We start from the raw sequence: 71,469 nt of genomic DNA, 5'->3' as shown, positions 1-71,469 counted from the left end.
GATCGTTGGTATCTCGATACCTAGTTCAATCTCGTTACCGGCAAGTCTCTTTACTCGTTCCGTAATACATCATCCCGCAACTAACTCAGTAGTCACAATGCTTGCAAGGCTTATAGTGATGTGCATTACCGAGTGGGCCCAGAGATACCTCTCCGACAATTGGAGTGACAAATCCTAATCTCGAAATACGCCAACCCAACAAGTACCTTTGGAGACACCTGTAGAGCACCTTTATAATCACCCATTTACGTTGTGACGTTTGGTAGCACACAAAGTGTTCCTCCGGTAAACGGGAGTTGCATAATCTCATAGTCATAGGAACATGTATAAGTCATGAAGAAAGCAATAGCAACGTACTAAACGATCGGGTGCTAAGCTAACGGAATGGGTCAAGTCAATCACGTCATTCTCCTAATGAGGTGATCCCGTTAATCAAATGACAACTCATGTCTATGGCTAGGAAACATAACCATCTTTGATTAACGAGCTAGTCAAGTAGAGGCATACTAGTGACACTCTGTTTGTCTATGTATTCACACATGTATTATGTTTCCGGTTAATACAATTCTAGCATGAATAATAAACATTTATCATGATATAAGGAAATATATAATACTTTATTATTGCCTCTAGGGCATATTTCCTTCACATAGAATCTTCGGAGTCTGGCCGCGTTCCATGGGTTCGGCTCTAAGCGGTTGTCTGAGGCATCGCGCAGGCGGTATGCTCCTCCGGTGAGAACTTCATCAATGATGAAGAGACCCTCCCACTTGGGCTTGAGTTTGTCCTTTTCTTCTCCGGCAAGCGTAGAACTAGTTCGCCAATATTATAAGTCTTGGCCCGTACTTCTCTACTTTGATATCTTCGGGCCTGCTGTTGATAAAATGTGGCACGGGCCTTTGCGACGTCACGCTCCTCCTCCAGGGCATCTAAGTTGTCCTGCCGATCAAGCTCGGCCTCTCTCTCTTCATACACGCGCACTCGAGGTGAGTCATGAATAATGTCACAGGGTAGCACAGCCTCTGCGCCGTACACCATGAAAAAAGGTGTGTATCCGGTAGTGCGATTAGGCGTGGTCCGCAGCCCCCAGAGCACGGAGTCGAGCTCCTCCACCGAGTGCTTGTCTGACTCTTTCAAAGACCGCACTAGTCTGGGTTTAATGCCGCTCATAATAAGACCATTGGCTCGTTCGACTTGACCATTTGTTTGTGGGTGATAGACGGAGGCGTAATCGAGCTTAATGCCTAGATTGGCGCACCAATTTTTCACCTCGTCGGCTGTAAAGTTGGAGCCGTTACCGGTGATGATGCTGTGTGGAACACCATCACGGTGTACAACGCCAGATATGAAGTCTATCACTGGTCCGGCTTCGGCCGTTTTGACCGGTTTGGCCTCTATCCACTTAGTGAATTTATCTACCATGACGAGCAGATATTTCTTCTTATGGCTTCCACCTTTAAGGGGTCCAACCATATCCAATCCCCAGACCGCAAAAGGCCAGGTGATGGGGATTGTTTGGAGGGCAGTGGGGGCATATGGCTTTGGTTGGCGAAGAGTTGGCATCTGACGCAACGTTGGACAAGGTCCTGTGTGTCTGCTCGGGCCGTGGGCCAATAGAAGCCTGTACGAAAAGCCTTGCTTACAAGGGCCCGAGCCGCGGTGTGGTGGCCACCGAGGCCGGCGTGAATTTCGGCCAAGAGCTGCCGCCCTTCCTCCTCGGAGATATATCTTTGAAGTACTCCGGTAGCACTTTTCTTGTAGAGTTCTCTTTCGTGAACCTTGTAGGCTTTAGAGCGCCGGACATTGCGGCGAGCCTTATTCTGGTCCTCAGGGAGCTCCCACCTATTAAGGTAGGCTAATAAGGGTTCAGTCCATGCGGCAATGACTGCCATTATAAGATGGGTCGACGGTGTTATTTCGGTGGATGAGCCTCCGATGATGTCAGTGTGTTCGGGATAGGGATGTGGTCGGATCCGGACTGGTGTTGCCGCTCTCCCCTTGCCACACCACGGAAGGCTTAAAAAGCCTTTCCAGAAAGATATTAGGTGGGACGGGGTCGCGCTTGGCGCCGATGCGAGCGAGGACATCCGCCGCTTGATTGCCTTCTCGAGCCACATGATGGAACTCGAGCCCCTCGAATCGAGCTGACATTTTGAGAACGGCATTACGATAAGCTGCCATCTTTGGATCTTTGGCGTCAAAGTCTCCATTTATTTGAGATATTGCGAGGTTTGAGTCCCCGCGCACTTCCAGGCGTTGTATGCCCATGGAGACGGCCATTCGAAGTCCATGTAATAAGGCCTCATATTCGGCTGCGTTGTTGGAGTCTGTATATAATATTTGGAGCACGTACTAAATTACGTCTCCGGTGGGGGACGTTAACACGACACCCGCTCCTAACCCTGCTAGCATTTTGGAACCAACAAAATACATGACCCAGTTGGAATACGTGTCGTACTCTTTAGGGAGTTCGGCCTCTGCCCATTCGGCGACGAAGTCAACCAGTACTTGGGATTTAATGGCTCGACGCGGTTTGTATGTTATGTCAAATGGAAGGAGCTCAATGGCCCATTTGGTAATCCGGCCCGTAGCATCGCGGTTGTTTATTATGTCGTTGAGTGGTACTTCGGAAGCCACCGTAATCGAACACTCCTGAAAGTAGTGTCGTAGCTTTCGGGACGCCATGAAGACCGTGTATGCTATCTTTTGGTAATGAGGGTACCGGGATTTGCATGGTGTGAGGACAGTGGACACGTAGTATACTGGCTTCTGAAGCGGGTATTTGTGTCCGTCCTGTTCTCGCTCAACGACGAGCACGGCGCTCACCACCTGGTGTGTTGCCGATATGTATAATAACATGGGTTCGCCGGTGTTCGGCGCGGCCAGGATTGGGTTACTTGCCAAAAGGGCCTTTATTTCCTCCAGTCCGGCCATTGCCGCGTCCGTCCACTCGAAGTGGTCGGTGCGTCGGAGAAGGCGGTAGAGTGGCAAGGCTTTTTCTCCCAATCTGGAGATAAAGCGGCTTAAAGCTGCCACACATCCCGCAAGCTTTTGGACCTGTTTAAGGTCTGTTGGCGTAGCCAATTGTGACAAAGCTCAGATTTTGGCTCGATTTGCCTCAATTCCTCTATTGGAAACAATGAAGCCCAGAAAGTTTTCCGGCAGGAACGCCGAAAACACATTTTTCCGGATTGAGCTTAATGTCGTATGTACGGAGGTTGTCGAATGTAAGACGTAAATCGTCTATCAACGACTCGACGTGCTTGGTTTTGATGACGACGTCATCCACATATGTTTCAACTGTTTTGCCGATCTGTTTCTCCAAGCATGTTTGAATCATGCGTTGGTAAGTGGCGCCGGCGTTTTTGAGCCAGAAGGGCATGGTGTTGAAGTAGAATGGCCCATATGGGGTAATGAATGCCGTTGCGGCTTGGTCAGACTCCTTCATTTTGATTTGATGGTATCCGGAATACGCGTCGAGGAAGCACAATGAGTCGTGTCCTGCGGTAGCATCAATGATCTGGTCGATGCGGGGGAGGGGGAAGGGATCCTTAGGGCAGACCTTATTGAGGTCTTTTAAATCGACGCACAGGCGCCAGGATTTGTCCTTCTTTGGCACCATCACCAGGTTTGCCAGCCAGTCCGGGTGTTTTATTTCTCTAATGAATCTGGCTTCAATTAGCTTGGCTAACTCTTCCCCCATAGCTTGACGTTTGGGTTCGGAAAAACGCCGCAGTGTCTGCTTGACCGGCTTGTATCCCTTCAATATATTGAGGCTGTGTTCGGCCAACTCGCGCGGGATTCCTGGCATATCAGAGGGGTGCCAGGCGAATATATCCCAGTTCTCACGCAGGAACTCTCGTAGCGCGGCGTCGACCGTTGGGTCTAGTTGTGCACCAATGGATGCTGTCTTCTTGGGGTCCCTTGGATGGACTTGGAATTTGACTATTTCTTCTGCCGGTTTGAAGTAGGTGGATTTGGGCGTTTGTCTAGAATCACGTCGTCCCTGTCCATCGTGGAGCACAGTGCGGTTAATTCTTCGGCCGCGAGGGCCTCAGATAATGCCTCAAGGGCTAGGGATGCGGTTTTGTTTTCGACGCGGAGTGCTATGTCTGGATCACTGGCGAGAGTAATTATGCCGTTGGGCCCGGGCATCTTAAGCCTCATGTACCCGTAATGAGGTATAGCTTGGAAGCGTGTAAATGCATCTCGCCCCAAAAGAGCGTGATATCCGCTATTAAAAGGGGCCACTTGGAAGGTTATTTCTTCGGACCGATAATTCTCCGGCGTGCCGAATACCACGTCAAGTGTGATTTTTCCCGCACACCGCGCCTCCCGACTGGGAATGATTCCTCGAAAGGTCGTGCTGCTTTGCTCGATGCGGCTCCTGTCTATTTCCATTTTGTGGAATGTATCCTCATAAATGAGGTTTAGTCCGCTGCCGCCGTCCATGAGGACCTTGGTGAGCCGAAAGCCGTCCACGATTGGACTAAGGACCAAGGCAGCTGGTGCTCGGACTGTCTTGTATTTTGGTTCGTCACCGGCGTTAAAAGTTATAGCCGTGTCGTTCCAAGGGTTTATTGCTGCGATTTGGCAGACTTCGGTGAGCTCGCGGAGTGCCCTTTTGCGCCTATTGTTAGAGGCGAATGTCTCGAAGACCGTCAATACTTTGAGGTTGTTGTCTTCTAGGGGTGTTGTTCTGGGGTATTCTTGGTGAGGATATCCTCGCCGCTCTTGGCCACTTGCCGGAGTATCCAACATGCTCTAAGGTTGTGGGTTGGCGTGTTATCCGGTGTTGTGTGTATTTTGCATGGCCCATCGAGCCATCCTTCCAGAACGGTTCCGCGCCCCATAATGGGCTTATATTTCTTAACTATTGGACTGGGCGTGCCACGAGGGTGCGCCCTTTTCGCCTGAACGAGGGGTGGAGTGGGGACCGATGAGTCCCAGTGAGCCGCCTGAGTTTGCCAGGCGCTTTCCATTGCGCTGTACTTTTGTACGATAGTTGCCAAGTCAGCGAAGTGTGATATGCGACGTTGATTGATGGCATTAAGGACTCCTTCGTCCATGCAGTTGTTGCGGAACGCTGAGATCGCATCTTCGTCGCGGCAATCTTTAATCTTTTTTTTTGACAAGGAGGAATCTGGCCCAGAAGTGATGGACCGTTTCCTGAGACTATTGTTGTATGCTCATGAGAGCGCTTATGTTTGGGTGGGTGGGTGGCTTTAAATCCGAACCCTGGCCCAACTTTGGATCCGGAGTCTGAAGATCTTTCGGACTTAACAGTTCGGGCTCCGCGATATCAACTGATTTTTTGGGCTTGCCATCCGATTCTATGTCCGCAGAACAAGACGTGTCTTTCTGCCGGTGGGTGTCCGGCTCTTTGAGATCGGAGATCCGAACATAGTTCGTCCTCAACATAGAGGAAGAGTTGTCTTGCTCCTCGACTACCGCTATCTGGTGGGTTATCGGCGGAGTTTTAATCTCTCTCTGGTCGGGTTTAAGCCCAATCCGATCATAGTCTGTGGCGACTCCCAAGGAGACGATGCGATCTAGGAGCTCGTTTAGAGACGATAAGTCCGTTGAATCCATCCTTTCGGAGCATTTGGGATCAACGCGGAGGCGATTTTCGATGACTCGAGAGGTCATCGTCGGCTTAAGGGCTGAGCAGGCAGTCATGACGAAGCCGCCCAACCAGAGGGTTTGGCCTAGGGCCAGGGCTCCTCCGGAGGTGATATTTTCCTTGACGACAAGGCGAGCCATCAACCTTTTTTACGACGGCACAGTGGAACTCTCAATGAAAGCACCAATGTCGGTGTCAAAACCGGCGGATCTCGGGTAGGGGGCCCGAATTGTGCGTCTAGGATTGATGGTAACAGGAGACGGGGGACACAATGTTTACCCAGGTTCGGGCCCTCTCTATGGAGGTAATACCCTACTTCCTGCTTGATTGATCTTGATGAATATGAGTATTACAAGAGTTGATCTACCACGAGATCGTAATGGCTAAACCCTAGTAGTCTAGCCTGTATGACTATGGTAATGAGTATTTGGTCCTATAGACCTAACCCTCCGGTTTATATAGACACCGGAGGGATCTAGGGTAACATAAAGTCGGTTACAGAGAAAGGAATCCACATATTTGATCGCCAAGCTTGCCTTCCAAGCCAAGGAGAGTCCCATCCGGACACAGGTCGAGTCTTCGGTCTTCGTATCTTCACAGCCCATCAGTCTGGCCCATGGCTAACAGGTCGGACGCCCGAGGACCCCTAGTCCAGGACTCCCTCAATACGGACGATCGAATCTCGGGCAAGTAACACACCGATGACAAAGGGAATAACGTATGTTGTCATTACGGTAGGACCGATAAAGATCTTCGTAGAATATGTGGGAACCAATATGAGCATCCAGGTTCCGCTGTTGGTTATTGACCAGAGAGGTGTCTCGGTCATGTCTACGTAGTTCTCGAACTGTGACACCCAAGTTTTTATTTGGATTTTTCAAAAGATTTTATTTGACTTGAGGGAGGTGATTTAAATTTTCCTTCAAGAGAACTCTCCCTCTCAAACATTTTTTTTCTTTATGGAAAAAGTTTATGTGGATTCACCCAAGATCTGTCTTTGATCTTGGAGGTTCTTGCTTTTCATTTGGACTCAAGGCAAAATACTTTTCACTTGGGAAATTAACTTTTGAAAACCTCCTTGAAATTTTGCACTATGGCTTTTGGAAAGTCCTTTGCCACTTTCAACAATTCCTTCTTGCCATGACCTTAGTGCAAATCCTCTCTCCTAACCCTTCCCTCACCTTTGGATCATGATCTGCATCAAATCCAGCAAGTTGAACCTCCCCATGTGGTTTTTTTTCCATTTAAATTCTATTCAAATAAATTTCTGTCTTCTCTTCTAGCTCTTGGAGATTTTCAAAGGAACTCCATTTTCTGTTTTGATTTTTGCCCCCAAACCAACTCTCCTCCCTGGTCCTTTGTACCCTCAACCTAGAACCATGAAGATCCACTGGTCTTTAGTTCAAAATTTTCAAACTACACTTGCTGCAAGTTTGGACCAGGTTTGCCAAATTTGGTGAAATTCATTCCAAACCTTCTCCAAAAATTCCAAGTAAAATCAGGCAGCCTCTGGGTGCATTGAGTGGTCATCTCACCAAGTTACAGCCCCAGAAAAATTTATCTCATAGCCAAAACCTTCTGTCGAACACCTGCAGTGCACTGTCTTTGTCAAAGTTCAGAAGGTTCAGAGATTCAGTCAGTGGCTGCTGTCGTTTTCTTCAGAGGAGGACGTCGATCTCGCCAGTGCCACCGCGTCGCCTTGCTCCTCGTCCCCGCCCCCTTGTTCCTGCACCGCACGAACGCCTGGCGCCTTGCGGGCGTCGGCGACGAGCAGCAGAAGGTGCGCCGCCCCGTGACCGATGCCGGCGGCGGCTTTGCGGACGCCAGCAGGAGACACGGCGCCGACGACGCCACCCAGCGCCGCCCAAACCACCGGAGCTCGCCGCGTGGCCTTCCACTCCCCCGAACGCGCTGCCGCTCTCGTCGTGAACCGCAGGGCGCGGAGCGCGCTCTCTGCCGCCGTTGAGCCCGTGCGGTCACCTCACCGTGGACCGACGCCATTACGCCAAGACCGACCCCGTTTAGCTGCAAAACGAGTCCAGTAACCTCCACTGATGCTGCCCGGCCGCTCAAACCCCCTACCAATCCACTGCTCCGCCGTAATCGCTCGCCGGAGATTCTCCGTTCGCGGCCACCCCGTCGATCTGCCTATAAATAGAGGCCCCGAGCTTCAACTCGAGCACCCACCAACACTGCACTCCCCCTAGAGCACGCCGAGCCACTGGAAGAGCCCCGAGGAGGTCTCCTTCCTCGACTCCGGCCGCCGCGACCCGCCACGGGATCCAGCCCGATTCGCCCCCGTGTGTGCTCCTCCGCCTCCATTCTCCTGCCAGTAGCTTCACCATGCATCCCTCTTTCTGACCCGCACTCCATTTTGAAGCTTGCAGCCCTCCACCGGAGTTCCCCATCCTCACCCGAGCCGCCGTCCGCCGGAGAAAGTGTCGCCGTCGACGTAGTGCTCCCCGTTGGACGAGTCCACCACCCACCGACGCGGAAGAGGACGCTGAAGCTCTTGGTACCCTCCGTTCCTCCTAACTCGCCGTGGTTCGACGCCGGCGTCCACCGCAGTCTTCGGGCGCCGGCGAGCTTTTCAAACCTGACATGTGGACCCCGCATGTCAGCCTCTGTTCTTTTATTCGCGAACCGTTTTCTGTTGGCGCCTTCGGGCAGAATACATTTTCTCCTTTGCGCTTGCGCATTCCCATCCGAAGCGTTTTCTGTTTTCTCAGTTAAAACCCTGGAACTTTTCTGTTTCATTACAGATAAGTCCCTGGACAGAAACCTTTATAACTTTTTAATAAAAAAGGTATTTTTGAGTGATTCTTTTTCTGACAATCTTCAAATTTTGTCTAGTTTTTTATGGGATTTAATTGAAAAATATTTGGAAAGGTTTCTGTGCATGTGTTGGTTTTCACGTTAGTACCCGTTTCGTGATTGCCGTAGGTTCCGGGGGAGGTGACGGAGCCGCGAACTTCGCCGAGCTAGACTCCGACTTCTCCGAACCAGGCAAGCATGTTTTGAACATTTGATATGACAGATGTTTTACATGTTCACGTGAGAGTTTGTGCGTGGCATATGAGTGTCGGTAAATACCCCGTTGCTTGTAAGGCAACGACCCGGTTGTTCCAAAGTTGCGATGACCTCTGATGAGAGGTGGCCTAATCATGTGGTGACATGAAGGGCAGCAAGGTGGTACTGTCATAGCATCCCAGCCTTGCGTCATCCGACTCTCTTCGACGTTAACGTGGTTGGAGCCACGTTATCGATCTTTTTCCGCATGTTCCAAAGTTGTGATGATCTCTGATGAGAGATGGCCAAATCATGTGGTGACATGAATGGCAGCAAGGTGGTACTGTTGTAGCATGCCAGCCTTGCGACATCCGACTTTCTCCGACGTTAACGTGGTTGGAGCCGCGTTACCGTTCTTTCCCCTTTCCGTGCTACCACGTGTCTCATTGACAGGATGCGGTTTAGTAAGTTGGTAACCTCTTTCCGTGTACACACCAAACAGAGAGGCCGGGATGATGGTACCTTGGCCCAGGATTAAAGCCAGTCATTCGGTCAGGGGGCATGGGTGTTTCCGGTTGGGACCGAGAGGGGGGGCACCCCCTTAAAGCGCGCGTATAGAAATTTGATCCCATGCTACGCGAGGTTGTAGCCTCCCCGTCTCAAGGTTTTTCTTGAAAGTTGCCGAGGGTGATCCCTGGCTTCGGATGGTTGAATTGGGTGTGTACTGGTTAGACGTGTTTCTTCCAAAACACCGTAGACGGAACTAGTCCCCGTGACTACTGAAATCCGTTGGCTGTGGTTAAGTACAAACTCTGCAGAGTCAATTCTTTCCAAATCACCGTACCCATGATCAAGCAGTGTAAGAATTATATCCATATCTATCTGTGTGACAAAACTTGCCCCGGTGAACAAGCTCAAGTGGTAAATCCAGATTTATTGTTATTCCTGTGGATGGACTAACTTTATATTTGTCTCATGCCTGTGATAATTTATGTTCCCAAACTATTGTATTAATGAGTTGCGATATAAGCCCTTTATGTGACGTCGCGCAGACGTCTGACTGTGGCGTGTACTTGTCTCTTACTTTAAATATAAGCCCTTTATGTGATGTCGCTCAGACGTCCGACTGCGGCATGCACTGTCTATTATTTTCTGTTATAAGCCCTTTATGTGGTGTCGCCCCGACGCCCGACTGTGGCATTATTGTTCCGCATTTTCCGCTCGAGGAGTCTTTCAGACACTCGTTTGGCACCCGCATTAATATTCCGCATTTTCCGCTCGAGGAGTCTTTCAGACACTCGTTTGGCACCAGTATTACTATTCTGCAGTTTCCGCTCGAGGCGTCATTCAGACCCTCGCTTGGCACCCAGTATTTATTACCGTTATGTCTAATCGCACCAGTTAACTTGTTCATATGCTTCATGTTTACATTTGTTATATCTTATGTCCGAACTGTCTTGCGAGTACTTTCATAGTACTCACCTGGCTTGTTGATTTGGCCAGATGTTGACGAAGGCGATCTCTTGGATGAAGAGTTTGATAGCTCGTCCGATGCCTAGAGGAGTCCCAGTCAGTCCTGCGCGATCCCGGATATTGGTCACTTGTATTGTATACGCTTCCGCCACCCGTAATAAGTCTTCTCGAGCCTCACTCCGACGCTCGAAGAGCTGTAGTCTTCTGGAATCATATCACTCGCTTCGCGGTGATATTTCCACCACCGTTTTTATCGTGAGTTAGTAGTTGCCACCCTATCCGCCGTTTTGTTTTAACGGCGCGCATGTAATAAATTGTTGGGCAATCTCTGCTCAACCTTGTATTATATTTAGTACTCCTGGTATTTTTTCTTCTGTGACCAAGATATTGTCTACCAGTGAGAAGGAATTCTTCCTCGCTGGTCCGTAAAAGGGATTGGTCTCTCAATAATTATTTTATTGAAAAACCGGTCGTGACACGAACCCGTAGGGTCCGCACGCTTAACGTTTGATGACAATTTTGTATTATATGAGTTATGTGATTTGGTGACCGAATGTTGTCCGGAGTCCCGGATGAGATCACCTACATGACGAGGAGTCTCGAAATGGTCGAGAGGCAAAGATTCATATATAGGACGATAGTATTCGGACACCGGAAGTGTTCTGGGGGTACCGGGTACGTATCGGGTCACCAGAAGGGGTTCTGGGCAACCCCCGGCAAACTATATGGGCCTAATGGGCCAAGAGATGGAAAGACCAGCCCCTAAGGGGCTAGTGCGCCCCCTATAGGCCAAAATAAGGGGGAAAGGAAAGGAGGGAAGGGAGAAGGAAAGGGGAGGATTCGGCCTCCCCCTTTCCTTCCCCTCCCCCCTCTCTTTCCTTCCCCCTCCGACACTTATGGAAGGGGGGAGGCCGACTTGTAGGAGGCGCCCAAGTAGGATTACTCCTACTTGGGGAGCCCCTTGCCGCCCCTCTCCCTCTCCCACCTATATATATGTGGGGGGGCACCGCTAGAACACACAACATTGATTCCTAGCCTTGTGCGGCGCCCCCTCCACAGTTTACGCCTCCGGTCATATTGTCGTAGTGCTTAGGCGAAGCCCTGCGCGGATCACTTCACCATCACCGTCACCACGCTGTCGTGCTGACAAAACTCTCCCTCGACAGTTTGCTAGATCAAGAGTTCGAGGGACGTCATCGAGCTGAAAGTGTGCAGAACTCGGAGGTGCCGTACGTTCGGTGCTTGATCGGTCGGAACGAGAAGAAGTTCGACTACATCAACCGCGTTGTCAAACGCTTCCGCTTTCGGTCTACGAGGGTACGTGGACACACTCTCCCCCTCTCGTTGCTATGCATCTCCTAGATAGATCTTGCGTGAGCGTAGGAATTTTTTTGAAATTGCATGCTACGTTCCCCAACACAAGTTCTGCAGGGCAGTGGTGGCAGTGTTTGGACCACAATACTTGTGATCACCCAATGTTGAAGACACTGCTCGGATCCTAGCATAGAATGCAGCAAGAGGATTTCCTGGGATGCTTGGAAGCATCGACTGCATGTATTGGGCAGGGAAAAACTGTCCATTTGCTTGGCAGGGAATGTACAAAGGCGCCAAAGGAGCTTGCAGTGTGGTACTTGAGTCAGTGGCCACACATGACCTTTAGATTTGGCACTCCTTCTTTGGTATGCCAGGAACTCACAATGACATCAACATACTGCAGTGCTCGCAATGTCTTTGCCAAGCTTGTTGAAGGTCATGCTCCTCCGGTGAACTTCGAGGTCAATGGGCGCCACTACAACAAGGGTTACTACCTAGCAGATGGCATCTATCTGAGATGCTCCACATTTGTGAAGACAATCTCAAACCCTGTGCCAGGAGGCAAGAACTCTTACTTTGCCAAGTGTTAGGAGGCTTGCAGGAAGGATGTCGAGCGGGCATTTGGTGTGCTCTAACCTCGATTTGCTGTTGTCCGGTACCCCGCTCTGACCTGGTCGAAAGATCAAATGTGGGAAGTCATAACTTGTTGTGTCATCTTGTACAACATGATCATTGAGAGCGAGCAGGAAGAGACAGTGTTTGACACTGAACCATATTACAGGCAAGGTCCTCTTGCCCAAGTTGATCACCAGCTACCGGCAACCTGGGCTGCCTTCCTCAATATGCGTCAGGAGATCCGAGACCCACAGGTGCATCAAGGACTGCAGCACGATCTGGTGGAGCACCTATGGAGGCTTAAGGGCAACGCCTAGCTCGACGTGTGATGAAATATGAGTTTTTATTTGTGTTTGAATTATGAGTTTGATTCATTGCACTATTTGATTTGTATTGATTTATGTGATGAACTATGTGATAAAAAATAGTTTTGTTGAATTTGTGTTGAAACACGCCGAATGTGGGCCGCATTTGGGCCAATTTGCGCCGAAATTGGGCTGAAATCGGCGGCTGGGGGCGAACTTGGGGGTCGGCTGGGAACCCGAGCCCCCCACATCGATTTTACCGCCGATTGGCCCCCATGCGACGCTATTTCAAGCCCCTGGGGGGCGAACGGCCGGGATGCTCTAAGCCTTCTGAATTTCTTTGAGATCATGGGAGATCAAATTAAATAGGGCCACGTCATCGCATAAACCGATTTACTGTACTGTAGGGAAAAAAAACCTAGGTCTAAGCAAAGCTCTTCTTTTTGGTCGCTCCTCGACCCCGGGTTGGAAATCGTAAAAGCTCTGGCCGTAGAGAACCCCCCTTTCCTCCGCGCCGATGTTCTCCGCTGTTCGATCCCGAGCCCTGGGCCGATGGCGCCCGCCGCCGCAGCTTCTTCCGCGCCTCCTCTCCTCCGCCGGCGCCTCGTCGGCTCGGCCGGCGGAGCTTATCGAGCTCTCGGAGGTGGAGAAGGTGCTGCACGACGTCCGGGCGGGGGACGTGCGTGTGTTCCCCGTCGGTGAGGGCGGGCTCCACGGCGGCGCTTGTGCGGACTACATGGTCGTCGCCACCGGCCGCTCCGACTGGCACGTCCGCAACATCGCACAGGCCATACTCTACAAGGCACCCCCCCCCCCCCCCCCCCCCCCACCCCATCCCTCCACCCTGTTTTTTTTTTAATGTATGATTTGGGCGAATGTTTGCTACTTTGGTGATGTTGTGACTGGAATTCGCGTGGACGCAATATGACTGCTTTGCATTCCATGAATGATCTTGAAGTAGTATTATATAGCTAACTAACGGATTTTAGCTCTAGGAATCCCTAAGGGTCCAATGATTTGTTTCCATAGAACTAACCAATTTTGATTTTAGTGCTTTGGTGGACTCGTCTGCTCATGATTCTTGAGATAATGTGACTAATATGGATGTAACAATATATGGGTGCGCTGCAAAGATGGTTTGGTTCCGAGAGTGCACCGGTTTCATGATGGGTGATTCGGATTGGACTGAAGCAGGTAGTTAACCCCTGAGGCAATTGTATGAACCGTGCTGCCACAGTGTGTAAGGAGATTGTAGAAATTTAATTATCAATGCCCCCCCCCCCCCCCCCCCCCCCCTCCATCACAAGCTTGGGGGCTGTTAAAGAGGTGGCTTAGTTCTGAGGTTCTCTGCCTTCTCAGTTATTTGTATGGTTTTTAGAATTAATGTGGTTTAATGTATTTTAGGATATATTCTCCTGTGCCATGTGGAGTTTACAAGCCTGCTTCAGTGGCCGTGCCATGTGATTTGAAGTTTGTGATCATGCAGACGGGCTATCCTAATATGGTACTGAAATTGTCCTTTTTCATCAGATAAAGCAGAAACAGAAGGGTTCTAATCGAATATTGATGCCTAGTGTGGAAGGCCAGCAAGCTGGAAAGTGGGTTGTCATTGATTCTGGTAACATCTAAACTTCATATGTATCCCTGCAATTTTCTTTGTAAAATTTGTTTTAGCAATGGATAGACATAGACTACTGTCACGATGAAATTTAATTTGAGCAATTGAAAGAACCTTAACTGTCAAATCTAACATACTAAAGGATCCTGTCTAAAGGATCTTATATAAACTTTAAAGAAAAAGGAAACTTAAGTAGAGGCTTATCTCTAGAGTCTAGAGCAGATTTACTCATTACGGTGTGTGGCTCCCATGCTACTGTCCTTCTTTTGCATGGTTTTGGGCCAGCTCTAGGAAATATTCAGTAACTTCCTCGTACAAGGCTTTATGCCGGGCTTCCACCATGGAAAGTTGCTGGAAGTAATTTTGAATTAGCGGCACCTATAAAAGCCAAGTACTTAGCTGGTTAGCTTCCTTGAACTGTTGTTGGACAGATGATCCATTAGAGAGAGGAAGCTCTGTAATGGCTCTTAGAGTGTCCCTTTCCCAACCAAGAGCGAGGGTTTATCTGTCATCCGCTGTGCTCTTGCATGTTCGCGAGAGGAATTTCATGGGTGATTTTGTCTTGGATAAGAGAGCAGCAGCTAATGACACAATTGGATTCCATCTTAAATGATTGATGTTTCTGGGTCATGTTTCAAGCAAACATGTGAAAAGGCTTAGTAACTTTGTTCCCGCAAACTACGTGGTCCATCTGGGAACACTGAAATTACTGCGCTCAACGGTGCTCGACCTTCGGACATCGGTTCAAGGTCTAGCAATCAAAATTAAGGGAAGGGGTAGACTGTGGAGATTGTAGGCTCTAGACAGTCATATTTGTTGCGGGGAATAGCAGCTGGCTTTTTTGTACTTCTTTCTTTTCTGTTTTGATGCTGATGTCAGTTGTGTGTTGAGCCGATTGGCTTCTGTTGTAGAGCTGTTCTCTATGTATGCATGAAAAGATACTCAAGGCCGAGGCACAGTTCTGGCCAAAGAAAATAAAATAAAGAAATGGGGTATCTCTAGTTTGAGGTTTGAAATGGTAGTACCTTATTTCTGACTAAGTTTGTTGAAGCCAGTATCTCATGGTCTGAAGTCTAGTTTCCTGTGTTTTAGAATTTTGTAATCGTGGTGCACCTGTCTTTGAAGTGGTTCCTGTGTTAATCATTTATATTTTGCACTTGTTCTGAACAATTGACCTCAGGAAGTATCATCATCCATGCGCTTGAAGAAAGAGCAAGAGAGTATTATGATTTGGAAAGTATTTGGACAAAGGCGGTGTCCCCTAACATTTCTGTTCAGGTCAGCCAAACATATTACTTCTCTTTGTTGTTCTTTCCCATAAAAGTTGGTATCGGGTGTGTGTAATTACTGATAAGTGCAAACGCATCGTTGATATTTATGATTTGATAAATACCATATTACTGAAGTTACTGCACAACTGCATGTGCCTTTGTGTTGTGAAATTGACGTCTTAATATGGAAAATTTGTTGACTTTGTAATCCTCTATGCTCTTAGCAAATTAATGATGCATTATCTGAAGTGAGTACTTTATCCCAGTATAAGGGAATTGGTATTACCGATTTACCATTATGCTGGGATTGAGTCAAAAATTATATGTCAGAAGAAAACATATGTGAAGAAATTTACCATGGACTTTAGTGACGACGATTCCAAAAGGTAGCCAGAGAATTGATACCCTTTGTGAACGTTTTTTGAAGTAGTGAACTAAGCTCTCTTACGTGTGTATTAGATCTTCCAAAGTAGATTTATCTGTTCAATTAATTCAGTAATTGAACAGTCTAGAATGTAACAGATACTTGAGATAAGCTTTAGGTATTTAAATTAACAGTCAACCTGAAGGGAATTACAATGCTGTGCCATGTGAAATTGCAAATTGCGTGTCTTTTACTCTGTAAGTGTTCAACTCCTAGGAGGCCTTGATCTACCAATCATTTAGGGAGGTTGGTTCTATCTGGTAATTATATGGCTTATAAACCAGCAGCAACTGGACATAAATTCTGATTTTCACTGGGTTTTGGATATATGATGAATTTAGAATCCCATATTGTTTCAAGATCAAAGAAAATTATATTTTATTAAATGAAATACAAAGTGAAAATAAGGCCCCAGCGTTGCTCCCGGTAGGCGACAGTGGTGGCAAAACCCTAGCGCTGTCGCTGCTGGACTTTGCCTGGGCGACGGATGGCGGCAGCAGGTCTTGTCCATGCGGTGACGCTATTCTTGAGCCCTAGCAGGCCCAGGCAGCGCTCCTGGCTAGCCGGCAGGCTCGGCAGATGGGCGGTGGCTGTGCTGCCTGAGCCGCCTGGATCTTGAGCATGGGCATGGTCTTCACTGTTTCTCTTATGCTCGATCCGGCGGCAGCTTGGTGGCGTGCCAGCTGACGGTTCCCTCCTCCAACCTGCGTTCAACCTTTGGTCAGCAATGAGATAGTAAGGTACACAAATATTATCTCATTCCTGACCAGGTGAACCATTGGCTTTACTTTTGACCATTAGGTAAGGGCTCCCAGCCACGGGTTGGTGAATGTGCATCAGTAACTGCAAATTAAAGATGCTTTAAATAATTAGAGGGACCAGGCAATACCTTATGTCGGTGGAAACTAATAGATTGAATAGTTGGGGCATCTCCAACGGCGTACATCAAAACGGACTCACAAAATGTCTCTGAACGCGGACACGTCCGGACATTTTCGCGGACAGTGGATAGGGGGGACTGCCATCCAACCCGGTGCACCAAATGACCACCCCTTGTCCAATGGAGAGAGAAGGGAGGGAGAGAAAAGTGGGTTTGTGGTGGGGTCCAAGGCTTCTCCGTAGTGTGTCCGGACTCCAAACCACTTCTACGTTTGCAACCGATTTGTGGGACTTAGGGCATATGTCCATGTCCGTGGATGTTTGTGTACCCCATTGGATGGCAAAAAGTGCCCTCCGGTCCGGACATTTAGAAGCGATCTGGTGCCCTGTTGGAGATGCCCTTAGAGGTGAGACTATTCACAACGCATCATTTGCTTGTCAACCTCTGCTGTTAGTGAAACAGTCTAATATTTATTTTTCCAAGGTTATAGTACATATGCAAATAAAAAATATTAAACTATACAGATGGATGTGCTGTGCACATTATGCATTTTTTAGAATTCCCCATTGAAGAACTTGTTTGCAGAGGCCCGGAATAGTTCATGTTGTTTTAATTGGATATAATGAGGGATGAAGACCAATGGTTTCCTTTTTTCTCATGCCTGGTCTGAATTTCGAGATGTGCTAAAATGGTCCTTTTTAAAGCCGCAAGCAGGCGCACATTGTATTTTGTTTTGGTTGTACTTCAACAGTTACTCATCTTACATTCTTTTTCCTGCAGGAGTTGGAGACCTCACTTGTGAAGACACGCCGCAGGGACCTGTCGCAGAAACCCATGAAGAGCATTTGAGTTAAATGTGCTGCGGCCATGATCCATCATCTGTAGTGGTCAGTTTTCCAACCCTGAAATCCTATTTGGATGCATCATCCAACGAACCACAGGGTCACACCACGGACCTCCACTAAGACAAGATGTATTTACGATTTTGTATGCAGGGTTTGTTAGGTTGGCAGCGTCAAGCTTGTTTGTGTCAAGAACCTTGAAGGATGATAGGTTTGCAAGGCTGCTTGTGAATGAGACCGTCTGGATTCGTGACACCATGACGTCTCTGTCAAGTTTGCTCCTGTTATCTTTTATCATTTCGTCGTTTGCAAGTTCAAGCCAAGATTGTGGGCATTTTTTGTTTCTTTCATTTTGTTATTCACCCCTTTCTTGGATAGTAATCATAATACTATACTATGTGGAAGCCAAGGTAACACATTGGCCAATTTAGGGTGTGTTTATTTGGGCTGCAACTTCTAAGTTGCAACGGCTCCGGCTGAAAGGAGCAGCTGTAGTTGTTAGCTGTGGCTGGAAGGCTGGAGCTGAGGTGCAGCTGTTTGGTAGTTTTGTTGTAGTAGCTGTGGCTGGTGCTGAAATGTGCCATCATATTAGCAAATAAATCTACTCCTAAGCTTGATGCACTAAAAATAGTACTCCCTCCGTCCGGGAAAAGTTGTCCCCAGCTCAGTTCATTTCTAATTTTGCAAAAAAAAAACCTTCTGGTTTTAAATCTCGTGCTAATCCCCCCTCACCTCTGCTTCTTCCTCCTTCGACCACGGCTGGACCAAGCGGCCGTCGGCAGCCGCCGTACAAACAGCGGGCGCCCACCTGTGCCGCCACCCACCTGCGCCCCTGCGCCGCCGCCCACCAGCGTCGCTGCCCCGCTGCCCACCTGCGGCTGCTCCTCCAAGGCGACCACTTCGACGGGCGCCTCCTCTCGTCTCCCTGCTCGCATCCCTGACTAGTTCCTCGCACTCGCGGCAACCCCAGCCGCCGCTGCCAACCCCGGCCGTGCTGCTCCTTCTCCTCTGCTCGTGCGCTCGTGCGGCTGCTTCTCCCCTGCCGCTGGTGGAGCTCTGCCCGTGCTGCTGCTGCTCCTCTGCCCGTGCTGCTGATGCTCCTCTTCCGCTGATCCAAGTGACTGTGCTGTGCTGCTGCTGATCAGAACAATTTTGCTCCTCTGCACTCTGAAGAAGGTACTCCGTCAGAGTACTGTACCTGAAAATTAGTGAAGTTGATTTAGTGTTAACTGAATCATGACAATGCCAATCATGGAGTAAATTCAGTTGTTAACTTAAAATTCATGGAGTACATTCATTTTAATACAAAAACTGCTGCTGATCATTGTGAAAATAAACATGGATTGCTGTTAACTGAAAATTAGTGAAAGAAACTGCTGCTGATCATGGATTACTGTTAATTAAAAATAGAGCATCTGGCTTGTCTTATCATGGTGATGAGAACTGCTCCAGATCAGTGATTGTTTATTTTCAATAGATAAAGTTTATTTTCAGTAAACAATGGCAAAGTTTCTTCTCAGTACATCAAGTTTATTTTCAGTAAATGTAGAGCTATTGCTAAAGGAACAACCATTAGAAAGAAGAAATGTAGAGCTATTTTCAGTAAATGATCTGTTTTGTTACTAGGAGTAGTCCTTACCTGAATAATTGTGAGCAAAAATGGGAGCAGAGCAAAAATGGGAGTAGTGCTCTAGATGGACCAGCACCACTATCCTACAGCTTAGTCTATTCAGTCAATATCCAGTGGAGTAGCAACCAACAGAAGATCATGTCACACAAATTCAAGTTTGTACAGTGGAGTAAACAGTAGATGCACAAAATTTAAGTTGCTGTACAGTGAAGTTTAAGTGAACAATCTTGCATGGCATCCTTTGTGGCCATGGCAGCCTTTTTTCAAAATGTACAAACTGGACATTTCTGAACATTTGCATAACTAGATCAACTAGGATTGTCAAGATCAATTATGTCATAACTGCACTAACTGAATTTTCAGTAAGTGCACAACAAAAGAATCTTGGAGTATGTACTGTTGTGCATATCCAAGATAGTCCTTTAAATGATTCAGTAAACAATGGTTTATTTTCAAATTATATGCATGAGGAAATAATGGTTTATTTTCAGTCTTGACAGTTTGGGGATAGATGGAAGTGACATGTTCATGTATTCCTAGTTAATTTACCAAGCAGTTTCCAAACAAAGCAATGGAACTTGAGCTGAAATAGAACTTGACACCTACTGTACATCACAAAATGAAGCAGCTCTTATCATCCTCCTCTGAACATTTCTGAATAGGAGTACTATTTGCAGTAGATTATTTGCAGTAGATCAAATTGTTAAGTTAACTTGTGAGAGATACTATAAAGTTAATTGTTAAGTTAACTTGTCAAATTCAGTTGACAGCAACTGGATTTTCAGTAGTCCCAAATGATCTTGTAGCTGAATTCTTGGGTTGAATCTAAAGGTCCTCATCAATCTATAGTAAACTAGAAGCACTTAATTTATTTGAGTTAAGCAACTATAGCAAACAATCTGTAAGCAACTCATTTTTCAAAATTTGAGTACTCCACTTAAGCATTTACAGCTACTCCTATGCGACAAATCACTGTATTCAGTGATCTTGCTAAAGAAGCTCCCAAGCTCAAGCTCAAGATAGACTAAATTTTACAACTATTGTACTCAAAAGAAGCATTTTGGATTATCACAACAAAAGAAGCATATTCATTTTAAACTTGTGTTTAACAATGAGAAACTAATCCTAAGTGGGTCTTTGATCAAGAATCCTGACATGATGGGTTTATTTGGATTTATTTGAATTTATTCTCATTGAATTTAATCTCCACAGTAGTTGTTCTCATTGAACATGTCTGAACTTCAGCAACCACATCACTCACTCAATCACCTGATCTTGAACTCACCCTTATTCTTCTTACAAGTTGATGTCAGACTTGACACATAAATAAAATTTGACATCAGTGAAATTTAGACAGTGAATACAGTTTGGACAGTACTCCACTGTCGAATTTTCAGTGAGCGAAATTCAGTTGACAATTTGGAGAGAGATGGAGTAAAATTCAGGCTTGACAGTTTGGGAACAAGGAGAATTTAGCCTTCCTTCAACAAAAACAGAAAACACAGAACACATTTTCTAGCCTCAGCATCAGCAGTAGCTACACACTGAAAGAAACCTCCAAGATCAAAATGCACTAAGGTAGCTAGACACTGAAACTACCAAATTGAAGGGAAATCATGCTACCAAACTGAAGGCAGTTTTTTGCTTTCTGTCAGATGGAGACGAGCAAGCGCTGCTGGACATATCTGGAATGTGGGTGTGGCAAAAAGTAACCACTGAACATACTAACAGAACAGAGTATGCATGGTTCCAAAAAAAAAACATTTGATAGTAAGAATAAGAATTTGTTAACTGACATTTAGAGAGCAAAATCTGAAGATTTGTGAACATTTGTTAATTTTGAAAATTTAGAGAGAGCAAAAAACTGAACACTTGTTCTCAACATTTGTTAACTGACATTTGCTTCAATTGAATTCTCTGACTGAAACCCAGCGGAAGGAGAAGGAAAGTCTATACCTCGACGGCCTCGCACGGCTGAAGGAGCAAATGCAACAGAGGGAAGCCTTGCCGACGAACGGGATTTCCCTCCTCATCCTCTACGGACGGGGGCACGACCGAGGCGGCGACCGGCCCGTCGGCCCGCCACTGCCGCTGCCTCCTCCGGCGGCGGGGGCGAGGCACTGCTGCCTGCCCAGCAGCCTCACCCGATGTCGCGTAGGCACAACGCGAGCCACTGATGCCTGCCTTGCGCCTCCTCCGGCGGCGGGGGCGAGGAGGAGGACGTGTCGACGCCGCGCGCGAGTAGGAGACGCGGCGGGAGGAAGAAGAATTGATTTTTGGGGTGAAAGAGGGGAGATTCGGGAGGCAGGCAAGGGAGGCAGGGGAGCTGCGCGAGGCAGAAGGGAGCGGCGGAGGAGGCAGCTGCGGCGGCGGAGGAGGACGGGCGGGAGAGCAGGGGAGCAGCGCGGCGCAGAGGAGCTCCGGCGTCCATGCGCCTGTGCCAGAGCAAGGATACGACGAGGAGACAAGTTTGGAGAGGACGAGGAGTGCGGGTTGTGTCGGGAGTTTTGGGAGGGGTTTTGTGCAAAAACGCCATGGGGACAACTTTTCCCGGACGGAGGGAGTAAGAGATTAGCTTAAGTAGTACTCCCTCCGTCCGGAAATACTTGTCGGAGAAATGTCTAAAAATGGATGTATCTAGAACTAAAACATATCTAGATACATCCATTCCTTCGACGAGTATTTCCGGACGGAGGGAGTACTAAGAAAGGTTCTAAAGACAGTGGGACTCCTGCAGGTAATAAGGGCCTGTTCGGCAGCTCTCCGCTCCTGGAGCCGCCGGAGCGGGAGCGGCCCGCAGCCTATTTTCACGGAGTGGCCAAAGTGGCGCTCCGTATACTCCTGTATTTTGCGGAGCTAGATGAGTGTCGAACAGGCCCTAAGAAGCTAAAAAGATGAAGCCCGTTTCTTTGAAATCAAGAAAGGTGCTACTAGTGGGACTCCTACAGGAAAATGAAGCCCATGTCTTTCAAATCCAACAATTGTAATACCTATATAAAATGAAGTCCATGTCTTTCAAATCCAACAATTGTAATACCTATAAAAAATGGAAAACGAAAGAGCCAAAAGTAATGAGAAAATGACTTTTAACCCGTGCACTTGCACGGCTAGCTATCTCTCTAAACGCATAATATACCACAATAATGGACTGAGTATAAACAACTCAACCTATCAATATACCCAAATGATAAACGCAACACGTGTGATCTCTCAGCTCATCATGTAATAAACAAACAAAAATCCATGAGTTTCGTGACGTTTCAGCTCATATTTTCTATAAGAGTGATTCCAGTGCGACATACATTTTCTCACAACTCAAGATGAAGCTAAAATGTCCCTCCCTATCAGGCAATATTCTACACACCCTCTGTTCCATTATTTACGAACAGAGGTAGTATATAATAATGCTTTCGGCTATATGTCTATGGATACTTTCTCATCCTTCTAACGCTCGCTCCCCTAAGAAAATACATACACATTGCTAAAGACCATGTGAAACGAAGTACAGCAAAATTCCTTTTCACTTAATGTGGAAGTAAGATTATTTCCTTCACTCACAAGAACAAAAAAAAAGATTTTTGTCAACAATATTGTGCATAAAAAGACTTGCAAGATGCAAATGCCATGATGTTCACAAGGGGTATTTCGAGCAATAAGGGCATGTTTGGTTGCCATCCATATTTTGCCACACTTGTTGCCACAAGTGTGACATGCCACATTTTTGGTGGTGGCCAAATTGATTGCCACACTTGTGGTAAAAGTTGGCTACCAATTGAGTCAAAGACAAGTGAGGTATGTGACTAAAAAAGTGTGGCTGTCGGATATGGGGTTCCGGCAAACCCTTAAGGTTCGAACTCTAGGGTGCGCGCAAAGTCTTTTCCTCCTACCGATCCACGCCCTAGCTCACTAAGATCTCGCGGACGAACTCGACGAACTCGCAACACAAAAAGACACGAGATTTATACTGGTTCGGGCCACCGTTGTGGTGTAATACCCTACTCCAGTGTGGTGGTGGTGGATTGCCTCTTGGGCTGATGATGAACAGTACAAGGGGAAGAACAGCCTCCTGAGGTTGAGGTGTTCTTGTGGCTAGGGTAGGCTCTCGATCAGATCAGATCAAGCTGAGATGCCACTATTGTGGTGGCTAGTTCTACTTATATAGGCCCTGGTCTTCTCCCCGAATATTGAGCGGGAAGGGAGCCAACAACGGCGGGCAAATTTAAAGGGGGACAGCTAGTACAAGCTATCCTGACAAAAGTGGTCTTCGCCTGCGAAAGGCTCTAGTGGTGACGCCGTCTTGGGCTCCACGATGACCTCCGTCCTGCCGTCCTTCTGGTCTTGGTCTCGTTGCACCGATATGGCAACCTTTGCCCGATGCCTCGGTACTCCTCGCATGCGCTTGCCTCCTTAGCACCAAAGAGGAAACACGGACGTTGCGCGGGCTGGCGCCCGCCTGGTGCCGATCGTCATGGCTCACGTCACGAGAGCCTCGTGAGGTTTGCCCCGCCTTGATATCTCCGCTCCTCGTGAGCCTGCCTGGCTAGGCCACTCCTGAGGAGGTCTTGCGTCGTCCGCCTCGCGAGGCTTGGCCCCTCGCGAGGGTCTTGGATGCCTTGTTGACGAAGATGGGCCGTACGACCCGCTGACTTAGCCACGCCGTGGGCCGCAGGCAGGCAAGTCTGAGGACCCCCGTTCCCAGAACGCCGACAGTAGCCCCCGGGCCCAAGGTGCGCTCGGGCTTGGCTTTGTGGCGAAGCCAAGGGTCAAGTACGGAGCGCCGCGGGCCCCAAAAGCCTGCGGCCTCGGTTGACGCGTGGCGGTTGATTGGACGTGGGCGTCTCCGCTTCCCAGCCTTTGAATCCGCCTGGCTATGTGGCCCCCGCAGCTCACATAGTTATTCCTCCGTCGTCTGCGCCTCGCTTCCCCAATCTCCCTGCTTCCTCGAGACTCTGTTTCTCTTCTCCAATCTGACCTGCCCTCTGCCCGCTTCGCTGCCATGGCGCCGAAACAAGCAGATAAGGGAAAGAAGCCCTTGTCTCCGCTAAGTGCTCCTCCGGCCATCGAGCCGGCGCTAGGTCGATCCCGAGTGCTCAACAACGAGGCCATGGACAAGGTGCGTCCGATGCTTGCTTCTAGCTTCAACGAGTGGGGAGAGACGGTGGCTTGGCTTGCGTCTCGCACTCGCATGGCTCGGACAGCCACTGAAGTCCCAATCTTCATAGATGCCCTCTGGGCTGGCCTGATTCCTCCCTTCTCCGCCTTCTTCAACGCGGTGCTCGAGCATTATCAGATCCACATGCTGCATCTTGACCCTCAATCGGTGACTCTTCTTGCTGTCTCCGCCTTCGTGTGCGAAGCCATGGTGGGTATCGCTCCTTCGGTGGTCCTCCTTCGTCATTTCTTCTCACTACATCTGATCGGCCCCCAGCAATGCTCGGGGTGCGTGAGCTTCCAGGCCGTGGCCGCGACGGCGGGCGCGGGGATCGACTTCGAGCTTCCTCCGTCCGCGAGCGAGTTTCGGACACGGTGGGTGTTCGTCGATGCCGGCGTGCTCAGCCCTCTGCTCCATGCTCCGCCAGGGCCCGCTGTTCCCAACTCTAGTTGGGGCCACGAGAAGCTCGCGAGCCCCCGTCTTGCTCCCGTATGGTTCAGGTTGAGGAGGCTGAAGGACCGCGGCATGACCGCGCCCATGGTGGTGAAGGAATTCATCAAGCGCCGGGTAGCCCCGCTTCAGCGCCATTCTCGCCCGATGTGGACCTTGCTCAGCAGTCAGGACCATATGAGGTTTCAGGAGTCCGGGCTCCCTCTCGAGATGCGGCAAACAGTGCTCAAGGTCCTGACGGGTGTCCCTTTGCCGGATGAGTTGCCTGGGAAGAACTGCCTGCTGTACCGTTGCAAGAACAAGGATGAATTTGCCGAGAGCATGCCCTCCTTTGATGAGTGGGGGCTGCGGCCGATCGGCCTGGTGGGGCCCCGCGAGAACCCCGTCGGCGTGGTTTCCTTCCTTGCTGCCGGTGCCGAGCTCGCCCCAAGTGAGGGTGCAGGAGGGCGAGCCCCGGCGGAGGCTGGTGGCTCAAGTGCTGAGGAGCACATGTCGTGTAGTGATCCTGGGGCGTCGTCCTCGGGAGCTTGCGTCCCCTCTCCCGAGACGTTGGACGTTGTGGAGGCGCGGCCCGCGGTTCCTGAGGCCAAGGCTCCGGAAGCCTCGGGAGGTTGTGGTGAGGCGGCGCCCGACTGTTCGCCGCAGCCGGGCACCCCTGAAGTAGGCCCTCCGAGCTCCTCCTCGGCCTCGCCCTGCGCAGGCCGCCACGTCCAGCGCTTCGGTCGGCTCTGCGTGGACTTCGAGGAGCTCCGCAAGAGGAAAGGATCCTCGAGCGGCAACAACATCTTCGGGCCGCTGAAGCGGAGGAAGTACATCGCCGTCGACGTGTAAGTACCGTATCGCTGTGACTCCTTGTGTGCTGCTTCCATTTCCTGACGTTAGTTCTTCAGGACTCCTTCCGTCGAGGCAGCTGCGCCTTCTGAGAAACGACCTCCTTCTTCCTCGACTCCCCCGTCGGCCTTGAGCGCTCCTAGTCCGCTTGCTGCCCCTGGAGCAGGGTCGGTTGAAGGAGCACTCTTGCCTTCATGGCACGCTGAACCCGCGGCTTTGTCGCCCCTCCCCCACGGTCTGGCGTGGAGCTTGGCGGGCGTGCCCAAGACCCCTCCTTTGGTCATGGACGGTAGCTGGTTGGCTTCGATATTCGGTTCCTCTTCAAGCAGCGAGCCCCGATTGGCTTGGGCTCCTCGCGAGGACTGGTTGACGTCAGGTGCAGCGCCAGCCCCCAGCCCCCTGCCGAGAGGTGATGCGCCGCTCGATACCCCATCCGCAGCCCCCGAGGCGATGGACGAGGTGGGCCGTATGTTCGAGTTCGAGCGCGGGTGGAGCGTCGTTCGTCATGAGCTTTTCCAGGAGGCGATGGGCGCGATGAGCCGGCTTGGTGAAGGGCTCGCAGGTGTCGACTCGCGCCTTGAGGCTGAAGGTCTCCGGTTGGCGGAGGAACGGCGCAAGCTGACGGTGGCTATCAACCTTGGCCGCTACCAGCGTGATCTTGACAATGCGAAGGCTGAGGCGTCCCTCAAGGTTTCCCGCGAGGCTTGCTCCCGAGCCTTGGAGGAGGCTCGTGAGGCCGACAGCCTTCGCGAGGCTGCGGATAAGCGCGCGTGGGAGCTCCACGCCTGGAGCGCGTTGATGTCTACTACACAACCTTCTTCTTGTAGACGTTGTTGGGCCTCCAAGTGCAGAGGTTTGTAGGACAGTAGCAAATTTCCCTCAAGTGGATGACCTAAGGTTTATCAATCCGTGGGAGGCGTAGGATGAAGATGGTCTCTCTCAAACAACCCTACAACCAAATAACAAAGAGTCTCTTGTGTCCCCAACACACCCAATACAATGGTAAATTGTATAGGTGCACTAGTTCGGCGAAGAGATGGTGATACAAGTGCAATATGGATGGTAGATATAGGTTTTTGTAATCTGAAAATATAAAAACAGCAAGGTAACTAATAATAAAATGAGCACAAACGGTATTGCAATGCTAGGAAACAAGTCCTAGGGTTCATACTTTCACTAGTGCAAGTTCTCTAAAAAATAATAACATAATTGGATCATATAACTATCCCTCAACATGCAACAAAGAGTCACTCCAAAGTCACTAATAGCGGAGAACAAACGAAGAGATTATGGTAGGGTACGAAACCACCTCAAAGTTATTCTTTCAGATCGATCTATTCAAGAGTTCGTACTAGAATAACACCTTAAGACACAAATCAACCAAAACCCTAATGTCACCTAGATACTCCAATGTCACCTCAAGTATCCGTGGGCATGATTATACGATATGCATCACACAATCTCAGATTCATCTATTCAACCAACACAAAGTACTTCAAAAAGTGCCCCAAAGTTTCTACCGGAGAGTCAAGACGAAAACGTGTGCCAACCCCTATGCATAGGTTCATGGGCGGAACCCGCAAGTTGATCACCAAAACATACATCAAGTGGATCAATAGAATACCCCATTGTCACCACGAGTATCCCACGCAAGACATACATCAAGTGTTCTCAAATCATTAAAGACTCAATAAGATAAGATAACTTCAAAGGGAAAACTCAATCCATTACAAGAGAGTAGAGGGGGAGAAACATCATAAGATCCAACTATAATAGCAAAGCTCGCGATACATCAAGATCGTATCATCTCAAGAACACAAGAGAGAGAGAGATGAAACACATAGCTACTGGTACATACCCTCAGCCCCGAGGGTGAACTACTCCCTCCTCGTCATGGAGAGCGCCGGGATGATGAAGATGGCCACCGGTGAGGGTTCCCCCCTCCGACAGGGTGCCGGAACAGGGTCCCGATTGGTTTTTGGTGGCTACAGAGGCTTGCGGTGGCGGAACTCCCGATCTATCATGTTCCCCGAAGGTTTTAGGGTATATGGGAATATATAGGCGAAAGAAGTCGGTAAGGGGAGCCACGAGGGGCCCACGCGGGTGGAGGGCGCGCCCAGGGGGGTGGGCGCGCCCCCCTGCCTCGTGCCTTCCTCGTTGATCTCCCGACGTGCACTCCAAGTCTCCTGTATTGCTTTCTTTCCAAAAATAACTTTTCCGAAGTTTCATTCCGTTTGGACTCCGTTTGATATTCCTTCTCCGCGAAACACTGAAACAAGGGAAAAAACAGAAACTGGCACTGGGCTCTGGGTCAATAGGTTAGTCCCAAAAGTAATATAAAAGTGCATAGTAAAGCCCATAAAACATCCAAGATGGATAATATAATAGCATGAATACTTCATAAATTATAGATACGTTGGAGACGTATCAGCATCCCCAAGCTTAATTCCTGCTCGTCCTCGAGTAGGTAAATGATAAAAGAAAGAATTTATGAAGTGTGAATGCTACTTGGCATAATTTCAATGTAATTCTTCTTAATTGTCGTATGAATATTCAGATCCGAAAGATTCAAGATAAAAGTTCATATTGACAAAAAAGTAATAATACTTCAAGCATACTAACTAAGCAAGTATGTCCTCTCAAAATAACATGGCCAAAGAAAGTTCATCCCTACAAAATCATATAGTTTAGTCATGCTCCATTTTCGTCACACAAGAATGCTCTCATCATGCACAACCCCGATGACAAGCCAAGCAATTGTTTCATACTTTAGTAATCTCAAACTTTTTCAACCTTCACGCAATACATGAGCGTGAGCCATGGCTATAGCACTATGGGTGGAATAGAATATAATGATGGGGGTTATGTGGAGAAGACAAAAAAGGAGAAAGTCTCACATCAACGAGGCTAATCAATGAGCTATGGAGATGCCCATCGATTGATGTTAATGCAAGGAGTAGGGATTGCCATGCAACGGATGCACTAGAGCTATAAATATATGAAAGCTCAACAAAAGAAACTAAGTGGGTGTGCATCCAACTTGCTTGCTCACGAAGACCTAGGGCACTTGAGGAGGCCCATTGTTGGAATATACAAGCCAAGTTCTATAATGAAAAATTCCCACTAGTATATAAAAGTGACAAAACAAGAGACTCACTATCATGAAGATTATGGTGCTACTTTGAAGCACAAGTGTGGTAAAAGGATAGTAACATTGTCCCTTCTCTCTTTTTCTCTCTCTCTCTCTTTTTTGGGCCTTCTCCTTTTTTATGGCCTTTCTCTTTTTTTTATTCCTCACTTGGGACAATGCTCTAGAAAATGATGATCATCACACTTCTATTTATTTACAACTCAATGATTACAACTCGATACTAGAAAAGAGTATGACTCTATATGAATGCCTCCGGCGGTGTACCGGGATAGGCAATGAACCAAGAGTGACATGTATGAAAGAATTATGAACGGTGGCTTTGCCACAAATACTATGTCAACTACATGATCATGCAAAGCAATATGACAATGATGAACGTGTCATGATAAACGGAATGGTGGAAAGTTGCATGGCAATATATCTCGGAATGGCTATGGAAACGCCATAATAGGTAGGTATGGTGGCTGTTTTGAGGAAGATATAAGGAGGTTTATGTGTGAAAGAGAGTATCATATCACGGGGTTTGGATGCACCGGCGAAGTTTGCACCAACTCTCAATGTGAGAAAGGGCAATGCACGGTACCGAAGAGGCTAGCAATGATGGGAAGGTGAGAGTGCGTATAATCCATGGACTCAACATTAGTCATAAAGAACTCACATACTTATTGCAAAAATCTACAAGTCATCAAAAACCAAGCACTACGCGCATGCTCCTAGGGGGATAGATTGGTAGGAAAAGACCATCGCTCGTCCCCGACCGCCACTCATAAAGAGGACAATCAAAAAACACCTCATGTTTCAAATTTGTTACATAACATTTACCATACGTGCATGCTACGGGACTTGCAAACTTCAACACAAGTATTTCTCAAATTCACAACTAGTCAACTAGCACAACTTTAATATCACTACCTCCATGTCTCAAAACAATCATCAAGCATCAAACTTCTCTTAGTATTCAACACACTCATAAGAAGTTTTTACTAGTCTTGAATACCTAGCATATTAGGATTAAGAAAATTACCATGCTATTTAAGACTCTCAAAATAATATAAGTGAAGCATGAGAGTTCATCTGTTTCTTCAAAATAAAACCACCATTGTGCTCTAAAAGATATAAGTGAAGCACTAGAGCAAAAGACAGACTACCCCGAAAGATATAAGTGAAGATCAATGAGTAGTTGAATAATTATGCAATTATGTGAAGAATCTCTAACATTTAAGGATTTCAGATCTTGGTACTTTATTCAAACAACAAGCAAAGCTAAAGAAAATAAAATGACGCTCCAAGCAAAACACATATCATGTGGTGAATAAAAATATAGCTCCAAGTAAAGTTACCGATGAATGAAGACGAAAGAGGGGATGCCTTCCGGGGCATCCCCAAGCTTAGGCTCTTGGTTATCCTTGAATATTACCTTGGGGTGCCTTGGGCATCCCCAAGCTTAGGCTCTTGCCACTCCTTATTCCATAGTCCATCGAATCTTTACCCAAAACTTGAAAACTTCACAACACAAAACTTAACAGAAAACTCGTAAGCTCCGTTAGCGAAAGAAAACAAAACACCACTTCAAGGTACTATAATGAACTCATTCTTTATTTATATTGGTGTTAAACCTACTGTATTCCAACTTCTCTATGGTTTATAAATTATTTTACTAGCCATATATTCATCAAAATAAGCAAACAACACACGAAAAATAGAATCTGTCAAAAACAGAACAGTCTGTAGTAATCTGTAACTAACGCAAACTTCTGGAACTCAGAAAAATCTACCAAAATAGGAAGACCTAGATAATTTGTTTATTGATCTGCTGCAATTGGAATCAGTATTTTATCACGTTCTGGTGATTTTAAACAATTATTTTCGTGAACAGAAAGTTTCTGGAATTTTCAGCAAGATCAAATAACTATCATCCAAGAAGATCCTATAGGTCTTAATTGGCACAAACACTAATTAAAAAACACAAAACCACATCTAAATAGAAGCTAGATGGATTATTTATTCCTAAACAGAACCAAAAAGCAAGAAACTAAAATAAAATTGGGTCGCCTCCCAACAAGCGCTAACGTTTAACGCCCCTAGCTAGGCATGATGATTTCAATGATGCTCGCATAAAAGATAAGAATTGAAACATAAAGAGAGCATCATGAAGAATATGACTAGCACATTTAAGTCTAACCCACTTCCTATGCATAGGGATTTTATGAGCAAACAACTTATTGGAGCAATAATCAACTAGCATAGGAAGGCAAAACAAGCATAACTTCAAAACTTTAAGCAGATAGAGAGGAAACGTGATATTATTGCAATTCTTACAAGCATATATTCCTCCCTCATAATAATTTTCAGTAGCATCATGAATGAATTCAACAATATAACCAGCACCTAAAACATCCTTTTCATGATCTACAAGCAAAGAAATTTCCCTACTCTCCACGTAAGCAAATTTATTCTCATCAATAGTAGTGGGAGCAAACTCAACAAAATAACTATCATGTGATTGAAAATTAAGATCAAGATGACAAGTTTCATGGTTATCATTATTCTTTAAATAATACGTGTCATCACAATAATCATCATAAATAGGAGGCATGCTTTCATCATAATAAATTTGCTCATCAAAACTTGCGGGACAAAAAATATCATCTTCATGAAACATAGCTTCCCCAAGCTTGTGGCTTTGCATATCATTAGCATCATGGGTATTCAAGGAATTCATACTAACAACATTGCAATCATGCTCATCATTCAAAAATTTAGTGCCAAACATTTTAATGCATTCTTCCTCTAGCAATTGAGCACAATTATCGGAATCCTTATTTTCACGGAAGACATTAAAAAGATGAAGCATATGAGGCACCCTCAATTCCATTTTTTGTAGTTTCATTTTATAAACTAACTAGTGATAAAACAAGAAACTAAAAGATTCGATTGCAAGATCTAAAGATATACCTTCAAGCACTCACCTCCCCGGCAACGGCGCCAGAAAAGAGCTTAGTTGACGGGGTGTGAGTGCCGCTTACCTAGCCTCCCCGGCAACGGTGCCAGAAAAGAGCTTGATGTCTACTACATAACCTTCTTCTTGTAGACGTTGTTGGGCCTCCAAGTGCAGAGGTTTGTAGGACAGTAGCAAATTTCCCTCAAGTGGATGACCTAAGGTTTATCAATCCATGGGAGGCATAGGATGAAGATGGTCTCTCTCAAACAACCCTACAACCAAATAACAAAGAGTCTCTTGTGTCCCCAACACACCCAATACAATGGTAAATTGTATAGGTGCACTAGTTCGGCGAAGAGATGGTGATACAAGTGCAATATGGATGGTAGATATAGGTTTTTGTAATCTGAAAATATAAAAACAGCAAGGTAACTAATAATAAAAGTGAGCACAAACGGTATTGCAATGCTAGGAAACAAGTCCTAGGGTTCATACTTTCACTAGTGCAAGTTCTCTCAACAATAATAACATAATTGGATCATATAACTATCCCTCAACATGCAACAAAGAGTCACTCCAAAGTCACTAATAGCGGAGAACAAACGAAGAGATTATGGTAGGGTACGAAACCACCTCAAAGTTATTCTTTCGGATCGATCTACTCAAGAGTTCGTACTAGAATAACACCTTAAGACACAAATCAACCAAAACCCTAATGTCACCTAGATACTCCAATGTCACCTCAAGTATCCATGGGCATGATTATACGATATGCATCACACAATCTCAGATTCATCTATTCAACCAACAAAGTACTTCAAAAAGTGCCCCAAAGTTTCTACCGGAGAGTCAAGACGAAAACGTTTGCCAACCCCTATGCATAGGTTCATGGGCGGAACCCGCAAGTTGATCACCAAAACATACATCAAGTGGATCAATAGAATACCCCATTGTCACCACGAGTATCCCACGCAAGACATACATCAAGTGTTCTCAAATCATTAAAGATTCAATCCGATAAGATAACTTCAAAGGGAAAACTCAATCCATTACAAGAGAGTAGAGGGGGAGAAACATCATAAGATCCAACTATAATAGCAAAGCTCGCGATACATCAAGATCGTATCATCTCAAGAACACGAGAGAGAGAGATCAAACACATAGCTACTGGTACATACCCTCAGCCCCGAGGGTGAACTACTCCCTCCTCGTCATGGAGAGCGCCGGGATGATGAAGATGGCCACCGGCGAGGGTTCCCCCCCTCCGGCAGGGTGCCGGAACAGGGTCCCGATTGGTTTTTGGTGGCTACAGAGGCTTGCGGCGGCGGAACTCCCGATCTATCCTGTTCCCCGAAGGTTTTAGGGTATATGGGAATATATAGGCGAAAGAAGTCGGTAAGGGGAGCCACGAGGGGCCCACGAGGGTGGAGGGCGCGCCCCCTGCCTCGTGCCTTCCTCGTTGATCTCCTGACGTGCACTCCAAGTCTCCTGTATTGCTTTCTTTCCAAAAATAACTTTTCCGAAGGTTTCATTCTGTTTGGACTCCGTTTGATATTCCTTTTCCGCGAAACACTGAAACAAGGAAAAAAACAGAAACTGGCACTGGGCTCTGGGTCAATAGGTTAGTCCCAAAAGTAATATAAAAATGCATAGTAAAGCCCATAAAACATCCAAGATGGATAATGTAATAGCATGAATACTTCATAAATTATAGATACGTTGGAGACGTATCACGCGTCCCTAGAGCAGCAGGCGGAGGCGCGCAGAGCTGCCCTTGCGTCGCTGAGGGGGACGCCCGCCGAGGAGGAAGAGGTCCGGAAGCGCAAGGAGGCGTTGGCGCTGGAGGCCGTGGAACGCAGCCTCGAGCTTGAGCAATTGGAGACAAGGGAGCGTCAAGTTACCCAAGCAGAAGATGCCGTCGGGATTCGCGAGGCCAGGCTCCAGGAGGAGGTGGATCGCTAGGTGGCCGAGGTTCACGCAGACCTGGAGGGAAGGTATGACTTGAAGTTGAAGCTCGCAGGTACAGAGGGTGCGGGTAGGGCTGCTGCCCTCAGGCCCAGGTTGGACGAGGCTGAGAGGCGTGCGGAGGCCACGGCTGCCGCCCTGGTCATGGCGCAGGCGGACTTGGCCTCCGCCCGTGCCGAGCTGCTTTCTCTTCGGGAGCGGGTCGATGATGCCGAGGCCGTCGCACGACAAAACAGGGAGGAAGTGCTCCAACGTCGGACGCTGAAGCGCGAGCATGCCCCTATGCTTCAGGATCTCCGGAAGAGGGCCAATACCGCCCTGGGCTACATCTGCGACGAGAATGCACCTGCCCCCCACTCGAATGACTATGCCAGCCACCTGACCTTCTTCACCGACGTGGTGACGCGCCTGGAAACCCGGCCTGACAGGGCTCGCCGGCTCGTGGAGGAGAGAAGTCGGGGCCTGCTCGGGCGCGCGTTCTCCCGTGTCTTCAGCCACCTCAGGAACACCTTCCCCGACTTCGACTTCGACGCCGCCATTGCCCCCGTACCGCAGGCCGTCCGGGGCGATCTGGCGCGGTGGGTGGAGGACAACGTGGACGCGCTGGTCAGAGCCTTTGCCTCTGACGACGACGCGGTGGTGGTCGCCGCAGACGAAGGCGACGTGGTTGACGACGGCGACGGAGGCGTCGCCGAAGGCGGCGACGGTGCCGGCGAAGATGACGACGACGCGAGTGATGCGTCCGAGGGCGATGTAGCGAGTGACATATCTGATTGATCCCATGTTCTCCTGTCGTTTTATCCTGTACGCAAAAACTCGGGCGTGGCCCTTGGAAAACTTGTAAGAGCATTTTGAGAGGGGGAGCCCCTCATGTAAGCAAGCCGCAGCCTTTACCTTCCTATGCGGTATTGAATTTGTGCCCTCGTGGACTCATGAGTCCAGGGGCGAGTTTCCCGTTGTGGTTTACCTTAGTCAGCGCCAGCCTCGAGCTGGGTCACGAGGCTATGAGTTTCTGAGAATCCTGCGGAGCTTGTCGACCTGTCAGACGGGGCCCCGCAAGAGGCAAGCGCCAGTTGCAGCGTTAGTGCGCGCTCGGCGCGCGTGTGCTTCGCGCAGTCCTGCTCGCGAGGGGCTCGTGAGGGGAAGGCGTCGGACATGAGTCCCAGACAAAACAAAATCCAGAAAGCAAGAAACTGCTCGAACGAGAAGAGGCACCCCCCGCGCGCATCGACAAAAACTTGGCTTCAACTTAAATACAGATCCAGAAAGCAAAGCTACAGAAAGAGAGATCCAAAGCAAATGGCCGTGTCCGGCACCTAGTCTAGTCTTCTGGTCTTCAAGTCTTCTCACCAGCGCGGAGCTAAGTGCTGCCACTAGGCGTGAGAGGGAGCCCCAGGGCCTGAGGCCGGCACCCCTGAGACTCAGGGGCGTGTACAACCCCAACTCATTATTACGTGAAAGTGTCACGGGCGGCGAGCTTCACAGGCACTGGGCCTTCTTCACAGGTACCGGCCTTGCTTCATATCGCCAGACGAGGGCCCCGCCTTGCGCCACCCTCGACCACCTTTGAGCCGACCGGCTACCAGGACAACACAAAGGGGGAAAAGGGGACGCCAGCGGTGCCCTCAGCGACCACGGGTCCTCTGCCGGGGGAAGGCTCGCCGGCACCTCCCCAGCAGAGGGCCTACCTCCGGGTGTCCTCTGGCTTCACACGCCGTGGGGAGGGGCCTGGGTCCCGACCCCTCTCCTACAGCCCCCAACGCGATCCCCCTGCTGGCAGGGAGGCCGCCGAGCTGGGGCCGTCAGCCGTCATGGTGATCTGTTCTTCCTGCGACTCATGGTTAGCGTAAGCTTGATCCTGTGGGATTAGGGGTACCCTGTAGTTGTCGTTGCACACGCGGTCGTGGTGGTTCCCCGGCGGCTCCTGGAAGGCCTCAACTCCCAGCGCCTCTTCTTCCCAACCTTCTCCGATGAACGAGCCAGGATCGTCCTCCTGTGCGTAATCCTGGTCCATCATGCGGGGCACGTAGGCTTCCGGGGCCGTCACCCCGAACACCTCGCCGTAGTGCCCCACACTCCATGTCGCCCGACCCAGTGTGGCGTCTTGAGGATGATAGCGCGGCATCCCACTTGGGCCATGGGAGGCGACGCTTGTGCTCATGCTTGTCGCGGGCGGCATGGGGGCGGCAGAGCCCCCGGCGCCACCGGCCGTGCTGGTGTTGACGAAGCCCCCTGGCACACCTGATGGCGCGTGGTCGCGGCGGGGCCCGCCGTGAGACCCTGTAGTGGCCTGAGGAGGAAGCTGATGACAGAAGGGCGGTGCTCCCGACGCTGCTGCATCCAGCAGCTCGGCAACGCGCTCCAGCAGTGCATCCTGGCCGCTCTCCATCAGCCGGCACCGCACCAGCTCTCGCGCCACCGTGAGCTCTGCTCGCATGTTTGCCTGCTCCCGCCGTGAATGCGGCGCCGTCGCTGCGGCGTGGCTTGCCGCCCTTGCAGCGGCTCGCACTTGCCGCGGGGTGAGGGTGGACGATGCTTGGCCGCGCCGCCCGCGCCCCGCAACATTGGACGGCGCTCGCGCCGCCTGGAGCGCGGGGTCGAGGGCTTCGTGGGCAGGTGGCGCCGCCCGGGCCGGCCAGGCTGCCCAGCGGTCGGAGTCAGCCCTTGGGTCGCCGAACATCGTGGCCGCGGAGCGTCGGCAGGTCGATTGGCGGAGAAGAAGCTCCGGCGCACCCCTACCTGGCGCGCCAAATGTCGGATATGGGGTTCCGGCAAACCCTTAAGGTTCGAACTCTGGGGTGCGCGCGAAGTCTTTTCCTCCTACCGATCCATGCCCTAGCTCACTAAGATCTCGCGGACGAACTCGATGAACTCGCAACACAGAAAGACACGAGATTTATACTGGTTCGGGCCATCGTTGTGGTGTAATACCCTACTCCAGTGTGGTGGTGGTGGATTGCCTCTTGGGCTGATGATGAACAATACAAGGGGAAGAACAGCCTCCTGAGGTTGAGGTGTTCTTGTGGCTAGGGTAGGCTCTCGATCAGATCAGGTCAAGCTGAGATGCCCCTACTGTGGTGGCTAGTTCTACTTATATAGGCCCTGGTCCTCTCCCCGAATATTGAGCGGGAAGGGAGCCAACAACGGTGGGCAAATTTAAAGGGGGACAACTAGTACAAGCTATCCTGACAAAAGTGGTCTTCGCCTGCGAAAGGCTCTGGTGGTGACGCCGTCTTGGGCTCCACGATGACCTCCGTCCTGCCGTCCTTCTGGTCTTGGTCTCGTTGCACCGATATGGCAACCTTTGCCCGATGCCTCGGTACTCCTCGCCTGCGCTTGCCTCCTTAGCACCAAAGAGGAAACAAGGACATTGCGCGCGCTGGCGCCCGTCTGGTGCCGATCGCCATGGCTCACGTCACGAGAGCCTCGTGAGGTTTGCCCCGCCTTGATATCTCCGCTCCTCGTGAGCCTGCCTGGCTAGGCCACTCCTGAGGAGGTCTTGCGTCGTCCGCCTCGCGAGGCTTGGCCCCTCGCGAGGGTCTTGGATGCCTTGTTGATGAAGATGGGCCGTACGGCCCGCTGACTTAGCCACGCCGTGGGCCACAGGCAGGCAAGTCTGGGGACCCCCGTTCCCAGAACGCCGAAAATGGCATATGCCATAACTGTGGCTGCAACCAAATATTTGCCTCAATTTTCTACACTTGTGACACAAAAATATAACAGTGTGGATGGATATCAAACATACCCTAACATAGGTAAAAACACTAGGCAGGAGAGGTAGCCCATAGCTTCTGATAATGGCTAGTGTGATGTGAAGATACGGGGAAAAGAAAATAAAGGCTTTGAAGAAAAGCTGCGCTGACAAATTCAGTACCAGCATACACCGGCAACTGGCTTGCCTTTTGCCTTCTGTTTTTCGAAACTGCTGCTGATGTTGGTGAGGGCAACTCCAACACGGCATCCATTTCGTCGGCGCGGGTTTGTTTGAATCGAAACGGACCAAAGCACCGGCCCAACGCGCGGACTCAAACCCAAATTGTATCTGTTTGGTGTTCGTCTAGATGCATTTCAGGTTTAAATTTATGTCTGGTCCTTTGTGGCCCATCTGTCAGCCGCCCAACCATCGCCCGCGGTCATCTTAAATGTGACCACCTAACTCGGGCCCGCTTGGCGGTGGGTGGCAGCATCACGTGGACGCCCTTTTATTGCAAGCGTGTGTGTGTGGGTGGGGGTGGGGGGGGGGGGCTGTCCACTTTCACCTCTCATCCACATCTGGCTACGTTTGCTCCCTCGTTGGCGACCAAAAAACCCCAGCACGCCATGCCATGGGCTTCTTCGGTGGGAAGGGCAAGGGCAAGTTCTGCCCCGATGCGAGCTCATCCCGTGTGCCTCCTCTTCCGCCACCGCCGGCTCGACGCGACGGGTCGCAACGGGAGCGCGAGAGGCTGTACATCCCAGTCTACCAGGCGCGGTGGCATTGGCAGTACCGCTAGCCTATGCAATGTCCAGATGTCAGCTTGCCTCACGGCTGGCATCTCGACCCGCAACGCATCCCCATTCCGGTGGTGCCACGCTCGTCGCAGGCGCACGCCGAGGAGGTTCGCCGGCACGGCGAGCTCCTCATGCCGGAGCAGCGTGCGTACGCCCCGGACTCTCCCAACAGGGAGCGCTGGTTCACATTGGAGCATGAGGAGGAGCGCCGCCGCGGCTTCAGGTCAACCACGACGTGCCCCCACTGCCCGCTCGAGGAGGACACGCAGTGGGACGGCCTAGAGCAAGCCCTCACATTGCCGGCAGTGGGGGACTCCGTCCACGCTCCCCTCCCCCCGCTGCCTACCCTCGAGACCAAGGTTGAGGCCGGGCCCGAGCCCACGCCCATGTGTAAGCGCTCACCGCCGCCCCCCGCTTGGCCCGAGGAGTTCTACTCGTGGACTGGTGGGCTCCGCGAGTGGGTGAGCGTGCCTCCCGTCCACTAAGCCGCAACGTCGGAGGAGGAGGTGACCCACCAAGAGCACTGGAAGGCGCACTGGCTCGCGGAGGAGCAGGCCGACCTCCTCCTCGGTGAAGGCGCCACGACGGAGGTAGTTGAGCTACCTCATCGGCGAAGCCCTGCCTTGTGCGGCAGCGTGGTCCAGTTGCCAGCGTTGGCGAACCCTACGACGGAGGTGGCGAGGATGGCGTCCTCCACCCACGACCATGCCCCCCGCTTCACCCTCGCCTTGTCGCAGCACGCCGACTTCCCCATCCATCCAAATCCAATCCTCCACCGCCGGAGCAGCGAATGTATGCTGTATGTGTTGATCTCCTGTCTCCATGCTAGGAAGGGAAATTGTATACATGAAAACCATTATATCAGAGAACATTGTACTCCCTTCGTCTTTTAATATAAGATTATTTTTTACACTAGTACCAGGTAACTATTGCTCCTAGCGAAAGAAACAGCCTACTAGGATACTACGAATTACTAGTATTTCAGTAGGGGCAGCGGCACGCTGCATGCGCGCGGCCCAGTTGTTTTTCTCTTCTCTTTTCACTCACTTGGATTAATTTACGTGACAATGAACTTGGTTTTTTCTTGGTTATAAATTTGTTGTACGCGGCATCATCCACAAGTTAAGTGACGCGGCATCATCCACAAGTCCTGGTACAAGGACGTCTTGGTAATTGTTGTTCTGCGTCGCCTCGTTGACGTGTCTACAAGGATGACGGCGGCGTCAAGACCGTGGGGCACGGTATGTTGCCCCACGTTCGTGCTCTGCATGACCAAAGTTTGGCATCGAGTACGGCGAGAAGGAGGCGGCACCGCGGATCCGGTCATTGCACCAATCTCACTGCCGCGGATCAAGACAAATTCATGGATCTCACCGTGACCAGAAGACGTCGCTGGGTCGCGTGCCAAAGCTACACATGGTGAGTCAAGCTACTCAATGTACTCATGGTAGACCGACGTTCACCGGCGTCTCGCGCCTTGGGCACCCATGGTCGTACGAAAAGTGGCATTCAAAACACATACCCTCCTGGTCCTCTGAATCACCAAGCCCGAGAGAGCTCAAGGTGGGGTTCCCTAGCAGTGTGTTGGACTCTTCTCTTCTCATTTCTACGCGCCCTCTGAGCTCTTTCTAAATTGAAATGTGTTTAGCCTAGTTTTGAAAAAAAAAAACATGGAGCCCAAGACGCTGCAGGCGGCGCCCAGCCACAGTGTCAAGGGGGCAATATCGAGCGCAAGGCCATGCCGGTCTGCAGTGCGTTGATCCAGAGCCCTTGTCATTGTTGCTCCCAACACTTATGTCGTTACGGAAAAAAAAAATGATTTGCGTCTCTTTTGCCATGAGAAAAATGAGGATGCGAACAGGCTCTATTGATATATCTCAATACTCAATTTTAACACAAAGCTTTTGCTGGGACCAAGAAAAAAACATCTACTATACGATTTATAGCTCCCATATCCAACCACAAATAGGAAAACAAATTTTGCGGGAAAAATGAAAACCATTTAATTTCATACGACTATTTTTTGCGGGAAAAACCATGTTGGTTTACCCACCCATGGAAGATACCGTTGAGATTTCAGGTCGACGGCCATGTCGTGCTCATCTACAAAGTGACACTTAAATCCTTTCCTTGCCTCTTCGGACGCAGAAACATGTTTTGAGCAACGACTGCTCACGAAGAACATGCCTGATACATCCGCACTTATCGGAGTCCACACCCCCGCGCCCATGTCCGCCTCTAGGACCTCAACCTGACGAGTATAGTCAGGGGAGTGGCCGGGGTGGCATTGTTGCCGTTTTACTAGAAGCAGTTTGCCATTAGACTCAAAGAGATGCCTGCTGGTCTCAGTGCCATCCCCAGGTTTCCCTTGGTCGTCGCAATGGAAACCGACCAGCTCCATACCATCAGGTACCTTCTCATCACCATCGTGACGCTTGCCCTTAAGCTCCAATCTGCTTAGTATTCTCTTGTCATCTTCAGACTTGTCTATAATACCCATCGTGACATCATCTACCTCTCCTTTGTCCTTATTGCTTGGCACTTGTTTGTGGTCACAATTGTGTAGGTTGTTTTCATGATTCTCCATATCATCATTAAATGCATCATTGCCACAAAACACCTCTTCAAAGTCTTCATTCTCCTCATCGACGCTTGAAGCCGCGTTGTACTCCACCTCTTCATCGTAGATATTGATGGGCACTTCTGCATCTTCATCGTACTCTTCTTCTTCATTGTTGATGTACACTTCTTCGTCTTCATCGTACTCTTCTTCTTCTTCATAGTTGATGTACACTTCTCCGTCTTCATCGTACTCTTCCATCTCCTCCTCCTCCTCATCAGACGGATGCTTAATAACATACCTCACATCTTTAACAATGGGGATGCCGTTGTCATCCTCATTAAGATCCATCACGACGAGGTCATTGCGCTCAGTGATCCCGTAGAGACCGTCTTTATGAAACACGATATCAAAAACAGATGCATATGGCTTCTCCCTCCGTCCAGGCACCCACGCACCGGGTCTCCCAGGATGACACAAGATGACCGGGCAGTTCCAGTTGTTGGTCGCGACGGCAACGATATCGTCCTCGGTGGACCGCATGAGTACCTTGTTGGGAATCGTAGCATAATTTTAAAATTTTCCTACGCTCACCAAGATGCATCTATGGAGTGTACTAGCAACGAGGGGAAAGGAGTGCATCTACATACCCTTGTAGATCGCGAGCGGTAGCATTCCAATGAACGTGGATGACGGAGTCGTACTCGCCGTGATCCAAATCACCGATCACCGAGTGCCGAACGGACGGCACCTCCGCGTTCAACACACGTACGGTGCAGCGACGTCTCCTCCTTCTTGATCCAGCAAGGGGGGAAGGAGAGGTTGATGGAGATCCAGCAGCACGACGGCGTGGTGGTGGATGTAGCGGGTCTCGGCAGGGCTTCGCCGAGCTTCTGCGAGACGGAGAGGTGTAACAGGGGAGGAGGGAGGCGCCCAAGGCTGTAGGTTGCTGCCCTCCCTCCCCCCCTTTATATAGGCCCCCTGGGGGGCCCCGGCCCTAGAGATGGGATCTCATGGGGGGGCGGCGGCCAAAGGGGGGAAGGGGTTGCCTTGCCCCCCAAGGCAAGGGGGAAGCCCCCCACCCTAGGGTTCCCAACCCTAGGCGCATGGGGGGAGGCCCAAGGGGGGCGCCCCAGCCCACTAAGGGCTGGTTCCCTTCCACTTTCAGCCCACGGGGCCCTCCGGGATAGGTGGCCCCACCCGGTGGACCCCCGGGACCCTTCCGGTGGTCCCGGTACAATACCGGCAACCCCCGAAACTTTCCCGGTGGCCGAAACTTGACTTCCTATATATAATTCTTCACCTCCGGACCATTCCGGAACCTCTCGTGACGTCCAGGATCTCATCCGGGACTCCGAACAACTTTCGGGTTTCTGCATACACATATCTCTACAACCCTAGCGTCACCGAACCTTAAGTGTGTAGACCCTACGGGTTCGGGAGACATGCAGACATGACCGAGACGCCTCTCCGGTCAATAACCAACAGCGGGATCTGGATACCCATGTTGGCTCCCACATGTTCCACGATGATCTCATCGGATGAACCACAGTGTCGAGGATTCAATCAATCCCATATGCAATTCCCTTTGTCAATCGGTATGTTACTTGCCCGAGATTCGATTGTCGGTATCCCAATACCTTGTTCAATCTCGTTACCGGCAAGTCTCTTTACTCGTACCACAATGCATGATCCCGTGACTAACGCCTTAGTCACATTGAGCTCATTATGATGATGCATTACCGAGTGGGCCCAGAGATACCTCTCCGTCACACGGAGTGACAAATCCCAGTCTCGATCCGTGCCAACCCAACAGACACTTTCGGAGATACCCGTAGTGCACCTTTATAGTCACCTAGTTACGTTGTGACGTTTGGCACACCCAAAGCACTCCTACAGTATCCGGGAGTTGCACGATCTCATGGTCTAAGGAAAAGATACTTGGCATTGGAAAAGCTCTAGCAAACGAAACTACACGATCTTTTATGCTATGCTTAGGATTGGGTCTTGTCCATCACATCATTCTCCTAATGATGTGATCCCGTTATCAACGACATCCAATGTCCATAGTCAGGAAACCATGACTATCTGTTGATCAACGAGCTAGTCAACTAGAGGCTTACTAGGGACACGTTGTGGTCTATGCATTCACACATGTATTACGATTTCCGGACAATACAATTATAGCATGAATAATAGACGATTATCATGAACAAAGAAATATAATAATAACCATTTATTATTGCCTCTAGGGCATATTTCCAAAAGTCTCCCACTTGCACTAGAGTCAATAATCTAGTTACATTGTGATGAATCGAACACCCATTGCGTCCTGGTGTTGATCATGTTTTTGCTCTAGGGAGAGGTTTAGTCAACGGATCTGCTACATTCAGGTCCGTATGTACTTTACAAATATCTATGTCTCCATTTTGAACACTTTCATGAATGGAGTTGAAGCGACGCTTGATATGCCTGGTCTTCCTGTGAAACCTGGGCTCCTTCGCAAGGGCAATGGCTCCAGTGTTGTCACAGAAGAGAGTCACTGGGCCCGACGCATTGGGAATCACCCCTAGGTCGGTAATGAACTCCTTCATCCAGACTGCTTCCTGTGCTGCCTCCGAGGCTGCCATGTACTCCGCTTCACATGTAGATCCCGCCACGACGCTTTGCTTGCAACTGCACCAGCTTACTGCTCCTCCATTCAAAATATACACGTATCCGGTTTGAGACTTAGAGTCATCCAGATCTGTGTCGAAGCTAGCGTCGACGTAACCCTTTACGACGAGCTCTTCGTCACCTCCATAAACGAGAAACATATCCTTAGTCCTCTTCAGGTACTTCAGGATATTCTTGACCGCTGTCCAGTGTTCCATGCCGGGATTACTTTAGTACCTTCCTACCAAACTTACGGCAAGGTTTACATCAGGTCTGGTACACAGCATGGCATACATAATAGACCCTATGGCCGAGGCATAGGGGACGACACTCATCTTTTCTCTATCTTCTGCCGTGGTCGGGCATTGAGCCGTGCTCAATCTCACACCTTGCAATACAGGCAAGAACCCCTTCTTGGACTGATCCATATTGAACTTCTTCAATATCTTGTCAAGGTATGTGCTTTGTGAAAGACCTATGAGGCGTCTCGATCTATCTCTATAGATCTTGATGCCTAATATGTAAGCAGCTTCTCCAAGGTCCATCATTGAAAAACACTTATTCAAGTAGGCCTTTATACTTTCCAAGAATTCTATATCATTTCCCATCAATAGTATGTCATCCACATATAATATGAGAAATGCTACAGAGCTCCCACTCACTTTCTTGTAAACACAGGCTTCTCCATAAGTCTGTGTAAACCCAGACGCTTTGATCATCTCATCAAAGCGAATGTTCCAACTCCGAGATGCTTGCACCAGCCCATAGATTGAGCGCTGGAGCTTGCATACTTTGTTAGCATTCTTAGGATCGACAAAACCTTCCGGCTGCATCATATACAACTCTTCCTTAAGGAAGCCGTTAAGGAATGCCGTTTTGACATCCATCTGCCATATCTCATAATCATAGTATGCGGCAATTGCTAACATGATTCGGACGGACTTCAGCTTCGCTACGGGTGAGAAAGTCTCATCGTAGTCAACCCCTTGAACTTGTCGATAACCCTTAGCGACAAGTCGAGCTTTGTAGATGGTCACATTACCATCCGCGTCTGTCTTCTTCTTAAAGATCCATTTGTTTTCTATGGCTCGCCGATCATCGGGCAAGTCAGTCAAAGTCCATACTTCGTTTTCATACATGGATCCTATCTCGGATTTTATGGCTTCAAGCCATTTGTCGGAATCCGGGCCCGCTATCGCTTCTTCATAGTTCGAAGGTTCACCGTTGTCTAACAACATGATTTGTAGGACAGGGTTGCCGTACCACTCTGGTGCGGAACGTGTCCTTGTGGACCTACGAAGTTCAGTAGTAACTTGATCCGAAGCTTCATGATCATCATCATTAACTTCCTCCCCAGTCGATGCAGGCACCACAGGAACATCTTCCCGCGCTGCGCTACTTTCCGGTTCGGAAGGGGTGACTATCACCTCATCAAGTTCCACTTTCCTCCCACTCAATTCTTTCGAGAGAAACTCCTTCTCTAGAAAGGACCTGTTCTTGGCAACGAAGATCTTGCCTTCGGATCTGAGGTAGAAGGTGTACCCAATAGTTTCCTTAGGGTATCCTATGAAGACGCATTTCTCCGACTTGGGTTCGAGCTTTTCAGGTTGAAGTTTCTTGACATAAGCATCGCATCCCCAAACTTTTAGAAACGACAGCTTAGGTTTCTTCCCAAACCATAATTCATACGGTGTCGTCTCAACGGATTTCGACGGAGCCCTATTTAAAGTGAATGCGGCAGTCTCTAAAGCGTAACCCCAAAATGAGAGCGGTAAATCGGTAAGAGACATCATAGATCGCACCATATCCAATAGAGTGCGATTACGACGTTCGGACACACCATTTCTCTGAGTGTTCCAGGCGGCGTGAGTTGTGAAACTATTCCACATTTCCTTAAGTGTGCACCAAACTCGTGACTTAAATATTCTCCACCACGATCTGATCGTAAGAATTTTATTTTCCTGTCACGTTGATTCTCAACCTCACTCTGAAATTCCTTGAACTTTTCAAAGGTTTCAGACTTGTGTTTCATTAGGTAGATATACCCATATCTACTTAAGTCATCAGTGAGAGTGAGAACATAACGATATCCTCCGCGAGCCTCAACACTCATTGGACCGCACACATCGGTATGTATGATTTCCAATAAGTTGGTTGCTCGCTCCATTGTTCCGGAGAACAGAGTCTTGGTCATCTTACCCATGAGGCATGGTTCGCACGTGTCAAATGATTCGAAATCAAGAGACTCCAAAAGTCCATCTGCATGGAGCTTCTTCATGCGCTTGACACCAATGTGACCAAGGCGGCAGTGCCACAAGTATGTGGGCCTATCGTTATCAACTTTACATCTTTTGGTATTCACACTATGAACATGTGTAACATCACGTTCGAGATTCATCAAAAATAAACCATTGACCAGCGGGGCATGACCATAAAACATATCCCTCAAATAAATAGAACAACCATTATTCTCAGATTTAAATGAGTAGCCATCTCAAATTAAACGAGATCCAGATACAATGTTCATGCTCAAAGCTGGCACTAAATAACAATTATTGAGGTTTAAAACTAATCCCGTGGGTAGATGCAGAGGTAGCGTGCCGACGGCGATCATATCGACCTTGGAACCATTCCCGACGCGCATCGTCACCTCGTCCTTCGCCAGTCTCCGTTTATTCCGTAGTTCCTGTTTTGAGTTACAAATATGAGCAACCGCACCGGTATCAAATACCCAGGAGCTACTACGAGTACTGGTAAGGTACACATCAATTACATGTATATCACATATACCTTTGGTGTTGCCGGCCTTCTTCTTGTCCGCTAAGTATTTGGGGCAGTTCCGCTTCCAGTGACCACTTCCCTTGCAATAAAAGCACTCAGTCTCGGGCTTGGGTCCATACTTTGACTTCTTCCCAGTAACTGGTTTACCGGGCGCGGCAACTCCCTTGCCGTCCTTCTTGAAGTTCTTCTTACCCTTGCCCTTCTTGAACTTAGTGGTTTTATTCACCATCAACACTTGATGTTCTTTTCTGATCTCCCCTTCCGCTGATTTCAGCATTGAATATACCTCGGGAATGGTCTTTTCCATCCCCTGCATATTGAAGTTCATCACAAAGCTCTTGTAGCTTGGTGGAAGCGACTGGAGGATTCTGTCAATGACCGCGTCATCCGGGAGATTAACTCCCAGCTGAGACAAGCGGTTGTGCAACCCAGACATTCTGAGTATGTGCTCACTAACAGAACTATTCTCCTCCATTTTACAGATGAAGAACTTGTCGGAGACATCATATCTCTCGACCCGGGCATGAGCTTGGAAAACCAATTTCAGCTCCTCGAACATCTCATATGCTCCATGTTTCTCAAAACGCTTTTGGAGACCCAGTTCTAGGCTGTAAAGCATGCTGCACTGAACGAGGGAGTAATCATCAGCACGTGATTGCCAAGCGTTCATAACGTCTTGGTTCTGTGGGATTGGTGCATCACCTAGCGGTGCTTCTAAGACATAATCTTTCTTGGCTACTATGAGGATGAGCCTCAGGTTCCGGACCCAGTCCGTATAGTTGCTGCCATCATCTTTCAACTTGGTTTTCTCTAGGAACGCGTTGAAATTGAGGACAACGTTGGCCATTTGATCTACAAGACATAGTGTAAAGATTTTAGACTAAGTTCATGATAATTGAGTTCATATAATCGAATTATTTAATGAACTCCCACTCAGATAGACATCCCTCTAGTCATCTAAGTGAAACATGATCCGAGTTTAACTAGGCCGTGTCCGATCATCACGTGAGACGGACTAGTCAAGATCGGTGAACATCTCCATGTTGATCGTATCTTCTATACGACTCATGCTCGACCTTTCGGTCCTCCGTGTTCCGAGGCCATGTCTGTACATGCTAGGCTCGTCAAGTCAACCTAAGTGTATTGCGTGTGTTCCGAGGCCATGTCTATACATGCTAGGCTTGTCAACACCCGTTGTATTCGAACGTTAGAATCTATCACACCCGATCATCACGTGGTGCTTCGAAACAACGAACCTTCGCAACGGTGCACAATTAGGGTGAACACTTTCTTGAAATTATTATAAGAGATCATCTTACTTACTACCGTCGTTCTAAGCAAATAAGATGCAAAAACATGATAAACATCACATGCAATCAAATAGTGACATGATATGGCCAATATCATTATGCTCCTTTGATCTACATCTTCGGGGCACCATGATCATCTTCGTCACCGGCATGACACCATGATCTCCATCATTGTGTCTTCATGAAGTCGTCACGCCAACGATTACTTCTACTTCTATGGCTAACGCGTTTAGCAACAAAGTAAAGTAAATTACATGGCGTTATTCAATGACACGCAGGTCATGCAAAATAATAAAGACAACTCCTATGGCTCCTGCCGGTTGTCATACTCATCGACATGCAAGTCGTGATTCCTATTACAAGAATATGATCAATCTCATACATCTCATATATCATTCATCACATCTTCTGGCCATATCACATCACATAGCACTTGCTGCAAAAACAAGTTAGACGTCCTCTAATTGTTGTTGCAAGTTTTTACGTGGTTTGTAGGTTTCTAGCAAGAACGTTTTCTTACCTACGTATGACCACAACGTGATTTGCCAATTTCTATTTACCCTTCATAAGGACCCTTTTCATCGAATCCGTTCCGACTAAAGTAGGAGAGACAGACACCCGCTAGCCACCTTATGCAACTTGTGCATGTCAATCGGTGGAACCTGTCTCACGTAAGTGTACGTGTAAGGTCGGTCCGGGCCGCTTCATCCTACAATACCGCCGAAACAAGAAAAGACTAGTAGCGGCAAGAAGAATTGGCAAACTCAACGCCCACAACTGCTTTGTGTTCTGCTCGTGCATAGTAACTACGCATAGGCCTGGCTCATGATGCCACTGTTGGGAATCGTAGCATAATTTTAAAATTTTCCTACGCTCACCAAGATGCATCTATGGAGTGTACTAGCAACGAGGGGAAAGGAGTGCATCTACATACCCTTGTAGATCGCGAGCGGAAGCGTTCCAATGAACGTGGATGACGGAGTCGTACTCGCCGTGATCCAAATCACCGATGACCGAGTGCCGAACGGACGGCACCTCCGCGTTCAACACACGTACGGTGCAGCGACGTCTCCTCCTTCTTGATCCAGCAAGGGGGAAGGAGAGGTTGATGGAGATCCAGCAGCACGACGGCGCGGTGGTGGATGTAGCGGGTCTCGTGCAGGGCTTCGCCGAGCTACTACGAGAGAGAGAGAGGTGTTGCAGGGGAGGAGGGAGGCGCCCAAGCTGTTGTGTCCTGCCCTCCCTCCCCCCTTTATATAGGCCCCTGGGGGGGGGGTGCGCCAGCCCTGGAGATGAGATCCGGGGGGGGGGGGGGGGGGGGGGCGGCCACAAGGGGGGAAGGGGTGCCTTGCCTCCCAAGGCAAGGGGGAACTCCCCCCTAGGGTTCCCAACCCTAGGCGCATGGGGGGAGGCCCAAGGGGGGCGCCCCAGCCCACTAGGGGCTGGTTCCCTTCCACTTTCAGCCCACGGTCCTTGTAGCAAATTCTTGCCAATCGGTGCTGCCCAGTCAGTGTTGATCCTAAAGTTTGGATTTTTATTTCATTCGTTCTTCCATCTCATTAGTTGGCGTTTGGTATTTTTAGTTATTTGTGGTTATGATCCAATAAGAGTCAGCACTAGTTATTTGGATTTGCATTCACCTGGTATCCTGCTCCTTTCTTGATGACAACCAGGGATGGATGGCAGATCATCAACAGCCTAGTCTACATCTGCGTTGGAGGTGAATGTATACCTCTATAGGGAGAGCATGAATCCTCTTTGAAAACAAGTAATTATTTCTACCCGTCAGCTGTAAAAAGGTTGCGAAATAATCTTGGATGTAGATAATGGGTAATCTAGTCACTGGGAATTTTGGTTAAAAATATAGCATTGGCATCAGGATACAGTACACATACACATGGCCTATTCATTATGTCCTTCAGTGATGCTTTTCTTTCATGAGAATCTTAGTAAGAAAAGTATGCATTTCTTAATAAGCCACCTACATTTTTCTTCTTCTCTCCAGATCAGATCAGTACAGTATTATGGTCCACTTTCCCGTTGTGTCTAGTTTGCTCCCAAATCTTCATACTTGCACAGAAGCCTTGCCGTTTTGACACACTGTATTTTGCAGTGTGTGTATATGTATACTTAGCCTGACCGCATTTGAGTTCAGCTCAGCCACTTTTTTCTGATGCCTGCTCGTAATAACAATCTGTAGTCTGTCTGTGGACCGAACAAAGTCAAGGGCAGCCTCACCCTTTACCACTCCACTGCAGTAGCCTGTAGAGGCCGCCTCTAAAGCCTTCTTGTCTGTTGAGGATTTTTTTCCCACTGTTGCTAAAACAATCACTTGCCTCATGGCATGTATTTTGTGTGCAGCTCCTATGGATCTCCTACTCTCTCCGTATATGACGGGAGTACAATTTGAAAGCCCATTAGATATCTAAAGGCCATGCTTCCGTTATACGATGGGAGTATGATTTTAAAGCCTATTTGAATAGAAAAATTCGGGTAAGAGCAAAATAATAATATATATGCCTAAAAGACAACTATAGATACCTGCAGGTCAACTAATAGGTCTTGCAAAAATATGCTGGATTTAAAACCTATTAAAATGTTTTTTTTGTTTCATTTGAGTCATTGCAAAATATATAAGAGCATCTGACTCTTAGGGCCTATTTGATTCAACAGGATTTTTCTAGTAAATTCGGAGGATTAGAACCCTTGGGTATATTTTTTTGTAGGTTGTTCGATTTGCATGATTTAATCTCATAGATAGTTTCAGAAAGATTACTTTGCACGCGTTATCACCATTTTTCTGTCAACTCTATTCTTTGCTCTTGTCTTAATGATGCGCGGAACAAACTCTGGTGCAAAAAACATCCTATAGGTTTAGATTGAACATGAGATCACAATCATGTGTTTCTTCAGAAGATCATTGTAGGATTTTAATCATTTTTGAAATTTACCCATGGCAAGTTTGATTCGCAATACTAAACCATATTATTTTCCCCTCAAGGACTGTTTGAATGTGTGTAAAATTTGTATGGTCATTAGCAAACCATACTAAATTTTACGCACATTCCAAACTGGGCCATAGGATTTATTTGTAGTACTAGATTTTAGGAAAATTTCCATCGGCCTCATCTCTTGGAAAGAATATTTCGTTTTTCTTACACATAAGCAAACACCTTTTCAGTTCCATATACTCCCTCTGTCCCTAAATATAAGACGTTCTTGCAGTTCAAATTGAACTGCAAAAACGTCTTATATTTAGGGACAGAGGTAGTGGTACTCAATATTTAGGGACAGAGGTAGTAGTACTCAATATTTAGGGATAGAGGTCGTTCCATAGTACCTGTTGAGAATCTTGTGAATCGAAGAGGCTCTAAGAGCAAGTATATACATGTTTTTTTGAACAATTATTCTATCGATGACTACACGATGACCATTGTGTGGTACTTTGCTGAAAGCCTGGTAATGCAATGGAATCTCTGTTTTACACTTTATTAGTATTCCTTTTGTTACAAGCAACAGGTTTGCGTACATAAACCAATGGAACAGACTTCTGGTGGGTAAATAGGTCCCTTGACTGTTGGGGTGTTAGCTACCTCAATAGTAAGTATCCCAACCTACACGGTATCCATTGTGCATATAATTCTTCTTAATTTTCACTTCAAGCACTGCAAGTGGGAATACTCGCGCTAACTCAGCACATACTGGACAATCACTAGTGCCAATCCAGACCTATCACATGTTTTTTTCATGCTCCTCAGAACTACTTCTATGAACTGTTGGCATTATTTCATGCATTTCAAACAACAGAAAATAAATTCAGCCATGCCTATATGGATATTTTCCAGTAGACAAGATAAGTTGGGTCAAATTATTGAATCAGAGTTTTGCAGCAAGATCAGAAAATTGACTACTACATGGTCATGCACTTTGTAAACATGTTTTTGACCATTCACTTTGACTGAAACATGGTTATGCACAATCAGCAACATTAGTCATTCACACTATCTAGCCTCACAGATTCTTTATTGTCATTCACACTTTTACTGAAACACGGTATCCATTGTGCATATAGTTCTTATTCATTTTCACTTCAAGCACTGCAAGTGGGAATACTCGCGCTAACTTAGCACATACTGGACAATCACTAGAGTGCCAATCCAGACCCATCACATGATTTTTTCATGCTCCTCAGAACTACTTCTATGAACTGTTTACATTTCTTCATGCATTTTAAACAACAGAAAATAAATTCAGCCATGCCTATATGGATATTTTCCAGTAGACAAGATGTTGGGTTAAATTATTGAATCAGAGTTTTGCAGCAAGATCAGAAAATTGACTGCTACATGGTCATGTACTTTGTAAACATGTTTTTGACCATTCACTTTGACTGAAGCATGGTTATGCACAATCAGCAACATTAGTCATTCACACTATCTAGCCTCACAGATTCTTTATAGTTTTTTTACCTCATCAGATGAACAAAGTTTTACCATAACAAAAAAAAAAAAAAAAGGCTGATAACTAGGTAGACAAGCTTCATTTTGAGTGGGAAAAGCACATCCTACAGAGCATCCATGAGCACATCTTACTTTTGACATATTGTTCATGCATTTGAAATGACAAAATCACATTGGTCTATGTGACTTGCAGGCCTGTACAGCAAGAAGAGCTTGCCCAGCTCTCTCGTTGATGAAATCACATATAGATCTAGTCAATGCTGCACGGTAAAGATGCTCATGCTCAAACACATTATTTATCAGGTGCTCATGCTTATTGCATCTTCTGACGCTAGCTAATTATTCAGAGCCACCAGATTCTAATGCAGGGAAATCACAGCAGAAGAAGCTCAAAGATGCCAATTAGAAGAAAGATCGGGCACCGATGTGCACCTGAGATTGTAGTAATATATACTCTAAGTAGTAGCAGCAGTCAAGCATTTAGTAACATGTAAAAGTATCGCCGCATCCCCATATAGTCTCATGCGCTACTAGTTTATCTACAGAACAGAAGAGACGAACTTTTGACGACAGGTCTGACGCAGGCGGTCAAAATCTTGGAACCAAAATCGCGGTCACGGGAAGCAAGCAAGCCCATAAGGCTGGGCCATACCTAGGGGTTCTTCTTGCCCCCCTTCCCCTTCCCCTGCGATGGCGCGCCCCCCTTCCCCTTCCCCTGCGATGGCGCGCTCCCCTTGGAACTTGACGCGCCCTTGGACTCCTTGCGGTCCTTGCGGTCCTTGCGGCTCTGCTCCTGCTGCTTCTTGGCGCGCTCAGCGGCGGCCCCCGTCCCGCAGAATCCTGAGGCGCGTCTGCTCCAACCCGCGGCACGTGCGGCGGTGCTGCTGCATCCACCTAGGGTAGCAGTCGAACCACTCGTGACAGGTCTCGCACTGTAGAAGCATCTTGACGCTGCCAGCAGCTGGACCCCCGCCGCCCGCTCCCTCGCCAGCGCCGCCGCCTGCCATCGTCTCCGGTCACTAACCCTCTCGTCGTCAGATCTGATCTGATGAGATCGAAGGGGAGAAGCAAAGCGTAACGGCTCGTTGGTTCTCTGACTCTCTCCGTCGCGTCGCCTAAATGTAGATCAGATTTTCGGTGGTGGGCCGCCGGGAGAGGCCTCGTGTCGCATGGCTTGGCCCAATAAGCTGTAAAGAAAATGTAATATTTGCTCCCGCACGGGAAAACCAATAAGCTGCTTTGTCTCAAAAAAAAACCCAATAAGCTGCTGTTGCTCCTTCTTTTGCTAAAAAAAACTGCTGTTGCTCTTGCGCCTCACCAGGGTTAAAAATAAAACTAGTCTTGAATCATACCTATTATATAATCTCTTTAGGAATTAATTTTTTCTTCATCTAGAAATTCCCCCAATTTGCTTGGAGGCTGCGCACCCGGGCTGGTTGCCTCGGGAGTGCATGACGGGTGGTCCGCGGGTGCGACTGGGGCCATCATCATGTGGTGGTTTCAGTCATGCCCGCGTGCGTCGTTTTGCGTTGGCCCGCACACAAATGACGGGTCGGGACCGTTTGTTAGCGTCCTTCCCTCATGCCGGTCTGGGTGCAACTTGTTGTGATTATAAGTACAACATATGTAATTAGGGAGGAATCTCCCCATGCCCAAACCGTTGTGCGGTTTGTCCCGCACAGACGCCTCTCGCTTGTGCCCTCTGGAACTGACGCCTTCCTTCGCTCGTGTCTCTCTAGATGGTATAAGTAGCGCCTGTAACCATCAATCAAGACAGAGATTTTCACTTTTCTCAAACACGCCGTCTCCTCTTTGAATGAGGAGGGCTCGTGGGTGACGCACTGGTGACTGTCGGAGAGGAGCAGGGATGCGCCGGCGGCTTCCCCTCCTGTCGGCTGGGGTGGCCTCGGGCTACCCCTATGGCTGTTTTTTTATTTTTCTCTCTGTTTTATTAATAATTAGTATTGCTTATTGTATTTGTGTAGTTTTAGACTATGTTTAGTACTATTTAGTACCTAGTTTGACTGCTACTTACATTCTAGTCCAGTTCTAGATTTAATCTAGGTTAGGACTTGTGTAATTATTAGTGTGTTTATATTATGCAATGGATTGATAATATAAATAAAGTACCAGATTTCATGTGCGAAGAATGACATGTTCCGTGTGTTTACCACATACCAAGTTCTCTTGAACATGTTTTTTTGCGATTGAGATCATCTTCTCTCGCATATTGTAACATCCACGATGCGGCTATATCTCCCACGTGTCGAGGCACGACTTAGAGGCATAATCGCATTGTAGGTATTGTCGCAAGAAGGATCATCTTCACACAATCCCATGTAATGAACAAGAATGGGATAACGAGAGTTGGCTTACAATCGCCACTTCACACAATACATAAATTAATTCATACATCATCCAAAATCCACACATAGACCGACTACGGTCAAATCCAAATGAAAATAAGATAACCCCAAATGCTAGATCCCCGATCGTCCCAACTGGGCTCCACTACTGATCATCAGGAAAAGAAACATAGTAACGACCACGTTCCTCGTTGAACTCCCACTTGAGCTCGGTTGCATCATCTGCACTGGTATCGTCGACACCTGCAACTGTTTTGATAGAATCTGTGAGTCACGAGGACTCAGCAATCTCACACCCGCGAGATCAAGAATATTTAAGCTTATAGAAAAGGATGGTGTAAAGAGGTGGAGCTGCAGCAGGCACTAAGCATATATGGTGGCTAACATACGCAAATGAGAGCGAGAAGAGAAGCAACGCAACGGTCGCGAAGCTAGAATATGATCAAGAAGTGATCCTGAAACTACTTACATTCATGCATAACTCAAACCGTGTTCACTTCCCGGACTCCGCCGAGAAGAGACCATCACGGCTACACACACGGTTGATGTATTTTAATTAAGTCAAGTGACAAGTTCTCTACAACCGGACATTAACAAATTCCCATCTGCCTCATAACCGCGGGCACGGCTTTCGAAAGATAATACCCTGCAGGGGTGTCCCAACTTAGCCCATTATAAGCTCTCATGGTCAACGAAGGATAAACCTTCTCCCAGGAAGACCCGATCAGTCTCGGAATCCCGGTTTACAAGACATTTCGACAATGGTAAAACAAGACCAGCAAAGCCGCCCGAATGTGCCGACAAATCCCGATAGGAGCTGCACATATCTCGTTCTCAGGGCACACCGGATGAGCCAGACGTCGGGTTGGCATAGACCCTGGTTGCCGGGGCGCCGGACATCGCTCGGTTTGGGCCAGCACTCGAAGGAGCACTGGTCCGGGGGTTTAAAATAAAGATGACCCTCGGGCTCGCGAAAACCCAAGGGAAAAAGGCTTAGGTAGGCAAATGGTAAAACCAAGGTTGGGCCTTGCTGGAGGAGTTTTATTCAAGGCGAACTGTCAAGGGGGTCCCATAAATCACCCAACCGCGTAAGGAACGCAAACTCAAGGAACATCATACCGGTATTGTTGAGGATATAGCCACTGGTGTAACCCGCCGTAGATGGGCCGGGTTACGTTGCGACAGCTCTTCGTTCAAGAAGCCCAAGGACAGGTTAAGGATGGCGGTTTAGTAATAGGTTTAAGGCCCAGAGGCGGCTTAAGGCCCGTAGTGGTAAACCGCCGTTGTGGCATGACTTGTAGTGTAAGGCAAGAATAGTTAAGAGTCCGAGCCGGACGCTGTTTATAAGCCGGCCGGGACTCTGAGAGCCGCTGGGCATTAACCTCTCTATATAAAGGGACGACCCGGCGGCGGTTCAGGACAAGTAAGATCAGATCGATAGCCAGGCAGAGCGGTTTAGCTCCTGGTCATCGAAACCCTAAGCAATACCACCTCAACTGGAAGTAGGCTATTACCTTCAACGTAAGGGGCCGAACCAGTATAATCTTCGTGTCCCTTGTCCCGTTTAACCCCTTTAAGCTTCCTAGCGGCGATGGCTCCACGACTAAGTCCTTGCTCGAGGACGTCTGCCGTGACAATTCCACGACAGTTGGCGCCCACCGTGGGGCCAGCGCACGGTGGATTTGAGTTCTTGAAGGGCAGCTTCGAAGGGCTCAAGGGATACGCCGTGGGCCGGATGACCAAGAGTCGTCGCGGCAAGCTCTACATCGACGATACAAGCTGGGGCCCCGACGCCGGCTCAATCGAGTACGGGTACCGGGTCCCCTTCGGCGGAATCCACGTTTTCATTGGCAAGGTTGGCGAGCCGGGCCCTGAGCCGGACCTCTGCGCCGACCTCATCGAGACGGCTCAGCGTGCAAGACCCGCCCGGACTCTGCCTGCCTTGAAGTGTGCTTTCGTGGGATGCGTCCATGGAGGACTCTCTGAAGGATCTGGATCTGGCAATGAGACGGCCGCTCGCTCTGACGGCGAGTCGTCCACAGACGAGACCAACTCGTTATATCAACTTCAAGATGGCAGGCTCAGGGGTTGTTCCGATGGCAATAGTATTTCGGATGCCTTTGAGCCGCCCAGCCGGGTTGGAATCTTCATGGCCGGCGCACAACCTGTTCAAAACCCCGCCGCTTGGGCAGGGGGCCTTGCGCACTCGCCGGCTCAAGTGCTAATGCATCTCACAGATAAGATGACGGCCCTGTTAACCGCTACGGTCGTCCCAGCGGATCAAACTCAGCATGATGCGGAGGTGGCACGGTTAAAGCTGGATATAGCAAGAGCCAAGGAAGATCTGGCAGCGGAAGGGATCAGGATGGCTGCGGAGCGGGCGGCTCTCGACGCCCAGACTCAGCTGATTCTGGCGCAGTCTTTCCGGCTCACGATGGATCAGAACGCATCCAATGATATCATGAGAAGGAGGCATCAGAAGGCTCAATCTCGACTTCCTCCGGTTTACGATCCTCGAAACCTTTTCAACACGCCTGGTGCAGGGCCCAGTAACCCGCCAGAGATCACGGCACCCGGGGCTGGAACGCCGATTCAGCCGCAAGTGATGGGGCCTCCCCGTGTGAACACTACCCCGCCTCAGTACGTGCCAATACCACCGGGTCATTATGCCAACCCGTTGGAAAACATGGTCGACGCGGCGGCGCGACTGGCGGCTCTCCCAATCGAGGGCGACTCTCCAACGGCGGTCAAAACCCGCCGGGTCAGAGAACTTCTTCAGACGGCTCTGGCGCAACAGGAGGCATATTCATATAGCCGGGACAGGATTCATTCAACCCCTCGTCCAGGCCGGAGCCCAAGTTATAGCAGACACATGGTTTCAGCGACCGGGTCAAGCAACGTCTGGCGCCGTGACTTGCCAGCTGGCCACGGCCCGGCTCATAATGGAGCCTTTAACGCGGCAGACCCAGACAGAGCACGACAAGAGGCGGAGCAGATGCCTCAGTTGACGGCTTACCAGCCCCTCCCGGTTTATCCGACGGCTTCTATCGAGGCGGGTATACCTGCGAGGACCGGAGGTGTCCCTTGTCTGGTGCCGGCTCTCCGTAATGAACGTCTGCCCAAGGATTTCAAAGGACCTAGGAAGGTACCTAATTATACGGCTGATTTACAACCCGGAGCATGGATCGAGAGCTACGAGATGGCTATGGAGTTGCTAGAGGTCAGCGAAGCGGCAATGGCCAAATACTTCACCATGATGTTGGATGGGACCGCCCGCACTTGGTTGAAAGGACTGCCGCCTAATTCTATCGGGTCATGGGCAGAGCTAAAAGCCTGGTTCATCCAAAACTTCAAAGATACATGTAGGCAATCTATGTCAATTGTGGATTTGACTAACTGCAAGCAGCAGGAGGGCGAGTCTACAACCCATTGGGTTCGCTGGGTCAAAGAGATAATACATTCGTCCGATAAGATGGATGCCGGCTCTGCAGTTTTAATGTTGGAGCAAAATTGTCGTTTTGCGCCCCTGAAAATGAAGCTCGGGCGGCTCAAGCGCGATTGCAATGATATGGGTACGCTGATGGCGGCTCTGGTCAAGTACGCCGACTCTGATAGTACCAAGGATCCCGCGTCGGATGATGAAAGGACAGGGAAGGGAAAGAAGAATGGCAATGGCAAGGGCCCTCAGCATAACCCGGCGAACCAGGGAGGTAACAAACGTAAGGCTGATGGCAGTATGGAGTTTGTGGCCAACGCCAATGCACAGGGTAACAACCACCGACGTAAGGGGAGACCACCTCCCCGAGCCGGCGGGTCAGGCCCGACGCTTGAGTAGTTGTTGAATGAGCCTTGTCCAAGGCATGGCTCTAGGGAGAAGCCGGCCACTCATCTATGGAAAGACTGCGCAATCATGAAAGCCTTCAAAAATTCCAACGCTTTTAATGGCAACAATGGGCAGGGCGGCGGCTCAGGCGCCGGCGGCTTTCATGGCCCGGGCGGCGGCTCAAATCCCAATTCTCAGAATTTTTAAGGGGGTTTTTATCAGCAATCTGGCCAGGGTAATCAGCAGCAGCAGCAGGGGGATACCAGACCAATCCAGAGCAGCTCAATGGGGGACAGTATCATGTGTTCACCACCAGTCTGTGCAAGCGAGACTAGAAGCTTCACAAAAGGGCTGTGAATGCTGTTGAGCCGGCGGTTCCACGCTATTTAAGATGGTCTGAGCAGCCTATTGTATGGAGTAGGGAAGATCATCCTCCCCGGGTTGATAATCCGGGTCACCTGGCCTTGGTGGTGGCTCCTCAGGTTGGGGGGTATAAATTCACTAAAGTGCTCATGGACGGAGGCAGCAGCATCAACATCCTCTATTATGAGACCTTCCGTCGTATGGGATTAACTGATAAAAACCTCAGCCAGTCCAACATTGTTTTCCATGGGGTGGTGCCCGGTAAGTCGGCATATCCAGTCGGTAAGATCGAGCTGGAAGTAACCTTCGGAGATGAGTACAACTACAGGGCGGAAAAACTAACCTTTGAGGTGGTTAAAATAAGAAGCCCGTACCATGCTTTATTTGGGCGGCCGGCTTACGCCAAGTTCATGGCACGGCCGTGTTACGTGTATTTGCAGCTCAAGATGCCGGGTCACAATGGGACCATTACGGTTCATGGCAGCCGGAAGATAGCCTTGGAGTGTGAGGAAGGTGACGCTGCTTACGCTGAATATGTTTGTGCGACAGAGGAATTGAAGTTTTACAAGGATAATGTTGACCCGGCAGATATGACGTCTTTGAAAAAGCCAACCACGGAGCATGAGCCGGTAATGAAATTTAAGTCAGCTGATGAGACTAAACTTGTTGACTTTGTTCCAGGTGACTCATCTAAGCAGTTCAGCATCAGTGCCAATCTGGATCCGAAATAGGAAGGCGCGCTCATCGAGTTCATCCGTGAGAACATGGACATCTTTGCATGGAAACCTTCTGACATGCCAGGTGTACCAAGAGAACTCACTGAGCACACTCTCAATATTGATCCGAAATTTAAGCCAGTCAGGCAATTTCTCCGGCGGTTTAATGAGGAGAGACGGAAAGCCATTGGTGAGGAAGTAGCCCGGCTCTTGGCGGCCGGGTTTATCGTTGAAGTCTTTCATCCGGAATGGTTAGCTAACCCGGTGCTCGTGCTCAAGAAGAACGGCACCTGGCGTATGTGCGTGGATTATACGGATTTAAACAAGGCTTGTCCGGCTCATCCTTTTGCTCTCCCTCGTATTGATCAAATTATTGATGCTACGGCGGGTTGTGAATGTTTGAGTTTTTTGGATGCGTATTCTGGTTACCATCAGATCAAAATGGCTGTTAAGGACCAAGAGAAGACGGCGTTCATTACTCCTTTTGGAGCCTTCTGTTATGTGTGTATGCCTTTTGGGCTCAAGAATGCACAGGCGACTTACCAGCGTTGCGTGCAGAATTGTCTTCGTAATCAGATTGGGCGCAACGTTCATGCCTATGTGGATGATATCGTGGTCAAATCCAGAAAGAAGGAGACCTTGATAGATGATCTGAGAGAGACCTTTGATAATCTCTGGGTCTACAAGATGATGCTTAACCCGGCCAAGTGTGTCTTTGGTGTTCCTGCAGGCAAGCTCTTGGGTTTTCTGGTTTCTCACAGAGGAATTGAGGCTAACCCGGAGAAGATCAAGGCAATCACCTCTCTGGCTAAGCCGGCGTGCATAAATGACGTCCAGCGTCTGGCGGGTCGCGTCGCTGCTTTGAGTCGGTTTATAAGCCGGTTGGGTGAAAAGGCCATGCCACTGTATCAGATGATGAAGAAAACAGATGACTTTGTCTGGAATGATGCTGCCAATACTGCTTTTGAGGATTTGAAAAAACAACTAGCTGAGCCGCCAGTCCTTGCTGCTCCTGTCGACAAGGAGCCTTTATTGCTGTATGTCGCCGCTAACGCACGAGCCGTCGGTGCAGCTGTGGTGGTGGAGCGTAAGGAAGCGGGTAAGGAGCATCCGGTTCAGCGGCCGGTTTACTACGTCAGCAAAGTACTCATTGAGTCCAAACAACGGTATCCACATTGGTAGAAGCTTGTTTATGGGGTGTTCATGGCAAGCCGGAAGCTTAAGCATTATTTCCAGGGCCACCCTATCACTGTGGTCAGTTCTGCTCCCCTAGGAGATATCATCCAAAACAGAGAAGCCACAGGAAGAGTTGCTAAGTGGGCTATAGAACTTGGGCCTCATGGTCTAAAGTACGTGCCACGCACTGCTATCAAATCTCAAGCATTGGTGGATTTCATCAACGATTGGACAGAGCTGCAGGTGCCTGAAGAGAAAACTGGATAATACATACTGGACTATTCACTTTGACGGGTCCAGGCAATTGGAGGGCTCGGGGGCTGGAGTTGTGTTAGCTTCCCCTCGAGGTGACAAGTTTTGTTATGTACTACGGTTGATGTTTCCCTGTACTAACAATGCAGCTGAGTACGAGGCCTTGCTCCATGGACTTCGAATGGCTAAGGAGATGAGCTTAAGCCGGGTAAGGTGCTTCGGCGACTCAGATTTAGTGGCCCAACAAGTATCAGGCAAATGGGACTCCAAGGACCCCATCATGGCGGCTTATCGCCGCGAAGTTGATGCCATTGCTGGACATTTTCAGGGTTACCAAGTAGAGCACATCGATCGTAGAAAGAACGAGGCGGTTGATGCATTAAGCCGGTTAGGCTCTCAGCGAAAGCCGGTGCCGCCTAATACTTTCTTGGATATTCTGCATAACCCTTCTGTCAAGTTGCCTACAGAGGAAGACTTGGCTATTCCTGACCCAGAAGCACAGTTGGTGGCGGCTCTCCATGATATCCCAGGTTGGACAGTGCCATACTTGGCTTACATGACCCGGGGAGAATTGCCTAAGGATGAAACTTTGGCCAGACAAATAACCAGGCGATCCAAGTCAATGATAATTATCAATGGTGAGCTGCATCATCGCAGTGTCACTGGAGCTTTTCAGCGTTGTGTTTCCTCTGAGGAAGGTCAAGAAATTTTACGTGAGATTCACGAGGGGGATTGTGGCCATCATGCCAGCTCAAAGTCCCTTGTGGCCAAGGCTTTTCGTCATGGTTTTTATTGGCTGACGGCTCATGCTGACGCAGAAGACTTAGTCAGTAAATGTGATGGTTGTCAGAAGTTCTCAAGACGTGCTCACGTGCCGGCTCAAGAGTTGAGGATGATTCCAATCACTTGGCCATTTGCAGTCTGGGGGCTTGATATGGTTGGGCCTTTCAAAAGGTCTAAAGATAAGAAGACCCACCTCTTGGTGGCGGTTGACAAGTTCACAAAGTGGGTTGATGCAGAGCCCGTTAGTAAGTGTGACGCAGCCACGGCGGTTCAGTTCATGAAAAAGGTGATATTTCGCTTTGGTTTTCCACACAGCATTATAACTGACAATGGTACCAATCTGTCTAAAGGCGCCATGGAGGAGTTTTGTCAACGAGAGCATATTCGGCTTGATGTTTCATCAGTGGCTCACCCTCAATCCAATGGTCAAGCTGAGAGAGCCAATCAGGAAATCTTGAAGGGCATCAAGCCCCGACTTTTGGTCCCTTTGCAACGGACGTTGGGTTGTTGGGTGGAGGAGTTACCTTCCGTGTTATGGAGCATCAATACTACTCCTAACAGGTCTACGGGTTACACGCCTTTCTTCATGGTTTATGGAGCGGAGGCGGTCCTCCCTAGCGACATCCGTCATGACTCGCCTCGAGTGGCGGCTTATGTCAAGGCGGATAATAAGCAGGCGCGTCAAGATGCTCTTGACTTGTTGGACGAACAACGTGACGTAGCAGCAGCTCGCTCGGCGATTTACCAACAAGACCTGCGCCGCTATCACAGCCGCCGGGTTAAGTCCAGGGTCTTTCAGGAAGGTGATCTGGTGCTCCGGCTCATCCAGGATCAAACAGACGCACACAAGTTATCCCCGCCTTGGGAAGGGCCCTTTGTGGTCAGCAAGAACTTGCACAACGGGTCATACTACCTTATCGATGTTCAGGAGCACAAAGATTCACGTAAGTCGGAGGAGGAGACCCGCCGGCCGTGGAACATAGCTCAGCTTCGGCCTTATTACACTTGAGCCACCGGCTCTCATAATGTACATATTTCTATAGCCATGTATATATTGTGATAAATAATAAAGCAGGACCTCTGTCCTTGTTTCCTCCAAAGGTAAATGTATCATTGTTATTTTCATTGTAATATTACATGGTCACTTGGAGGTTGATCTGGCTTATGATCGTATTCGAATCTAGCCGTTAAAAATATGATCATTTGGGGGCTTCCTGTTCAAACATAGGTCGTATTCGAACCAAAGAGAACATAGCTGTCGATACCCACTTGATTGGCATATTGCCGAGCTCATTGGGGAGTTTTTCTTGATCATATTTGAATCATAGCTTAACCCCCTTTGGGAACCGACGTGGATCGTATTCGAATCAGCGTCGTTGAACAACTCTCAAGGTCATTTGGGGGCTTCCTGTTCAAACATAGGTCGTATTCGAACCAAAGAGAACATAGCTGTCGGTACCCTCTTGATCGGCAACGCCAAAGCCACTGGGGGCTATATGATCGTATTCGAATCTTAGCTTAACCCCTTTGGGACGGTTCTCTGGTCGTATTCGAATCAGAAGCCTCCAAATTTTTGACATCTTTTTGTTGCAAACAAGTTCTTTTGATCATATCAAAAGTATTCAAGGGTGGTTCTAATTCCACCGGCTTAACCTTGATTAATAATGTTGATGGCACATAATAAGTATTATAAGTGCTGGTGAGCCGGAGTTCTCAACCTCATTATTCGGGTTATATAAACCGGAAGTATATTTGAAGGCCCGCAGGTATGCTGTTATGGTTGTCTCGAAGATATAATTGAGGACCAGTTTATTATGACTTTGATTCATATTCCGGGTTATATGTGAAATAGGTGACTCTCCATGTAGTAAGCTGCCTAGAGACTTGTGATTTGTTTTTCTATGCAGGACAATTGAGGACAGCTCTTTAAACATAAGGAAAACAGAGGATCAAGCATAACCCGGAAGAATATAAAAAGGGCAGCTTAAACAATGTTGAGCGTTACGCACATGCGCGATGGCACGACAAAATTAGGTGTTTGTCCTACTCAATTACATGACTCCCCGAGTCCGAAAGGCAAGGCATCGTCTTTTAAGACATCATATGAGCCGCCTGCGAGATCAAGGGCATTGTTGGCCTGAGGTTTCCGGGTCATCCCTCTCCGCTCCTCCGGCTGTGTCCATGACCTGGAAGGTTGATGATTTCCAGTCAATGCCACTCAAGGCTTCAAATTGAGCCTCATCATCAATTAACCCGGCCGGGTCAACTTCAGGGGCGAAGGTATGCTTACGAGTCGGAGGAATCAGGCTGACTGCTTCATAGCGTGGTGTTGGGATTCTCTGATTCTCCGCGTCATAGCCCGGTTGATACTTGGTAAGGTCTGTGTCATTACCAATCAAGGTGGCCACCGGGCGCACGCTCTTCACACAGGCGGCGAAGTCTTTCTAGTCAAAGGGGGTGCCGTCTTCCTTCAAGCTGGGGTATCCAAGAGCGATGTCGGCCGGGTCTAGCTCCGGTAGAAACGCCTTGGCCCGACTCAGAGCGGCTATAGCTCCGGCTCTTGCAGAATCCCGTCTCAACTCTTGGAAGCGTTGAGGAAGTACGGCAAGCCGCCTCAGTACATCTGCCAGGTGAGTGGGAACCTCATTTGACAGACCCACAACGGCTAAGGCACGCTGTGACCCGGTGTAAAGTTGTTCTACCAAGGTATAAACCGCCTTCAGCTTGGTCAGCACGTTCTGATTGAGATTGGAACTTCTGGGACCTGCATTACAAAGTCAGGTGAGCTGATGGCAATGGTGATACTTATGGGAAATGAACGATGTAAACTAGTTCGAAACTTACAGAGTAACTTACCAAAGATTGCGGAGACCATCTGAGATACATGGCGTTTTAAGCCGGAAAGTTCGGCGGTTCTTTCAGTAAGAGCGGCCTCCGCTTGTTCGGCCCGGCTGAGCAAGGCAGTTTTCTCATCCGCCCAGGCTTTTCTTTCTGCTTCAAACTTTTTCTTCAGTTTCTCTTGTGCAGATACACTGAATTCAAATTTGGAATTGGCCTTTTGAGTCTCACTTTCCTGAGTCTTCAGGCGGTTCTTTAGATCAGAGATTTCCGATTCAAATTTCTTACAGGCGGCTTGTACAAATTCCGGGTTACAGTTAGGGTGATTATAATGTAACATTAAGTCCCAAGCACTTTGCAAGCAAAGACACTTGGCACTTGGGGGCTAATGTATGCTGAAAAGCTCTATTTACAGTGCCAGTTCATGAAAATAAGTCCCAAGCACTTTGCAGGCAAAGGTACTTGGCACTTGGGGGCTAATGTGTAAAGTTGCTCAATTACTTGATTAATGTAAGGAAAGAACCGGGTCAACTATGCTGTTTAAGCCGGCCCTTGAGTGTTACCAGGTAAGCCGGTTTTTCTTGCAGTGATTATTAAGCCGGTATTAAGTCTACAACATATTTTATCATAAGTCATAGACTTGGGGGCTGGCATGGTAAGGATAACTATGGAGTAAGCAAGAGAGTCAGACCTCAGATTTTTGCTGTATTTGCTTCACCATGTCAATTTCCAGGTCCCGGCTGTTGTGCACTTGATTAACATAGCCAGAGACAATATCTCCAATGCTCAGATTGGCATAGTCAGTGATGTCCAGCCTGGCCCTGCGGCGTTCCAGAAGCTCTTCCTTGGCAGAGCATCTAGCTAACACGATGGGCCTTCCTGGTTCGACAAACTCTGTCCGGGTGATTACAACGTCCGGATCATCTGGATGAGCCAGGCTGGGGATCTCCGGGTTATCCGAACCTTCCATAATTTGTTCATCAGATGGAGCAGTGGTGGTTTCAGGAGCTGGTGCAGACGGCGGCTCATGAGCAGAAGCTTCAGGCTCAGTCAGGACCGGCTCTTCGGCCGGCTTATTTTTCTTCGCCCTCTTGCTGGGATTTTACTTGTACACTGAAAGTCAAAGAGTTAGTGCAAAAACATGAGTAAGATAAGCACAAGGTAAGCTGATCATCATTACCCGGGTGCGGTCTTGAAGGCCGGCAAGCTAGACTGCATTGAGTCGCCGGAGGAAGGTGAAGTTCCCTGGTAGTTTGAATTAGAAGAATTGAGTGGTTGACGAGTGACGCCCGCCAAAGGATGAAAAGGATATAAGTCGGAGATAACCTCAGTCCGACGCTTCCTTGTTGCTTCGGGTAAGCCGGAGGAGAGGTCTGCGTCTTTGCTGGTCCGGGTCTGCCTCCGGCTCTCATAAATCTGTTGCTTCAAAAGAAATTGAGGATCTCGATAAGCTAAAGGATGTGAAAATCTTACTTTCCGGGTTACTCTTCGAACTTTCCGTCTCGGCAAAGGCTCGGAGTCGGATGAGATTATAGTTACCTCTTCATTCACTTTGTGACTTGTTCCAGTATCCTCCCGTTGATAATCCGTGTCAATAAGATGGTTAAAAAGGAGCCTAAAGAGTCAAGAACTACCTCTGACTCGGAGGTGTCTTCCAGACGAAGCAGGTCCGAGGCGCTAGGTTTACTCCCCTTCTTACGGGGAGCGGCTTTCCTGGCGGCTTTTTTAACTTTCCTGGCTTTTTTGGCAGCTTCATGGTCATACTTGACCTTCCAGAATTTATCATTAGCCTGTAAAATACAACAAAGATTAGTAAGTTAAGAAAAAATCGTTAAAATGGAAGGAGAAGCATTCAGGTCAATGGTTTACCGCAGGAGCCGGGTTAGTCTTGCAGAAAGGGCTTAAGCCCACTCTCCCGCAATCTGCCAGGCTCTCGTTCAGAAGCGACTTGGTTGTATCATCAATGACGTCCTCAGGTAAGTCGTCTGGACTGTGTCGTAGAGGATCATGTTTCCGGCCTGTGTAATCACACATCAAGCCGGGGCGGCGGCTTAAAGGAATCACCCGCCAGGCAACCCAGACCCGGACCAGATCAATACCATTCAAGCCGTTCCCCAGAAGAGCTTTGATTTTGTTGATGGTGGGTGTAAGTGGTTGACGTTCAGCTTGAGATAATTTGTCTGGCAAGGGGTGATTTGATTCCAGACGCAGGGCGCGAAAGCCGGGCAGAGGGTTCTCGTCAGCCGGAGAAGTGTCCTGGCAGTAGAACCATGTCTGGTTCCAATCTTTCGGGTGGCTTGGTGGCTCAGCATAAGGAAAGAGACAATCTCTCCGTCGTTGGATTGAAATTCCGCCAAGTTCCAAGCTAGGCCCGTTGGCACATTCATTCTGGCGGTTCAGGTAAAACAACTCCCTAAAGAGCAGCAAGCTGGGTTCTTCTCCGAGGTACACCTCACAGAACACTTGGAAGTTGCAGATGTTTGACACAGAATTGGGTCCGATGTCTTGAGGTCGCAGGTCAAAGAAGTGCAGAACATCTCTGAAGAATTTTGAGCCGGGAGGAGCAAAGCCCCGGTTCATGTGATCAGTAAATATGACAACTTCCCCATCCTTGGGTTGAGGCCTCTCTTCTGACGGGTCAGGAGCACGATAGGACATGACCTCTTTCTTTGGCAGATAACCCGTTTTCACGAAGTCAGCTAAGATGCTGTCGGTGACGTTGGATCTAACCCAGTTGCAGGTGATGGGTGCTTTGGGAGCCTTAGGTGGCATTGTGAAAGATGGAAGCCTATGACAAAATAAAGTTTCCGGTTCAAATTTAAGCCGGAGGAAAATTTCAGTTCAGTATTCAAGATGGCGGCTTATGAAAGGGCCTAATGATATATGGTTAATTGTGTCAGGTTAGTTAAGCCGCCGTGGATATCATCAGCAATTAAGTTATTTAACTCTATTATGAATGATCCAGAAATTTCGCAAAGCATGGCTTCTTTTAAGCCGGCGATATGACCCGCCATGATTAACAGATGCAGATTTTTCCTAAGTGTTGCACAAACAAGTTTCACAGATTACATTGATTATTTTGGATCAAAACGGTCGTACAGAAAAGAAAAATTTCTAGACCTAAAAACTGATACGGAGAAGTTCATAAGCTCTAAATGAGGTCTTTTTGCAAGCAAAGGGGTCTGCTAATATTGAAAATGGGCGTGAAACGACTACCGCCGGAGTTGTGCATTACTCTTGGATCAAAGGGAGCCGTTTTGGAAGAACTGCGAAGGAATCGCGAGGAACCACGAAGAACACAGAAGAACTTGCGAACCCTAATGTGGATCTAGTATACGGGACGGCGAGGACTTTCTGGTGCTGACGAGCGGCAGAGATACGTCGCGGTTCTCTGGTCAAGACAGGTCGATGCAGCGGCCTTGGTTGGTGCAGACGGGATGCGCAGCGGCGGCGGCGGAGCTCGGGCTCTGGGGTGTCGAGAGGAGGAAGACGATGGAAAGGGAAGAGTGACGAAGACCTGAGGGCCGGGCCTATTTATAAGGGACGGCTGATGAGTGGGCGCGAGAAACGAGGAGGCTGAAGACATGATTATCCAGCTGCAGAGGCGCCTCGATTTTCGGGATAGTTATTAAGATAAGGATCCGTTGAGATACGTTGGATGGAACGAGCATTAATGGCGGATGACGTCACGGCGGGTTACCAAGAATCCAGAAGATGACGTCATGGTGGGTTATAGCCTTCGCGCAAACAGAAGCCGGAGGATTTTTCTCTTAAGATACTGAAGATTGACATGAACCGGTTCAAATCAATCTGGGGCCTAATGTTGAGGATATAGCCACTGGTGTAACCCGCCGTAGATGGGCCGGGTTACGTTGCGACAGCTCTTCGTTCAAGAAGCCCAAGGACAGGTTAAGGATGACGGTTTAGTAATAGGTTTAAGGCCCAGAGGCGGCTTAAGGCCCGTAGTGGTAAACCGCCGTTGTGGCATGACTTGTAGTGTAAGGCAAGAATAGTTAAGAGTCCGAGCCGGATGCTGTTTATAAGCCGGCCGGGACTCTGAGAGCCGCTGGGCGTTAACCTCTCTATATAAAGGGACGACCCGGCGGCGGTTCAGGACAAGTAAGATCAGATCGATAGCCAGGCAGAGCGGTTTAGCTCCTGGTCATCGAAACCCTAAGCAATACTACCTCAACTGGAAGTAGGGTATTACCTTCAACGTAAGGGGCCGAACCAGTATAATCTTCGTGTCCCTTGTCCCGTTTAACCCCTTTAAGCTTCCTAGCGGCGATGGCTCCACAACTAAGTCCTTGCTCGAGGACATCTGCCGTGACAATTCCACGACAGGTATGACGGAAACTAGGGCGGCAAGAGTGGAACAAAACACCAGGCATAAGGCCGAGCCTTCCACCCTTTACCAAATATATAGATGCATTAATTAAATAAGAGATATTGTGATATTCCAAAATATCCATGTTCCAACATGGAACCAACTTCAACTTCACCTGCAACTAGCAACGCTATAAGAAGGGCTGAGCAAAAGCGGTAACTTAGCCAAACAACGGTTTGCTAGGAATGGATGGTTAGAGGCTTGACATGGCAATATGGGAGGCATGATATAGCAAGTGGTAGGTAGCGCAGCATGGCAATAGAACGAACAACTAGCAAAGCAAAGATAGAAGTGATTTCGAGGGTATGGTCATCTTGCCTGCAAGGTTCTCAGAGTTGTCGAAAGCTTGATCCTCGTAAGCGTACTCAACAGGTTCTTCGTTCACGAACTCGTCTCCCGGCTCTACCCACAGCAAGAACACAAGCAAAGGAACCACAATCAAACACGGGAAATGCACAAGCAACATGATGCAAAACATGCATGATATGCGAGATGTGATATGCGATGCATATGCGTGCTCCGGAAGAAAAAGGATGAACAAGGCAGTAACTTGGCAAACCAAGTATGCCACTGGAAAGATGAGATGATTTCGGTCGAAATCGATATAAAGATCACCGGAAACGGATGCACGGTTTGCAAATGGCAAGCAAAACAAGAATGACACGATTCCGCGATTAACAGCATGATAGCACTTAGAATGCAATAAGTAACTATGCTACAACACTCCAATCATAGTAGCAAAACATATGGCAGTAATCTACAGGAGATGCTTGACAAAATATGAACACTGAGCTACGGCTAGATCACAATATAACAGGTTCAAACAAACATGGCAAAAGTGCAAAAGATATCAGTTTCACAGACTTGGTGAAATTACTGGACATGGCATAAACAGCATCAGGTAGCAATGTTCAGAGCAAGCAATCAACATGCTATAGGAACTTAACATAGCAAAACAAGGCATTGCATGAATTTACTGAATGCATAGAACAAAAGTCCCTTACTGATCATGAGCCAAAAAGGCACAGAAGATATGATGGCACCCATGTAAACATAGCAAGTTTCGTTAACAGGTTTCAGACTTAGCAGAAAACAGAGCATGGCATTAACAGAAATTATGAGGGCATCTTGGTGAGCTTGATTCACTCATCACAAAGCAATGCATGACAAAACAAACATACCTACAGCAAGAAGACGTGTTCATGAAGCTAACCATGGCAAGAGCAAGTTCATAGCATGGATGGATCAATTACAACAACCTTGGCAAAATTGAATATCATATTAACAATCTGCCAGGAATATTTTATAGCAAAAGTAGAGCACGATTAAGACATGCTATGGCACTCCATAATTGCAAACAGGGGCATGGGTGGATAGAGCACAACCATATCTACAAAACATCCTTACTGAACATGCCCAGAAGAAGCATTGATCTCACTGCAGCCACATGGATACATAGCAACAAAATAACAGCAGTAACAGACTTGGTGAAAATCCTAAGTCCCTGAAAACAGAAACATCACGAAGCCTAGTTTGCATGCTTGTGCTAGTCACCACATAGATCACAAAAATACATGGCATACACCTCTGTAAAGATGACATGACATAGATCAAAACACCTGTAGAGTTCATGCCCATAAGATGCACACATCAAATGCAACAAAAATAACAAAACAACAAGTTCTGATAAGTAACAGCAGTAAACATCATATAGCACTCTTGCATCAGAGATTTGGGCATCAAGATGAACTCAAGCGAGTATGGCACAATGGAACAAAATGAAGAACATCTCCTGATGAACATTTCGATATATCATGCACGCAAAACGAATAGTATGCAAAGAGATATGATGCGATGAACAGGGCTCCAGAATGTGATAATCTCAGGACTTAGCAGAAAAACGAGGGGGAAGTCAACCTGCAGATCTAGGTCTCCTCGGCGCGGACGGCGAGGTTCGCCGGAGAAGGAGAGGAGGCGGCGGCCGGAGTTGGAGAGGCTCGGGGAAGGGGTCGCCGGAGTCGGGGCCGGCCGGATCTGGCGTGGAGGCGCGGGCGGAGGCGACGAGGCGGCGACCGGGGCGACGCGGGCGACGGGCGGCGGCGGTCGGAGCGGCGCTCGGGCGACGGGGCCGAGCCGCGGGAGGGCGCGGGCTGCGGGGAAGCGCGCGGGCTGGCTCGGGGCGGCTCGGGCCAGGAGGGCTCCGTCTGGGCCCCAGCGGGCCGCCGGCGTACGGGCGGCGCGGAGGCCACGTGTCGCCCCCGGATTCGTCGGGTGGCGGCGCGGACACGTCTGTCAGCGGCGGGGAAGGTGTCCGGCGGCGGAGAAGGGAATTTGCTAGGGTTTATCTGCGATTTGGACGCAAATTTCGGAGGGGGAGGTGTTTATATAGGCATAGGGAGCTAGGAGACTCCAAATGGAGCACGGTTTTCGCCCACACGATCGTGATCGAACGACCGAGAGCATGGAGGGGACTTAGATGGGTTAGTGGGCTGTTTGGAGGGGGGTTTTGCTGCAACACACAAAAGGACTTTGCGGTTACCCGGTTAACCGTTGGAGCATCAAACGACCTCCAAATGGAACGAAACTTGACAGGTGGTCTACCGGTGGTGTACCAAGGCCACTTGACAAACCTCGGTCCATTCCGAGAATGTTTAACACCCGCTCACGAAAAGAAACAAGAGGGGTGCGCTGGTGCACGTGGGAGTGTCGGATTGCAAAACGGACAACGGGGAAAATGCTCGGATGCATGAGACGAACACGTATGCAAATGAGATGCGCATGATGACATGATATGAGATGCATGACATGAACAAAATCCAAAACGAAAGACAATACCCGACCACGAAGGGAATATCATAACACATAGCCGAAAATGGCAAGAGTTGGAGTTACAAATATGGAAAGTTACATCCGGGGTGTTACACATATCAAACTTGCAAATTTTTGAATATTTCCCTCTCATTGCATTTGGAATCACAAGGTAATGAGTGGGGATCTACTGCTCATTTGCAGAC

General features: G+C 48.7%; 2 protein-coding genes and 1 long non-coding RNA gene across 4 annotated transcripts; 2 read left to right on the top strand and 1 right to left on the bottom strand.

Moving 5' to 3' along the window:
* Positions 1–12,764: 12,764 nt before the first annotated feature.
* LOC109781980 (protein Iojap-related, mitochondrial) lies at positions 12,765–18,002 on the top strand. The gene is made up of 5 exons (XM_020340570.4): positions 12,765–13,141; positions 13,870–13,957; positions 15,138–15,235; positions 17,313–17,419; positions 17,528–18,002. The coding sequence occupies exons 1-4, from the start codon at positions 12,857–12,859 to the stop codon at positions 17,379–17,381; spliced, it is 540 nt and encodes a 179-aa protein (XP_020196159.1). The 5' UTR covers positions 12,765–12,856; the 3' UTR covers positions 17,382–17,419; positions 17,528–18,002.
* An 89-nt stretch (positions 18,003–18,091) lies between these two features.
* On the bottom strand, positions 18,092–21,181 carry LOC120965302 (uncharacterized). Its single transcript, XM_040390861.3, has 2 exons — positions 20,961–21,181; positions 18,092–18,572 (listed from the first exon to the last, which is right to left on the bottom strand). The coding sequence occupies exons 1-2, from the start codon at positions 21,035–21,037 to the stop codon at positions 18,092–18,094; spliced, it is 558 nt and encodes a 185-aa protein (XP_040246795.2). The 5' UTR covers positions 21,038–21,181.
* Positions 21,182–48,759: 27,578 nt separating this feature from the next.
* On the top strand, positions 48,760–52,264 carry LOC120965301 (uncharacterized). 2 transcript variants are annotated; one of them, XR_012183144.1, is made up of 3 exons: positions 48,760–49,059; positions 51,945–52,018; positions 52,099–52,264. It is a non-coding gene; the product is annotated as an uncharacterized lncRNA (long non-coding RNA). The 2 variants fall into 2 exon arrangements; XR_005757993.3 differs by lacking the exon at positions 48,760–49,059 and having other exon boundaries at positions 51,146–52,018.
* Positions 52,265–71,469: the final 19,205 nt, after the last annotated feature.

The sequence above is a fragment of the Aegilops tauschii genome, chromosome 5 (genome assembly GCF_002575655.3).
Source record: "Aegilops tauschii subsp. strangulata cultivar AL8/78 chromosome 5, Aet v6.0, whole genome shotgun sequence".
NCBI classification, from domain to species: domain Eukaryota; kingdom Viridiplantae; phylum Streptophyta; class Magnoliopsida; order Poales; family Poaceae; genus Aegilops; species Aegilops tauschii.
This window is presented reverse-complemented; position numbering and strand designations above follow the sequence as displayed.

What these genes read in the sequence shown, in the direction of transcription:
- LOC120965302 (XM_040390861.3), bottom strand. Translation starts at nt 21,037, where the DNA reads ATGAGGAGGGAAATCCCGTTCGTCGGCAAGGCTTCCCTCTGTTGCATT. An exon ending in AGCCGTGCGAGGCCGTCGAG is followed by an intron (nt 18,573 to 20,960) that starts GTATAGACTTTC and finishes ACTAATTTTCAG; the next exon opens with GTACAGTACTCTGACGGAGT.
- LOC109781980 (XM_020340570.4), top strand. Translation starts at nt 12,857, where the DNA reads ATGTTCTCCGCTGTTCGATCCCGAGCCCTGGGCCGATGGCGCCCGCCG. An exon ending in GTGGGTTGTCATTGATTCTG is followed by an intron (nt 13,958 to 15,137) that starts GTAACATCTAAA and finishes AATTGACCTCAG; the next exon opens with GAAGTATCATCATCCATGCG. An exon ending in CCCCTAACATTTCTGTTCAG is followed by an intron (nt 15,236 to 17,312) that starts GTCAGCCAAACA and finishes TTTTTCCTGCAG; the next exon opens with GAGTTGGAGACCTCACTTGT.